The 71365-nt window shown below is 48.6% G+C and overlaps 1 protein-coding gene across 1 annotated transcript; it reads left to right on the top strand.

Moving 5' to 3' along the window:
• The first annotated feature begins 18338 nt into the window (after window positions 1–18338).
• On the top strand, window positions 18339–59176 carry LOC138423751 (liprin-alpha-1-like). The gene is given in 17 exon segments (XM_069560041.1): window positions 18339–18455; window positions 19547–19648; window positions 20118–20310; window positions 21195–21248; window positions 21937–22052; window positions 22274–22477; window positions 24383–24529; window positions 25923–26039; window positions 27241–27274; window positions 29670–29719; window positions 30226–30351; window positions 31578–31640; window positions 33464–33687; window positions 35488–35719; window positions 46210–46352; window positions 47204–47364; window positions 48621–59176. Coding segments are annotated over 17 exon segments (2145 nt in total). The 3' UTR covers window positions 48683–59176.
• Window positions 59177–71365: the final 12189 nt, after the last annotated feature.

Below are 71365 nucleotides of genomic sequence, written 5' to 3'. Positions count from 1 at the left end.
AATTCACAGAAGAGCTGTACAAAAAAGAGCTTCACGACCAAGATAAAAACGATGGTGTGATCACTCACCTAGAGCCAGACATCCTGGAATGTGAAGTCAAGTGGGCCTTAGAAAGCATCATTATGAACAAAGCTACTGGAGGTGATGGATTTCCAGTGGACCTATCTCAAATCCTGAAAGACAATGCTGTGAAAGTGCTGCACTCAATTTGCCAGCAAATTTGGAAAACTCAGCAGTGGCCACAGGACTGGAAAAGGTTAGTTTTCATTCCAATCCCAAGGAAAGGCAAGGAAAAGAATGCTCAAACTACCACACAATTGTACTCATCTCACACACTAGTAAATAATGCTCAAAATTCTCTAATCCAGGCTTCAGCAATACGTGAACCGTGAACTTCCAGATGTTAAAGCTGGTTTTAGAAAAGGCAGAGGAACCAGAGATCAAATTGCCAACATCCTCTGGATCTTCGAAAAAGAAGAGAGTTCCAAAAAAAAACACATCTCTTTCTGCTTTATTGACTATGCCAAAGCCTTTGACTGTGTGGACCACAATAAACTGTGGAAAATTCTTCAAGAGATGAGAATATCAGATCACCTGACCTGCCTCTTGAGAAACCTATATGCAGGTCTGGAAGCAACAGAACTGGACGTGGAAAACAGACTGGTTCCAAATCGGAAAAGGAGAACGTCAAGGCTGTCTATTGTCACCCTGCTTATTTAACTTCGATGCAGATTACATCTTGAGAAACGCTGGGCTGGAAGAAGCACAAGCTGGAATCAAGATTGCTGGGAGAAATATCAATAACCTCAGATATGCAGATGACACCACCCTTATGGAAGAAAGTGAAGAGGAACTAAAAAGCCTCTTGATGAACGTGAAAGAGGAGAGTGAAAAAGTTGGCTTAAATCGCAACATTCAGAAAACAAAGATCATAGCATGTGGGCCCATCACTTCATGGGAAATAGATAGGGAACAGTGTCGGGCTTTATGTTTTTGGGTTCCAAAATTACTGCAGATGGTGACTGCAGCCATGAAATTAAAAGACGCTTACTCCTTGGAAGAAAAGTTACGACCAACCTAGATATCATATTCAAAAGCAGAGACATTACTTAGCCAACAAAGGTCCGTCTAGTCAAGGCTATGATTTTCCCAGTAGTCATGTACCGGTGAGAGAGTTGGACTGTGAAGAAAGCTGAGCGCTGAAGAATTTTTTGAACTGTGGTGTTGGAGAAGACTCTTGAGAGTCCCTTGGACTGCAAGGAGATCCAACTAGTCCATTCTAAAGATCAGCCCTGGGTGTTCTTTGGAAGGAATGATGCTAAAGTTGAAGCTCCAGTATTTTGGCCACCTCATGCGAAGAGTTGACTCTTTGGAAAAGACCCTGATGCTGGGAGGGATTGGGGGCAGGAGGAGAAGGGGACGACGGAGGATGAGATGTCTGGATGGCATCACCGACTAGATGGATGTGAGTCTGAGTGAACTCCGGGAGATGGTGATGGACAGGGAGGCCTGGCGTGCTGCAGTTCATGGGGTCGCAGAGTTGGACACGACTGAGCGACTGAACTGAAATGAACTGAACTGAACTGAACTGAAGAACCAATGATTGAAAGAGAAATTTTACAAAATTTTGAACAATTTTGGATGAAGGAATATCTTTTCTTTAAGTTGAGGTATTGTTAATTTACAATAATTTGTTTAATGTTTACAGCAAAGTGATTCAGTGATTCAGCCTCTCAGGTGCTTCTCTGGACAAAATTCATTCCCTCTGGGAGGCCTGTGGGCCATGCCCTCAACTCAGAACAGCTAAGAATCCTGAATACGCAAAGCAGCATGTGGTGGTGCTTGTGGGGGTTTTTAGACTGAATAAATTATTCTAACATGATACAAGTAATAAGCCCGGAGGTCAAGAGAGGATCTCCTAACCTATCTTCAAGCAGGAGGCTCTGCCCCCTGGAATGTGGGTGTGTGAAACAGCGCTTGGGAAGGAAAGAGGTGTGTCATGAATATTTTGCCTGCAGAGGACAAAGCGGTGTGTAGAGAGGATGCGCAGGCACGTCCCAGGACACTGAGCACACGGACCCAGTGACTGGACTCTCAGCCCTGCTCTTGGGGCATCGCACTGTCTCCACCGCTGACACAGGGGGAGCAGCTCATAGGTGTCCTGGAGAGTATGGTCACATGATCTGGACCTGGCCAATCGGTGTGTTCTATCCCTCCTGGCCACCGTGATTGGCTCAGGACTGGTGCGGTGACCAATCGGGGCCCAGGGCCGGGCCTCTCGCTGGAATCAAGGGAAGAGGAGCTAGCCTTCTGCCAGAAGGGGTGGAGCTGGGTGAGGTCAGGCTCCAGCAGTGGGAGGGGCGTGAGGTCAGCCTGGGGCAGTTGGTGACCTTCCTGAGCCCATGAGGGCAGAGCTGCTGGCCTGAGAATAAGGGCGCTGCTGAGTCCAGGGCTTGAGAGCGCCGGTTCTTGCTGTGGTCCCGGAGCTCCACCTGAAACCGGAGGGAAGCGGTCTGCCTGTGAGTCCTCTCCTGCTTGTCTGTCAGCTTGTTTGAACCACGCTGGGTTTTCTGTCCAGCTGGCTAAGTGGAGACCCTGGAAATGCAGCTGTGTGGGTTTTGGCTGGCTTCAGGGAAGAAATGCCAGATGACACTTGGAGACGCCAGTTTAATCTGGATTCAGGTCATATCTCTTGAAAATGAAGTGAAAGTCCCTCATTCGTGTATGATTCTTGCGACCCCATAGGCTATACAGTTCATGGAATTCTCCAGGCCAGAATACTGGAGTGGGTAGCCTTTCCCTTCTCCAGGGGATCTGCCCAGTCCAGGGATTGAACCCAGGTCTCCTGCATTGCAGGCAGATTCTTTACCAGCTGAGCCACAAGAGAAGCCCATGAATACTGGAGTGGGTAGCCTGTCCCTTCTGCAGTGGATCAGGATCAGGATTCCCAACCCAGGAATCAGACCTGGGACTCCTGCATGGCAAGAGGATTCTTTACTAGCTGAGCTATCAGGGAGCCCAGTATCTCTTAAGGCCAGCTATTAATTGTAGGATTACCCTAATTAGTCTTCACAAGATTAAGGTAGCAACTTGCTAAGGTAGCAATCGATGTCTTTTACCTAGAGGACAAAACTGGGGCTCAGAGAAGGGGGTAACAGGTAAGACAGCTACAGCAAGGAAGTGTGTACCTAGACAAAATCCCCAGGTCCTGCTGTTAGAACCCAGGGAGACCATATGGTGTGGCTCGTCCATGTGACAGGGGCTAAGGCACCCAGCCCACACTGGATCCTGTGGGGACCTGACTTGGTAACTGCCATCTGGAAGCTCCGAGACTCACAAAAGCAATTTGCACTGAAGAGAGGAAGGACACCTCCCTTCATCCGCCCCACCACACCCTCGGGCACTCCCATACCCTGCCCCCTTTCTCTTGCTTTGTGAGGGAATAAGAGTCACACTCATGTGACCACATTGGCTGTCCACTGTTCACGAGCTACCAAGTGGCTGCTACAGGAGAGGCCATGAGCCTTTGCCTCTGAGTACCTCTCTTTCCTTAGCACCGTGGGAGCCCTCCTCCACACCTGCACACCAGAGGCCTTTTCTGAGACATGTAGGGACCCTCCCTCACTTTGCAACAGGTTGCATCCATCACTGAACTTTCAACGCCTCCCTTGAAACTCAGCTCATGAGCTCCTTTGTCTGCATCGCGGCCCACCTGACTACCATGGGCGGGACAGAGCTGACAATGAATCCAAAGCTCGGATCTCACAGCCGGGAATCTGTGTATAAAGGACCTGATTATTCACGCTGTAGAGGCTGTAGTAGGTTGCAGGGATCTGTAACCAGGGCTTGGGCCAAAGTGACTCCACAGCTGTTTTAATGCCTGGGGAGGGTTCTGGCTATAGTGTGGGTGGGGTAAGTCTCCTGAGGTTCTGAAGGCCCCCTGTGTGCAGGTTCATGGTGCAGAGAGAAGAGAAGGTGGAGTCCGTCCCTGGAGGTGGTCACAGCTCATGGACGAGCCAGACAGGCAGGCAGGGCTCAATAGCACCTGAGCTGCCTTCATGAGTGAATGGTGTGGGGGCAGAGGAAGAGAATCAGGTCTGCTCCCTTATGTGGTGCCCAGGGCAGGTTGTCACCAGAGTAAACACTTACTATGGTGATGACCATCACTACTGTCTGCGAAGGGTTTACAATGGGGTGCGTTTACATCTGAGCAGTCAGGCCGTCTCTAAACCACACTGGCCATGGGCATTGCCTCTCCTTAGAACGTGATGTGTTTCGTCTCTTCCTTACTGAACATTCATTGCCAAGAGGGTTTTGGGGCCACAGGCATGTTGGGTTTTTCTCTAGCTTTGTCTCATGAGGGATGAGTTTCTGGTTGTTGGTGTGGTTTGTTTTTCCAGCTCCCTTTCTTGGCTTATTTTGTGAATTTGTTTCTGCCAGAGGAAGGCCTTAGGATCTGGCTTCTGGCTCAGATGTGACACTTACCACAGCAATGCCGACCTGGAGATCATGACCACGTTTGCCAAACGGGCTTTGTTTTGCAGAAGACATCTCGAAAGTACCTACACTGTCCTTTCAGATACCCAAAGGCTATTTGAAATGAAATAAAAAACAGGAATTCTCAAGTTGACTCTTACAATATGTGGGAAATCAGAAAAATCCCCTGGAGAAGGAAACACTACCCACTCCAGTATTCTGGCCTAGACAATTCCTTGGAGTGTATAGTCCATGGGGTCGCAAAGAATCTGACAAAATCGGATGACTGAACAACAACAGCAATGAAGTCTCACCATTTGTCAAACAGAGAAACCAACAGTATTTGCTCGACTGTGCATGTTCAGATGCTCATTCGTGTCCAACTCTTTGCAGCCCTGTGGCCTGTAGCTCCCAAGATCCTCTATCCGTGGAATTTTTCAGGCAAGAATACGGAAATCAATTGCCATTTCCTCCTCCAGGGGATCTTCCCTACCAGGGATTGAACCCAGGTCTCCTGCATTTCAAAATCTGCACTGGCTGATGGGTTCTTTTCTGCTGAACTGTCTGGGAAACAATTCATTACATCACTGGGTTATTCTAAAGTCTGGCCCTCGGGAAGTTCTCACTGGTGATGTGAATATTCAGTCATATATCATTATTGCTCACATGATAATGGAATGGCCATGCTCACAAAGGAGAAAGAAGAGCCTTTCCAATTCCAGTTAAATCCTTCACCACACAAATCTTCTTCAAAACTTCTGAATTTGAAATAAACATCAAGCATAGACATTGGTTATGGCCACCAGGAAAGATCAAGTTGTACTAATGACGAGTGACGAGGCTTCTTCCAGTTCCAACATGCATACGTTGTTTCCCCGGCATCACCCAGCACTTCTGTGACAGCAGCTGGGGGTCCTGCAACTTAACTCATGTGGACCCTGCCTATCTGGGGGTAGTTCCAGACCCCACAGGTTAAAGGCCCAGTCCTACAAGACTCTCCCCCGACTCCAGCCATCATTTCAAGCCCAGATTGTCACCTGCACTCTGAGCCACTGGCTACCCGTTCAGAGGTTCTAATGACTTTGGGGTCTATTAATTTTTTGAGTGGTCACGGAACTCAGAGAAACATGTTGCCTAGTAGATCACAGCCTTATTGTAAAAGGTAATAAACTCAGGAACAGCAGATGGAGGGGGATACATAGGACAGGGTGTGTGGGGGGGAGGCACAGAACTTCACGCTCTCCGAGCCTCACTTTCCCCAAATCTGCATGTGTTCCTCAACCCAGAAGCTGTCCAGACCCTGTTTGGGGATTTTTATGGAGGAGTCATCACACAAGCACAACTGATTAAATCAGTGGCTGTTGGTGATTGCTTCAACCAGAAGCCCTTCTGGCTTTCCCAAACATGGTCAGGGGAGGAGGGGGTCAGGGGAGGGACTGGAAATTCAAATCCTCTAACCATGTGCTTAGTTACCCTGGCAAGCAGCGCCCCCCTTTGGAAAGGAGGCACTCTCCGAAAAGTCACCTCATTCACCTAACAAGAGACACCTTGACTGCTCTCCCCACTTCGGTAATTCCCAGAGTTTTAGGAGCTCTGTGCCAGGACCCGGGGCAAAGACCAAAAATGTATTTCTTATTATTAAAACAAATCACAAGGTCACAATGACCCCAAATATCAGTGATAATTTGGTTCTATAGCCTTAAAATTTTTCAGCAGTTGATTGGACCTTTTTTTAAAAAATTTTGGGGCCACACCTCGAGGCATGCAGTGATCTTAGTTCCCCAATCAGGGATTGAACCCACACTCCCTGCATTGGAAGGCAGAGTGTTAAACGGTGGACCACCAGGGAAGTCTCTGATTGGGCCCTTTTTAGGTGAAACTGTTATTGGCATAAACTAAACGGTTCAAGATTTCAAAAAGCTGGAGCTGAGCATGAGCCATCTTCCTGTGGTGTCTTCAGATCGTTACCAACTTTTCCATGGCCCCTGCAACCCCGAGCTTTCCCCTGAGATGAGTCAGGCCCCAGGAAGCCTGTTGCCTGCCCCTGCTCGAGACGAGAGTCTATTCAGGGGCCACTGGGCACAGGCAGCGTGTGGGGTGTGTGCGGGTCCACACCAGCCTGAGTAGTGGAGAGATGTCAGGGAAGACTCATTCCTGGGGATGCTCTGATTACAAGAAGTGAGAAGGTTTGGGGAACAAGATAGTCTCGGAGAGAGCCCAGCCACACTACCTTGCCCACTGTGAAACAAAATTGGGGCTTCTGCGTGCTTCCCCAGGGAGAAAGAAATCCATGGACTCCATTGGATACTCAAGCAATGACCCCCAAAAGATGAAGAGTCTTAAAGTGGGATTTCTCAGCCTTGGGGTTGTTGGCATTTACTATCTTGCAGCATTCATAAATGCAACTGAAAATGTCCCCAGATGTCACCAGTGTCCCCCGGGCCCAAACATGAGGGCCAGCTGGACAGGCTGGACCAGGAGCAAGGATGAAGGAAATGAAAGTTGCTCAGTCATGTCTAACTCTTGGCGACCCCATGGGCTATACAGTCGATGGAATTCTCCAGGCCAGAATACTGGAGTGGGTAGCCTTTCCCTTCACCAGGGATCTCCCAATGGCGACCGAACCCAGGTGTCCTGCATTGCAGGCAGATTCTTTACCCGCTGAGCTCCAAGGGAGGCCCAAGGGAAGCCCAGGAGCAGGGGTGGGGGGATGCAAAAGGACAGTGAAGCAAGAGCAATGGGGGCAGATAAGCAAGTCTGCCCTCCTGAAATGTCTGCTGGCCTGGTCGTCTGCAGTTATGAGTGGGCAGGGTGTGGAGGGCACAGGGGCTCAGAGGTGTGTGACCCCCTTTGCTCCCCCTGGGCCAGCAGGTGTGTGAGGCTTAGCCGCTCCGAGGCAACATGGGCTTTGAGCCCCACACAGATGGGGCCCCTGTGTGCAGCATGAGCCTTTCTCCCGAGTCAGGAGGTTTGTTGTTGAGAAGACATCCCGTGATGACCGGGGGAAGACTGGCCTGGCTGAGGTAGCGGTCGATTGGTGGATCTTAGGGACACAGAACATTGAGTGTCCCAGGTGGGGCTTCTGATACCGACGACCACAAACTGGGGTGGCGGGGAGGCTTAAAACAATACTAATCAATTCTCTCCCAGTTCTGGTTGCCAGAAGTCTAAAGTCAAGGGTCAGCAGGACCGGGCCCCCAGACCTGGGCTCTTGAGGAGCATCACTCCCACCTCTTCCCATTTCTGGGGCTCCAGGTGTTGCTGGGTTTGTGGCCACATCCCCCCAGCCTCCGCTTCCTCCTCACATGGCCTCCTCCTCTCTGTGTGTCTCTCCTCTTCTTATAAAGACACCCATCATTCTGCATAAGGCCCACCTAATCCACTGTAACCTTATCTAACTTGATTTCATCTGCAATGACCCCATTTCCGAATAAAGGCCCCCTGGCAAATATGGGGAGTTGGGATGTGGGTGTCTCTTTTGGAGGGCACCATTCACCCTGCCACAAAGCTGAGCCTTTACACACGAGCAGTTATCCCTGGTGTGGGGGGAGCTCACGCAGGACCCCTTGAGTACAGCCATGGGTGGGGGAGGCATGGCATGTGGTTGGAGAGCTGAGCAGGGCAAGTGATCTGGTGGGGACCAAGCCTTGGCCTGGCTGCCTCGGTGCAGGGTCCCGGGCTGTGCACGGAAGCCCCTGAGGTCGTCAAGATGCAGGTTCTGACTTTTAGCAGGTCTAGGAGTGCCCCACAGTGCACTTCTCACCTGCTCCCAGGGTGTATAAACTGCTGACCCTGGTCCATGCTTAGAGGTGCGAGGAGTATGCAGGTCTGTTTCCCAGGAACTGTCAGAAACTTCCCCAAGGAAGGCCCCCCCGCCCTCCAGTGTCTACGCAAGTCCCCAATCCCCTGTCCAGTGCCCCAGATGTACCCCAGACAGAAACCCATACACAACACTGGGTGGCTGGGTCAGGAACCCAGTGGAGGGAAAAGTGGTGGGTCTGGAAGAAACGTGCTCATAACTTTGCGTATAGGATGGATGGAGGCTGAGCCTGGCCAACTGGCTGTGACCACAGGTGACCCACTTGCCCCCCGACCCTCCGCCAGGCACCGTGGGCCCAGAGGACCTCAGCTTAAAAATTGCTTCCCCAGCCACCAACGAGAGGGGCCCTCATTGTCAAATCAGGATCTGACCCCTTAATCCAGAGATGACCCCCGAAGTCAGTTTCACACATGAGGGTCCAGGAGGGGTGTCATGTCAGAGACCCCTGGGACAGCAGACAGGATAGAAATGGTAGGAAAAGGTCCTGGAGGCAGGTGGCCCAGGCCTGCCTTCTGCAGGAGCGCCTCTTCCGCCCATTCCCCACTGCTCTGTCCCTCCGATGGCTGTGGGGTTAGCGGCCAGGGATCCCAGGAAATGGACAAGAGCAGCTTGTGGGCCAACCTGTTTCCTTGTAACTGAAACCCATCAGCATTTTTCAAGGGCAAAGTCAAAGCCAGGGCATTATGTATGTCCACTGGTAATTGCTGAAAAGGCCACACAGGAAAATCCCCACTATGTACTGGGGGTGACCGAGGCCCACACCTCCCTGATGTTGAACTTGACTCTGGATTTGGCCAATTGTTAAGGCCACAGACATGTGAACCCTACAAGGTCAGTCTGCTTTCAAGCTGCGGTTCAGGGCTCGCCACCGCACCCCACGGCTGGCAGGCTGTCGTTTCTCCTCGTTCTTTCCCGGAGCTGGTGTGGGCCGTGGCGGTATCTGTTTCCCGTCTTCGTGGATATTGCTTTTTGAAAAGCAAGCGAGCAACTGCCTACTGGAGGATGGGAGCCACCTCCACACCAGACTCTAGGATGGCTGGTCAGGCGGTAAGGGTACCTGAGCTCCCAGAGGGGCTCAGACCCCACACAGCCCGTGTGGCCATGTGTGCAGGTCCAGACCCAGCCTGGCCACTTCCTGGAGGCTGAGCAGCCTCAGGCAAGTGGCTTCCCTATTCGGGACCTTGGATTTTCCACCTTAGAATGGAGGGGCTTTCACCTGCTGGGGGGTGGGCAGGGTGGCCATGGACATGGGACAGGGGAGAGGGGCATGTTTCTTACAATTTCCAGCTAAGGCTTTGTGGGCATGAGCTGGTGTCTGAGACAGTTTCCAGACTTGGCTAAGTGTGGTGATGAGCATGGAGTTGGGGGGTGGGGGTCCCTCCTCATAGCCTGGACATTGGGGTGGGGGTTCTCGACTTAGAGGCACCTCAGGTCTAGTTTCAACAGCTCCGTATGTAAGGATAATGCAGCAACAGATGTTCTCAGGGACTTGTCAGCCTGGATGCAAAGCCCCATCCCCACCCCACCTTCTGTGGGCATCCTGACCTGGCTTGTGGTACAAGGGTCAGATCCCTTTACCAAAGGAAGGAACTGAGGCTCTGAGAGGTGGGGCAAGGAGATCAAGGCCACTGGGCCCGACAGGGGCAGTTGAACGTGGGTGCTGGGTTCTCATGTCAGACTCTTTTCCCTGAACCGTGAGAACTGGACTGTCGGGAGGGCTGAGTGCCAAAGAATTGATGCTTTTGAACTGTGGAGTGGGAGAAGACTCTTAAGAGTCCCTTGGACTGCAAGGACATCAAACCAGTCAATCCTAAAGGAAATCAACCCTGAATATTCATTGGGAGGACTGATGCTGAAGCTGAAGTTCCAATACTTTGGCCAACCCGTGTGAAGAGCTGACTCATTGGAAAAGACCCTGATGCTGGGAAAGATTGAGGGCAGGAGGAAAAGGGGGCATCAGAGGATGAGATGGTTTGATGGCATCACGGAGTCAATAGACATGAGTTTGAGTAAGCTCTGGGAGGTGGTGAAGGACAGGGAAGCCTGGTGTGTTGCAGTCCATGGGGTCTGAAAAAGTCGGACGTGACTTAGTGACTGAACAACAAAATGTGGTCTTCAGCCTCCATCTCACTCCTACTCCCAGGCTTAGTGCCTATGACATGAGCCTCTCCTACAGTAAGGTGTCAGGGGCCATTGTCTAGTCCCGAAGCTATTCATGTCTCTATTCATAATTCCACCATTACACATTCATTTCTTTGGCTGTAAAGTTTTTATGTCTCTTGAGTCTTAAGTGCTGAGGCTTTTCTACACCCCACCTGGCTCCCTTTGGGCCTCTCTTGGTTTTGTGGAAGCGTACTTGTTCTAAACTGGAGAAGGAAATGGCAAAGTTATCAAGTGAATTCTGGACATGTTTGAAGAGTCTTGTCTTTAAAGTTCCCCAGGGACGGCTCTTCCCTGGTGCCACGTAGTCGGGCTGAAATCTGTGTCCCTCTGGTTGCGGTTTTGAAGTCCTCCCATGTCTCTAGGCCGGTTGTGTGCCAGAGTCAGCTCTCTCTGGCTCATCGGGAATTCTGCCAGCCGGGTGTTAACCCTTTGGTACATGAAACAGGCCATGGCGGGAGTATTTACACCACGGAAATTGGCAAATGATGCAGCTACAGATCAGGGTTTCTTCCTGGAGAGCAGGGGGTTGGGCAGGGGGCTGCATACACTATCAGCATGCCCCTGCTGTGTGGCCACGTGTCTCCTTTTCCTGAAGAGGCCAAGTGTCTTCAAACGCATGTGTTGTATTTTCACTTCTCGTTATGACACTGTTTTATTTCTGCTCGTTCTGTTTGGTTCTTTTCCAAGTTGGCTGTGTCATTTTCTTTAATGGTTTCCTGTCCTTTGCAGGACCTTTCTATCTTGAGGTTCATTTCTCTAAATGAGATGAGCTTAGCTGATTTATTAGATTTATTATCCATCAAATCCTCTCAGAATCCCAAAGCTGAGGGGGTCACTTCTGCTGGTTCTCCTCCAGGTGTCTTTCATCCTGGTGTGCCTGGCACTCTTCCATAACGGCCACACTCTTCCATAACCCGCAGGGCAGTTCCCAAGCCTGGGAAGAAGGTGTCCTTATCCAGAAAGACTTGGCACTTGCATTCTCCACTCATCTGAGGGTGTTATGGATAGGGTCACCTTGAACCAAGGTCACAGGCTGAGATGCCTGGACCCACTGGGGTCCTCACCTGCTCCTTCTCCTGCTTGGCACCAGAACCACCTTCCTTGTCATTCCCGAGGCTGGAGGAGGGAGGTCCTCTCTGGGTCACCTGAAAGTGTCATCTCCTGGGAGTCCAGCTCCATGGGGAGAGAGGGGTCTTCTGTTGGACTCCTCCTCTTGGGCAGTTGCTCCTCTGGGTCTTCTCAGGTCTTCAGCAATTTTAAGGCGTGACACTTTTTAATTGTTTTTATTTTCCATAAGAGGGTGGATCTGAGTAACCTGTCCACCAATCATCAAAGCAGAACTGTGAATGAATACATGTCTTTTATTCCTTCAAGAAGCCAGGCCTTAGAAGCCAGACCCTATGCCCAAGCTGAGGGGTAAATCTGCCCCAGCCGGTCCTGCAGCCCCAGCTCCCTGAGAGACTGCGTTCTGGGTCCTGGCTCACTGGAGACAGTCAAGGGTACCATGTCCAGGATGTGGAGAAAGCACGCTTATGCCAGCACCCCATGTGACTGCTCCTCCTGGGCGGTGCAGACGTGGTCAGCAGGAACCACAGAGCAGAAATGCCTCCCTTCAGACCCTTTCCCAGGGACTTGGGACTTTGCTGTCTGCTTCGGGAGCCGTCCAGGTGGAGGGCAGGCGTGAGCAAGTCAGGATCAGCCCCCAGGGCAGTCCCAGCCTGCCCCCTCGTCCACGAGTATTAAAATCAACCCGAGGATGCTGCCAGAGGTTGGGGAAGGACCTCAGGAGCATCCTCGGCCAGCACACAGTAGGAACTCAGCAGGACTGTCCCCCCGGCCCCATGGATCACTCAGCAAATATCCTCAACCAAGGCTCCCGTGAGATGACACATTCAGGTGACCCAGAAAGGGCCCCTGTCTTCCAACTCCTGGAACTGGAAGGAGGGTGGTCCTGCCCTGATCAGAAGGAGGGGATGAGGCCCACCCCATGCCAGACGCTCTCCCTCCTAGTGAGCATGTCTGTCACCTAAGCAGACAGACTCAGCCTGGAACCAGCCTTTCAGCTCACACCCATGCAGGACCCCGGTGCCAACAGGAAGAGCAGGCAGGACCCAGGGCTGCCAAGAATGCACCCGGTCATTAGGGACAGACCAGCCATCACGTGCCTTGAACACATTCGAGAATACGACCTCTCCCACAGAGCGGCCCTGGCATCAGAGTCCCTCCGAGTGGTGGTATTATCCTTAGAGCTGAGGAAGCTGAGGGCACAGCAGGGAGGTTGACCAGACCCCTGTGGTGGTCAGAAGTCCGACCCAGGCTTCCCACCGGGGCTCTGCGGCTTCCTGGCCCGGCGGTGCTTGGAACCCGTCCTGTGTGTCCCTGCCATGTACACACGCTCCCCACAGCTCCTGTTGGACCATGAGCCAGTTGGGGTGCACACACAAGATGGCGTGGAGGCGTGCCCACCACCCTCAGGCCTGAGACGTGGCACCGCTAATTCCCTGATGGCAGTGACGGGGCCCTCTGGGGTGGGCGGCAGCTGTGGGGTCAGGGTGGGTTGGGGAGGTGTGCTGCCCGGGAGCCCTCTGGGGGGACCTAAGGACCCCAGGCTTGGCCTCATTGAGGCCAACCTTCAAACCACCTAGGAGGCTGCCCTTCAGCAGAGATGGGTGACTGTGACGTCCAACACGCCAGCTCAGGCAGCCGTGGGGACGAAGAGGGGCCCTTGGCATCCTCGACCACCAGGAATCCCCCACGGGGACGTTTTTGCTTGTTCTGTGATTCCCTTCTTCCTTCTAAAAGGAAAGTGCCGGGAACAACTGTGGTGAGGTCGCTGTTCCTGTGAGTTGAGCCGGGAGTGGAGGTTTAAACCAGTCCAGTCTGTGCTGGGCGAGCCCCCCCCTCCCTGTCCCCCACCTTGGACGGCACAGTCCTGGTCACTCTTCTGGGCCTTCTTGGCTCTTTAGGAACTTTAAGGTATGACATTTGTTATTTTAACATTCCCCAAATATTATCATTTCTGTGTGTAATCAACCTGATAAAACCTAATGAAATATTTTACGTTCGTTTTCTCATGCTAAGTCTTTAAAATCCAGTGTGTGTTTCAGGCTTGCAGCACATCTCATTGTAGAGCCAGCCGCATTTCAGGTACTTTGTGGCTGAAGGTGACGACATCCCAGGGAGCCCAGTTCCCCGAGAGATGTGTCTTTAACGTCTCCCACTGCAATTGTGAACTTGGCTGTGACTGCTTTTCTATTTCTGATATTTTGTATGTATTGATGTTTTGAGGTTATGTTATTAGGGACATTCAGATTTAGAATCCTCATCGTCTTGGCAGACTGAACTTGTGTGAGCATGAGATGCTCCTCTTTATCGCTAGTGATGCTTCTTACCTTAGACTCTTCTCTGACAGTGATGTTGCCGCGTCAGGTTTCTGCCCTTGTTCGCCTGGGCATCTTTTACTCTCACCTGTCTGTGGTCTTCCATCTTAACATGTGCCTCTGGGAACAGTGTGTGGCTCTAATCTTAATCAGGGTGACGCTTTTATCTTTTAATGAGGACATTTGCTCTGTTGATAACTTTGATGTTTCCGTCTGTAGATACCGTGTTGCTGTGTGTTTTCTGTTTGTCCCACCTGTTCCGTGTTCTTTTCTCTTGCCTTCTTTTAGAAGGATGAGGTGTTTCTCTAGTTCTGTGCTCCTCTGCCAGGTTGGTGGCTGCACATTAGCAGACACAGCCTGTGTTTTACATTGAAGTCTAACTTAGTACTTTTACTGCCTCCCTGACACGACTGTTTCCTGCTTGTCACTGTTATCCTTTAAAATTTTAGATATATTTTTGGCGTTATCATCACTGTAGCATTAATATTTACCCTGACAGTTGCTTCATTGTTGGTCTTTATTTGTTTTTTATATTTCAGTCAGAGACTACTTTTCTTTCTCCCAAAGCACTGCCTTAATATTTTTTTAGTTCATGTCTGTGGGTGATGAATTGTCTCATTTCCATTTGCCCTACAAGTCTTTATTTTGCTTTCACTTTTGAAGAATGTTTTTGTTGGGTATCGAATTCCAGGTTGGTGGTTATTTGTTTTTCAGCATTTTACAGATGCCAGTGCATTATCTTCTGACTTCCTTTTTCTTGAAAAGTCAGCTCTCAGTGTTGCTGTGCCATTAAAAGCCACACCTTTTTTCCTCTGAGAGCTTGATCATTTTCTTCTTGCCTTAGGTACCTGCAGAGCTGCTGAAACCAATGTGTGGTTTTCATCTTTGAGTCAATGCTCTGATTCTTGAACCAACTCTTGCAACTGTCCCTGTCAGTCAGTTCAGTTGCTCAGTGTCTGACCCACTGCGACCCCATGGACTGCAGCCCGCCAGGCTTCTCTGTCCATCACCGATTCCCAGAGCTTGCTCAAACTCATGTCCATCGAGTTGGTGATGCCATCCAAGCATTTCATCCTCTGTCTTCCCTTTCTCCTCCTGCCTTCAGTCTTCCCCAGCATCAGGTTCTTTTCCAAAGAGGCAGTTCTTCGCGTCAGGTGGCCAAAGTATTGGAGCTTCAGCATCAGTCTTTCCAATGAATATTCAGGACTGATTTGCTTTAGGGTTGCCTGGTTGGATCTCCTTGCAGTCCACGGGGCTCTCAAGAGTCTTTTCCAACACCACAGTTCAGAAGCATCGATTCTTTGGCGTTCAGCCTTCTTCATGCGCCAACTCTCTCATCCATACATGACTACTGGAAAAACCATAGCTTTGACTGAATGAACCTTTGTCAGCAAAGTAATGTCTCTGCTTTTTAAAGTGCTGTCTAGGTTTGTCATAGCTTTCCTTCCAAGGAGCACGCGTCTTTTCATTTCACCGTCTGCAGTAATTTTGGAGCCCAAGAAAATAAAGACTGTCACTGTTTCCGTTGTTTCCCCATTTATTTGCCATGAAGTGATGGGGCCGGATGCCATGATCTTCATTGTTTGAATGCTGAGTTTTATGCCAGCCTTTTCACTCTCCTCTTTCACTTTCATTAGGAGGCTCTTTCGTTTCAGCCCCTGGAGGCATTTCTTATTCCCCTGACTGTCTTTTCTCCACCATGAGGGGCCCCATTTATAGTTTTTAACAATGTAGTTTAACGACGGGTTCCTTCGATATATTCTATACTTTTTTTCCCTCATATATTTTTTTTAACTGATCCATTCCTCAGTTCACTGATCCTCTCTTCACCTACATCCAATTTGATGTTAAGCCCAGAGCCTGAGTTCTTAAATTCAGTCACTGTTATTTGAAAGTTCTAGAATCGGTTTTGAGTCTCAGAAAGGTTTCCTTTTGTCAGGTATCTTTTTGAACTGGTGAAGTTTGCATCTGATTCCTCTAGCATACCTCTGATATGCTGATATACATCTGATACCTCTGGATCTGTTTCCGTTCTTTTTCTCTTGGTCTTGTTTGTTGTTACACCCTTATTTGCTTTTTTGGTTGCATGGTGGACATTATCTATGGAAACCCCTAGAGTTTCTGGTGATGCTGTCTTCTCCAGAGGTTCCTCTGATGCAGACCTCTAGTGAGGACAGAGCTGTCTGTTCACTCAGGGTCTGAGTGACTTGGGGCTGGGGTGTCTTTGTAAGCTGAGTCTCAGCAGCCTTCACCCATCTTCCCCCGCTGACCCCAGGGAGGAGCCCTCCAGCGTCTCCATCTGGAAGCCTGGGGTGCCTCCCATGGCCCCCTCCCTTCTCAGCCGGTCCTGAAGCCCACTGTCTGTCTCCCAAGCACCACAAAGTGATTGATACTCAGCACTCAGCTGGTTTGGGCAGAGTGCTGTGTATGTTTTCTGTGCCTCCTTTTTCTTGGGGAGCTTAGTCTCTACCATCTGGACTGACTTGTCAGGCCTGTGGTTGAATTTTTGTCTTCCCAGCCCAAGGAACTGTCCAGAGCTGTTAGCCAGTCTCCTCTGCTTGACTTTTTCCCTGCCTTTTCTCCCCAGAGTCAGCTTTGTTCTGATGCCCCGAGGGAAGGAGCGGCCCTCTCAGTCTCCAGCTCCCTCACTGGGCGCTTTTGTTTGAAATCTTGGATTGTGGCTGCCTAAGGACCTCTTTTGAAAAGTATTTAGCTTCTCTAGCTCTTGGTAGGCTGACCCACAAGCTGCTTGCATCTGTAACTGGAAGTGGGGAAGCCCCGGGTGTCTTCTCTCATCTGAAGCCACATGTAAAATTGACAGTAATTATATTGATCATCTTTGGTACTGGGGTAAACAAGAACCGGGGGCCCTTGCTTATTACCCACGGTTGTGTTTCTGATCAGAATCCCCCGCTTGCCTGGGCTGTTTCAGGGCCACCTGAACTTGGGAAGAAGGTGGGCAAGCGGCCCATGCGGCCTGGGGACAGAGGAGCCAGTCTGCCCTCTTCCCTTGCCCCTGCCGGCCCAGGGCAGCCTTGTGATGACAGGCGGCTGGTAGTGGAGAAGGCTGAGGAGGAAGGGGTTGCGTGAACTGTATTCTGTGATGCGGTCACGTGCGGGTTTTCTTTTTCAGTGTGAAAAAATGACTGATTTGACTCTTTCTCCAGTTTCACTTTAAGGTTGAAAATGAAGATTTTATTCTTAAAGTTGAGTACAGTGATTTTACAGTCTTTTTGTAAACAATAGTTGAGGTTTTCAAAAGACATCTCAGAGAACTCCAGCAGATAAAGCGAAAAAAAGAGAATGTGTTCAGGGTGAACTGCGGGCAGGACCCCAAACTGTACTGTGTCTCTCCCAGAGTCTGTAACTGCTGAGATGGGTGGATATAGGGCCCCAAGCACCCGGGGGACCGAGGTCCTCAAGTGACAGCAGAGGCCCCGGCTGAACCAGGAGCAGTATGGCCTGTGCCCTGGCGAGTGGAGAGCCGCGAGGCTGGGAGTGGGGCCAGGAGAGGGGGTGGGAGACTCGGCGTGCAGGGAGGGGCAGCACCTGGGGGGGTCTGGGAGGCGCTGGCTGTCACGGCTCAAGGCAGGGACACCCCTGAACCTCCACCGTGCAGCCCCCACGGGGCAGAGTTGTCTGGCAGCCCAGGGTCAAAGTGAAGAGGGCAAGTTCGCAGCAGATTGACGGAAGCCCTGTACCCACTGTGAATTCATTTTAAGTGCCTGGAGCGAGGTTGTTCAAGCGCTTGCTGAGCTCGAGTGAGGGAGTCAGTCAGGGAGGACGGAGCTCAGGGTGAGTGAGGGGCAGCTAGTGCGGTGAGTCCTTATCACCCAGGTGGGTTCTGGGGACACCCTTGAGTTCAGTGGTGCCCTTTCAGTAGCCTCACTGGAGGCTTGTTTGGGGAGTAGAGGAGGCAGAAGCCCACTTAGAAGATGTGCTCATTCCTAGTGGTGGTGGTTTCTGAAGCAGTTTCTACTATTTGGTTCGACTGTGAACCAGTATCCTTGCAGGGTCAAGTCTGATGGTGGGCCTGAGCTGTGGGCACAGCCTTCCTTCTCCTGCACCCCACACTCATCTGTCATCTTTTTGGCAGCCCCTCCCCCCTCTCTGCACCCTTGATGGTGGGCCTGAGCCCAGCCCCCCCTGTTACCACGGAGCCCCTTGTGACTGAGTGGGTTCCAGGTGCCAGGCTCCTGGGAGACGTGCTGGAGGCAGAGCCTTCGTGCCATTTCTTCTAGAGACAGCAGTGCTGATGGTCGTGGTGTGAGAGTGGTGGTCCTAGTGTGAGAGCAGTGTGTCTGAGAGTGGTGTGTGAGAGCGTCGTGTGAGAGTAGTGTGTGAGAGTGGTGTGTGAGAGTGGTGTGTGTGAGAGCGGTGGTCGTAGTGTGAATAGTGGTGGTCGTAGTGTGAGATTGGTGGTGATAGCTCGGGTGCTGAGGTATCTAACCGTGAAACAGCAGTTGCCCCTGAGTGGGGGGCTGCCCCCATCCGCGAGGATGGGTCGCAGGAGGGCCCACCTATGGGCACTTTTCCAGTGCTGCATCCCCAAGGCAAAGGCCAAGACAAGGAAGAACTTGGCCTCGGCCCAAGTCCTGGAAGCGGAGCGGCCTGAGGTGAGAGCAGCCGGGGGCTGAGCCCGTCGGATTGGCCTTCACCCGGCAAAGCGTTGGAGTTGTGTTTCATTTTGTTAGCATGGTTGTGGGCCCTGCCGGCCAGGGCGTTTTGGCCTTCTGGGCAAGATGGACCCCAGCAGGTTGACCTTGTAAGTGGTTGTGCAGGGGCTGAGTGGAGGACGGGTGGGGGCCCCACAAGAAGGGAAACACTGTCTGGAGGAGTCACTGGGGTACGCAGATTGAGCTCTAGAGTCAGTCCTTGAAGCAGAAAGGCTAAGCCCCTTAGCCTCTCCCATCTTACAAAGCACAGAACAGTGTGTCCAGTATCTTAATGACGGGTACCTACGGCTTATGTGTATAACATACACCCTCATAGCTTCACATGTCTACTACATGCCTCTTAACAAGTGTTGGGCAGTGTTCTAGGTGCTGAATACTCAGTATGTAGTAGGGGATATGTAGCCTGGGATATTTTTATTTGTGTAAAGAAAACTAGAAGAATGAAAGACTCCACGTGGTTCACTTTGAGCAAGTTCACCACGTGGACGGCACCGCGTGCATGAAAATTGTGACAAAATACATAAAACATGAATTTAACATTTTCTCCAGTTTACTGAATGACTGGGTGACTTCAATGGAGTCAGGCTAACAGATGGCCTTTGTGTGCCATCAGCCTTTTTCCTAGAGGAACACTCCAAAGCCTGATAGCCTTGTAGATGTTACCTTTCTTCCTCACTCTTCCTAGCAGTTCTATGTTATTTGTCTGTGTGTCGTTTAAGAATCTCTTTATCCACTTTGTTGTTAGGTTCACGTTTAGGGAAGTTTCTCAGACTTCCCTGGGTCTTGAGAAGGCAGGCTTGGATTCCGGGATCTCCCCAGCCGCGTGCCTGCCAGGTCGAGGTGGAGGCTGAAGGCCGGTCTGAGTTGTGGTGGTCTGTGTGGTCTTGGGGTCAGTGGACCCCCTCTTCTCTGGAGGGGCAGGGAGACCCTTTGTGTGGAGCCTGGAGAGACTTGACAGGGTCAGTCTTCAGAGTCTCGCTCTTTTAATTTGTGTTTGCATTTAGTTACTTACTCATTTCACTGTTTTCTAGGAGTTGGCAACATCTACGGAAGAACTCAATATATGCCGGGAACAGCTTCTTGCAAGAGAAGAAGAAATAGCTCTGCTGAACGCAGAGCGGAATAACATCATGGTCAGTAGGGGAATTCTCACGTGTTGACATTTGCCCCACGGGGGTCACCGCTGGGCTCCTTGTTGCTGTCTTTAAACTCTGTCTGGTTTTCAAGTCACTTTTCACATCTTCCCAAGGAGCAGACCAGGGTGGATCAGTTTGGAGTTCTCATACTTTGCTTCAAATTTATGATGAGAGCTACTATAATTTTAGTACATTTGACGGGGGAGTTCTCTTAACCTACAATTTGTCCATGCTAAGTTTGTATGGGGTCTTAGTTCCCTGACCAGGGATTAAAACCCATGACCCCTGCAGAAGTGTGGAGTCTTAACTTCTGGGCCACTGGGGAAGTCCACTCTAACTTTAGACTGAACTGGCGGGATTCCGACTTGCCTTAGCATGTTTCCGGCTGTAGCATGAGGCTGAGAGGGGTTATCGGCCGTGAATTCAAGCATGAGGTTGACAGTGCTCCTTTGGCCCTGCCCTGCAGCTGCTGGTGGAGCACCTGGAGTGCCGGGTTTCACAGTATATACCATCCCTCCAGCCGACGGTGGGCAAGTGGCAGGCGCAGTCCCCAGACGGCATGACCAGCGAGCTGGAGGTGCTCAAATTGCTGAAGTCACTCTTTGAGCACCACAAGGCCCTGGACAAGAAGGTACCAGCCACCCGGCCATCCTGGATTTGTACACTTGCAGCCTTGTTAGGTGGATGATGCATGTATTTATGTAACTAGTTGACTTTTGAGCTTCTTGAATTCTTGTAAATACTTTTTTTCTGTAAGAAGTCAGAGTTTTATATGGTTAAAAAGTGTTGCCTGCATACATGCTCAGTCATGTCCGAGTCTTTGCGACCCTGTGGACTGTAGCCCACCATGCTCCTCTTTTCCTGGGACTTCCCAGGCAAGAATACTGGAGTGGGTGGCCATCTTCTACTCCAGGGGATCTTCCCGACCCAAGGATCGAACCTGCCCTCTTGCATTGGCAGGTGGATTCTTTACCACTGGTCCACCTGGGAAGCTGCCAGTTAAAAAGTATTAGTTGGTATAAATGTCTCAAGATTTATTATATTCTGTATATCAATTTGCAATTAAAAACTAAGTCATAGAATTATTTTAGGATAGGATAACATTTTTTTCCCCTCTCAAACTTAGAATTTAAAGCTGTTAATAAGCAGATTTTTTGATGTTAAGATCAATGAGATACATTAAATGTATTCTGTTATAGTAGCCGCGTATTAGAGTGACTATACAATGGCACCCCACTCCAGTACTCCTGCCTGGAAAATCCCATGGGTGGAGGAGCCTGGTAGGCTGCCATCTGTGGGGTTGCGAAGAGTCGGACACTGCTGAGGGACTTCACTTTCACTTTTCCCTTTCATGCACTGGAGAAGGAAATGGCAACCCACTCCAGTGTTCTTGCCTGGAGAATCCCAGGGACAGGGAAGCCTGGTGGGCTGCCATCTATGGGGTCGCACAGAGTCGGACACAACTGGAGCGACTTAGCAGCAGCAGCAGCAGCTTACACTAAGAAGTGCACTCACATATATACACACATCAACACACGAGGAGCACTTGAAAGGTGTAGTTTGTTAGAAGAATTAGGTGCCACACATAACAAGGTAAGTTGGATCATTCATTGTGTAATTTCAGTTAGTTCAGTTCAGTTCAGTTCAGTCACTCAGTCGTGTCCGACTCTTCGCAACCCCATGAATCGCAGCACCCCAGGCCTCCCTGTGCATCACCATCTCCCGGAGTTCACTCAAAGTCATGTCCATCGAGTCGGTGATGCCATCCAGCCATCTCATCCTCGGTCGTCCCCTTCTCCTCCTGCCCCCAATCCCTCCCAGCATCAGTCTTTTCCAGTGAGTCAACTCTTCTCATGAGGTGGCCAGAGTACTGGAGTTTCAGCTTTAGCATCATTCCTTCCAAAGAAATCCCAGGGCTGATCTCCTTCAGAATAGACTGGTTGGATCTCCTTGCAGTCCAAGGGTTTGTCATTTGTATCCTTTCATTTTAACAAAGGATGAAGGCTGTGGTGGTCGACATCAGATGTTCTTTATCTTTCTGATTGAGGACCAGCCCACCTGGGTTATTTTAATGACTAGTAAACTAGACATGTGGCTCAGAGCTGCAGAATCTCTTAAGCACCCCTTTGTCCAGTAGGAGACAAATTCTGACTCCAATCACCTGGTTCTATTCGGGATGGATAGCATCACCATGTATTTTCTTTTTATGCTGTATTTTCAGTTTTGAGTTGAGTTTTTCCAAATGGAGTTTTGTTGTCTTTACTTATTTCTTTATTTTGATTCAGTTCTTTGGTTTTCGCTGATGATTCTTAAAGAGAAGAATAACCTGAAAAAGATACTAATGGACGGGGTGCTTGATGTAAATCACAAGCAAGAAAACATGCCAAGTGCCAATGGAAAGGCATGTCCTTGGTCTCACTCTCTGTCTGGTTCTCGTCTTACTATCCAGTCTGTGCAGGGCTGTTGAGACCTTTCACCAATGCATCACGTAGGTCTGAGTGGCCGTGAGGGTCGTGTGAGCTCCAGAGTGCAGAAGGCAGTTTTGACTTCACCGATTTCCCAGAAGTGCTGCGTTCCCTCCCTCCCAAAACAAGGCTGTCTAAGGTTCCCTTTCCCCCTTAGAGAACCCGCGACGAAGACCTGGCTCAGGTGATCGAGCTCCAGGATATCATCGAGAAGAAGTCACGGGAGCAGAGAGAGATGAGGGACCGCCTGGCAGCCCTCTCTGCCCACGTAACAGAGCTGGAGAAGGACCTGGACACAGCCAGGAAGGACCTCCTCACGTCCAAGGAAGCAAACGTGAAATTACAGCAGGACGTCTGTGAAGTGAGTGACAGTGGACGTGTCTGTTGTCCTGAGGCGGAATGTGGGTCCCTTGTTCTCCCCGTGATCTCAGCCTTGGCATGGCTGCGTGAGCAAGAGCAGAGCACTGGCGAGACCGCCACTGGCTGCCTTCCCGCCTCTGCGTCGAGGTCTCTGGGGTAGAAGAGGCCTGGTCCAGGCGGTCCGTTGGCAGTGGACCAACATGAGGGCAGTCCTAGCGCTGTGCTGCACCCTGGGTGTGGACTCCTCATTTCCACAAGTTCTAGGGGGCCTAGTGTGTTCCTTTTTTAAAAATTCATTCATCCACTCATTTATTTATTAGAGTTGATTTACACTGCTGTGTCAATTTCTGCTGTACAGCAATGTGAACCAATATACACACACACACACACACACACACACACACACAAATATCCCTGTTTTTTAGGTTTCCTACCCGTTAACTTCACCACAGAGCACTGAGTAGAGTTCCCTGTGCTGTTCAGTAGGTCCTTACTCGTTGTTGACTTGATGCATAGTATCAGTAGTGTATATCTGTCAACCCCAGTATCCCAGTTCATCCCCCTACCTGCCTGCTGAATATATTCCCGATGATGCTGAAATTTCCTTCTGATTCACTCAGATGAGTCTGAACATCTGTGGAGCCCTCTCTCCCGAAGAGATGGGAACATGCTGTGTGGGCTCTGCTGAGGCAGCTTGCCTGGCCATCTTCTCTAGTTTTCTGAGGTTCCGCTCCTTGAAAGGATGTGTGACAGTGATACCAGTGGTCAGACAAGTCGAGTGGTGTTTGCTCACCCTCAGATCCTCAGGCCCGTGCTGTGTAACCATGCAGAATCAGGATGTTTCTGGCAGTCGTGTCTGCGGGTGTCGTGATTTATGAGAAGCTCCCTAACGGTCACTGTGAAAAACAGAAGAGAGCTGGGGGCTCAGGCCTCCTCCTCTAAGCCTCGCCTCTCCTCTCTGCGCAGACAGACAGCGCCCACCCTGCCCCACCCCTCCCCCGTGAGACCGTCTCAGAGTGCACCCCTCTAACATGTGGAACAGCAGGTGTACTTGATTAGTAGCTCGGTGTGAGAACTGAAAACAGAAATACTTGCACATGTTTGTATAACGTGTTCACACTACTCTTTGGCAACAGGAGGAGATTAGGTGGCAGAGATTAATACACAGAGAATTCTGGAAAAAGCATTTTTTAAGACCTTTCACTTTTAATGTTAGGACAACATCGGTTACTTAGTGAGCATGGAGGGACCTGGCATGGATTTTGAGCCGGCGGACAGGAGTGGCATCCGCAGCAAGCTCTGCTCCTGGTTTGAGCGTTTCCTACATGGGGTGTAACTGCTTGAGAAGAACTAGGCTTGAGAAGGCTGCTCCCAGTTGTGTAACACTTTGACTTCTGTTTCTACTCATTAATATTCTTATTTAATTTTGAGGAAATTGCATGAGATTTTTCCAACTTTTACCTGAGGAAATGAGCCTCAGAGCTGCCTGTAGGATCTGTTGAAGGTCCCTCCCTGTTCTGGGTCAAGCCCGCCTGTATAGTGTGGAGACAGAGATCCTCATTTCATGCCAGATACCTTCCCTCCTGGAATTCTTGCAATGACAGAGTAGTTTAGTGTACTTTTTGTTTGCTGGTTGGGTTTATGATGTAGAAAAGAAGCTTGGTAAATCGAGTGGCCAGACAGACGTTAAGACAGATGGGTGCCATCACGGCAAATGCGACATTTGAGGTAGGCGCGTTTTTGCTCACATCTCAGAAAACTGCCATGTCTAGGACTTTAATTTTGAGGACGCTAATTTTATGTTTGATTTGAAACTTAGGATTTAGTCCCGCTTTTTTACTCTTAAGTGTATCTGAGTATTCTATGATAATGACTTACCTTTTCTCCTCTGCAATGCCTGGTGTAGGCTATGGCCCAGAAGGAGGACATGGAGAAGAGAATCACTACACTTGAGAAACGCTACCTCGCTGCACAGCGCAAAGCCATCTCTGTGCACAACCTCCATGATAAACTTGAAAATGAAATCGCAAATAAGGATTCTATGCATCGACAGGTAATGGCTTTTCCTGAACTGAGTCTCACTTCTGTAGCAGTGAATACTGAGGAAGGAAGGTAAAGACCTTTTCATGTGACTCCCATGTTGGAAATCAAGTCCCAGTGTAAAGTTCTTATGACCCTAAAACACTGCGTTCAAAAGTGTGGATGTACATCATGATAAATCAGCTCTACTGAAAGGAAATACATTTTTTAAAAATTGAGGGTGACTGCAACTTCGAGGTTTGAATTATTTGGGATTTGGGTTGACCATTTTGTGGAATTCCACTCCTGACTCTTGTTTTACTTGACTTGAATCTGTTGGCTTGTTAGCATTTTTACTGAAAGAGCAGAGAGCAGCAGGGAACTTCACAGCAGCTGGCTGCCTGTTGGGAACAGGGGTCACTGTGACAACAGGCAGGGTTAGAGCTCCAGTCTGATTAGAGTTTGTACTTCTGTGGTTTGGTGAGCTTTACTTGCTCCACTTCCTGTGTGGTCTCACAGAATCAGGACTTAATCAGGAAAACCAAATCTGGCTTCTCCAAAACAAAGTGAGTCAGTCTGGTGTGTGACAAAGTGTATCATTGGCCCCACTACAAAAATAAAATACTAGAAAGCCATTGAAATGTATGATGTGGAATGCTAATTAAGAGCATTCCGATATACAAAATAATGGCTGTAAAAGGCAGATCAGAAAATACTACGTACCATATGCTGTTGTTTTCTGAGGGTTTTAAAGCACATCTTATTGTTTATGTATGTACATAGAGTAATACACACACAGAAAAAATAAGAAAGCTGCTTAGAAATAAATGCTAACCTCTCAGGAACCTGAGTGTATAGATCAATTCATTTTTTTTCTTTTTCAAAAAAGAATCTGTCTAAATGTTCTACACTGAAAGTTTTCCGAGTAAGAAGATCTGTTAAAAGAATAATCATGCATTTACAAATATTAGTTGACTGGCATTTCCCCAGGCACACTCTGATCAGGTCTGTATTTCAGAGGAGATGAAAGCCATATTTTGGCTTACAAGCCCATGGCGGTCAGCGGTCAGTAGGGTTCCCTTCAAATGATGATTCTGGTGATGTTTTAAGAAGGGTCAGTACTGACCCTTAACTTGTCAATAGGAATGAATAAGCTTCTACAGAAACCTGATCTTCTTTAATATATAAGAACTTTTTTTTTTTTAAAGACTTCTTTGGAGACGTTTAGGAAGACCAAATACTCTGGCAAGAGGTGTTCTGCCCACTGAGACCAAGCCCAGGAACACTGAGAGAAAAATTACCGTGACGCGGCTTCCGAAACAGAACTAATCCTGTAGACACACGCGTTTAGGTTTTGTCTCAGCTTACTAACAATGGCAGAGGCTACACCGCTTGGCCCGTTTTGATGTTCTGCTCTCCCTTTGTAGAAGGAGGATAAAGACCGACAGCTGCAGGAGTGCCTGGAGCTGGCAGAGCAGAAGCTGCAGCAGATGCTGACAGAAGTGGTGGCTGAGCTGACTCAGCGAGTGGCTGTGCTCTCTGAGGTGCTGCTCTTGGTTCCCAGGGAGAGGGCGCGGGGAGGGCCTGTTCCCTTGCTGTCCCACTGTGCCCCTCCCCGTGCTGCTCAGTCCACAAAGGAGCGCAGACGCGGGGGTCGTGCTGCCCGTCTGAGATGGGAGCGCTCCCTGAGTGTCAGACAGTCCCCGCTCCCGTGTCATCCCTGCGTTAACTTCCCTGCAGTTTTGTCCTGTGCTCTGTGTGTCCCCAGGATGCTTCAGCTCCAAGTCACTGCTGCTCAGAGTTCAGTCAGCAACTCAAAGCCTAGCAGGATAAAGAACGAAAAAGATCCCATTCTCGTTAAGAGATGGCCAAAATAGCTCTGTCATGAACACAGTTTTAAGTCTTTATTCATACATTGTTGTATAAGTCACAGCGGGGCATGGTGCAGACCCAGGGCCCCACTCCCAGCTTGCAGTCCCCAGGAGCCCAGGGGTGAGAGGCCGAGTCTAGGAGACTTGGCGCTGCTGGGGAGAAGGTGCCCACAGCCAGCCACCCCATCCTTCTGGTGGGAAAGGTGTTGTCTTGCACTGCTGGTGGGCGCTTGCTGGGCATGGAGAGGCGGGCCGGGCCTGTGCTGGCCTGGCTGTGGGAGCGTTCCCTGGAGCTCAGGGATCACCCGAGAGGCCGCCGGTTTCCAGAGGCCGGTGGTGTCCTGTGCTCTCAAACCCTCCCCGAGCAGGGTCACTAACAGCCGCCCGGCGGCGCCCTTCTGCCTGTGATCTTCCCCTCAAGGGCTGGTTTCTTCTCTCCCCTGGCATCTTTGCTGTCTGTCCCCGGTCGGCCTTGTAGTCTGAACATTTGTCTTCCGGAAGCTCTGCCACTAAGGAGGCGAAACTGTTGGAACTGACCTCCCAGCTTAGGAAGGAAGAACGTGTGCCCTCGTGTGTCCCGTGCTTGCCACTGCCTGCTGCCCGCGCTGGCTCGCCCCAGGCAGTCTGAGGAGGGGGCCTGGGGCCAGGGGAGCACCTCTCCTCTCACGAGCCGGTCACCAGCACCCTCCGTCACCCATGTGTCACACACGAAGCCGCGCTGGCTGCGTGAGCAGGAGTGCGGGTGTGCCCCCCGGGAACCCGGGGCCAGTGGTCTGCACAGAGCATGGCCCCCTTGCCGCCCCTGGGGTCACAGCCCGCGTGCCATCAGGACAGGGTCGCTGTGAGCAGAGCTGACGCTGTTCTTGGCCGACAGGCGGGAGAGAGACCCAGCAGCATGGAGGAGAGGGGCGTGTGGGCCTGAGACACGGCTGGGCGGGGCCGGCGCTGCCTTTCTCTGCCGCTCCTGTCTCTGCCTTCCAGTGTGCATGTGTGGCCCTGTCTGCTGCTCCAGGGATCCAACCTCGGGAGCAGGGCCAGATGTGGTCTCTCGTAGGTGGTGGGCAGGTGGCCAGGGGGTCCCCACGTTCAAGGAGGACGCTTGTTGCTCTGACCAGCCAGGCCGGGGAGCTGCTCAGCATACAGTTGGACCTTACGAGTGGCCCTCAAACCTGAGCGAGCCAGCCCGAGGCCCGTGAAACGGAGGGCATGGTGCCCAGATGTGGAGGTGCTTGCCTTGGATGTGGCGCTGGAGTCCCACATGCCAAACTGCCGGTCCAGACGTGGGGTGTGTGTGTAGGATGGCTGCTCCTAGGCAGGAGGAGAATGGAAGTTGCGCTGCGACAGAAGGCGCTCCAGGAAAGGGCGATGGTGGAGGCTCGCATTAGAGAGCCCTGAGAGAGATTTCCCGGAAGGGCTGGCCACACAGTGGTACCGACCATCCAGGAAATGGAGTGGGGATCCCAGGTCCAGCCTCAGGGGTCAGTACTGTCCCCACCGTAGCTGTGTTCTTGCGCTTGGACTGCAGAGCCTCTGTGGGCTCCCAGGGGACTGTGGTTCTGACTCCCATCATGAGACCTCGGTGAGGCTCCCTCTCTGCTTAAGCAGAGAGCTCAATGTCTCCTGATCGGGGTGCACTTCCTTACTTTCAGAACTGCTGCTCAGAGGCTGTTGAGATTGGGATGCTGTTCATGACTAAGCCAATTCAAAGTAAACTTTCGTTTTGCTTTAAAAAGATTTGAATGCCGAAGCCTTATTGGGAAAGCTGTGCCAGGTTTTATTTCCTTGGGCTCAAAAATCACTGCAGACGGTGGCTGCAGCCATGAGATTAAAAAATGCTTGCTCCTTGGAAAGCTACAACAAACCTAGACAGCATATTGAAAATAGAGACATTGCTTTGCCGACAAAGGTCCATATAGTCAAAGCTATCGTTTTTCCAGTAGTCACGTATGGATGTGAGAGCTGGACCATAAAGAAGGCTGAACACTGAAGAACTGATGCTTTTGAATTGTGTTGCTGGAGAAGACTCTGTTTTAACAGAAAATATTTACCAGAAAATGACCTGTCAACCCACTCCAGTACTCTTGCCCGGCAAATCCCATGGACAGAGGAGCCTGGTGGGCTGCAGTCCATGGGGACGCGAAGAGTTGGACACTGCTGAGTGACTTCACTTTCGCTTTTCACTTTCATGCATTGGAGAAGGAAATGGCAACCCACTCCAGTGTTCTTGCCTGGAGAATCCCAGGGACGGCGGAGCCTGGTGGGCTGCCATCTGTGGGGTCGCACAGAGTCGGACATGACTGAAGCGACTTAGCAGCAGCAGCAGCAACCTGTTTTTTAATTTTTTATGATGGAATATTTCAAACATGCACAAAAGTGGACGGAGTAGTGTAATAAATGCCCATGACCAATCAATTGGCCTCAGCAATTTCTAACACAGGGCCAATCTCAAATATAGCATTCTTTTGTCTTCTCTCCATTTTTTTTTAATACAGTAGGTCCTAAAACAGCTTTTTAAACCATGAAATTGATGCTCATTTTATAAATCACAGATTTTCCAACTTTGTTATTACATTTAAAAATTGCTTGAGGTAATTAATTCCAGCTTTTTAATATGAATTTTCATATTGGAAAAGACCCTGATGTTGGGAAAGATTGAAGGCAAGAAGAGCATGGATGACAGAGGATGAGATGGTTGGATGGCAGTTCTGGGAGCTGGTGATGGGCAGGGAAGCCTGGCATGCTGCAGTCCATGGGGTCCTACAGTCAAACATGACTGAGCAACTGAACTGAACTGAATATGAATTATCATTGGAAGAAAAGCTATGACCAACCTAGACAGCATATTAAAAAGCAGAGATATTACTTTTCCATCAAAGGAACACTTAGTTAAAGCTATGGGTTTTCCAGTAGTCATGTATGGATGTGAGAGTTGGACCGTAAAGAAGGCTGAGCACCAAAGAATGGATGCTTTTGAACTGAGGTGTTGGAGAAGACTCTTGAGAGTCCACTGGACTGCAAGGAGATCAAACCAATGAGTCCTAAGGGAAATCAGTCCTGACTATTCATTGGAGGGACTGATGCTGAGGCTGAAGCTTCAATACTTTGGCCACCTGATGCGAAGAACTGATTCACTGGAAAAGACCCTGATGCTGGGAAAGATTGAAGACAGGAGGAGAAGGTGCAACAGAGGACGAGATGGCTGGATGTCATCACTGACTCGAAGGACGTGAGTTTGAGCAACTTCTGGGAGATAGTGAAGGACAGGGAAGCTTGGCGTGCTATAGTCCATGGGGTCACAAAGAGTCAGACATGACTGAGGGACTGAACAAGAGCAATCATTACAAAGAATTCAAGTGATGTTTCATGTAAAGAAAAATATGTGAAAGTCTATCTCCACTGGCTTTTTTTCCAAAATGAATTTTCTCACTTTTTGCTTTATAAATTGAATTCATGTTACACCCTTACTCCAGAATCAAGCTTCTTTTATATACTGGGAAATGCCTCCACCGACGTGTGTGTAAGCCGATCCCCTTTCAAGTGTACTTGTTTCTGAGTGTAAATCTGCTTGCTCCTCGAGCCGCTTCGACAGGAAATGGCTGGTGACACTGAGGTCCCCCAGGTGCTCTGCCAAAGAGAAGTGTTGGGAGTGACCTTTGACCAGTGAAGTCCCTGCCTCCCTCTGCACCCGCCCGTCTGCTCTGGGGATGCTCAAGAGCCCACCAGAGGTGGCCGTGGGAGGGGACCGCCTCGGGAACCAGGGCACAGGCCACTCACGTCGCGGCTCCCTGGTGCTTTTAAAAGAATGACTATACTTGCTCTTGAAGTTTATGAGTTTTCGTTTTTCCTGTTTTAGGCAAAGCAAAGAGAAAAAATGAATGAAGAACACAACGAACACTCATCAGATACCGTGGATAAGTTTCTGTCTGTTTCAGATGAGAGGCTTCTGCTTCATCTGAAGGAGAGAATGGCTGCTCTGGAGGATAAGGTGAGCCAGCTTCACGGCCCCTTTACAAGAGGCGCATGTGGCCTGGCCTGGCTCGGCCCGGTCTGTGTGGGGGGAAAATCTCCAGGACAGGAGTTTGAAAACTCCCATAGACGGCCCCAGAGTGAATGTCTTTACTGGTTAGAGTAGCAGCATTTCATGCTAGTCAATAAGCGTGACAGCATCCACAGGCAGTGTGTAAAGGAACAGACATAGATGTGTGCCCGCAACCCTTCCAGAAAGCATCAGTGAGGCAGAATCACCAGTGGCCCTGATGTTACCAGCCGCTGTGCTAGAACATTCTTCTAGGTCCACCCTCACCCCTTCGTTTCTTTCTTAGAAGTTTATTTCTGGGGCTTTGCTGGCAGTCCAGTGGCTGGGAGCCTGCCTTGCAAGGTCAGGGACGCAGGTTCGATCCCTGGTTGGTGAGCTACGATTCCACATGCCACGCGGCAATCACATCAAAGGAATCCCGCATGATGCAGCTAAGGCCCGATGCAGCCAAATCAATAAGTTTAGTTCAGGATCTTTTATATAATGTGATAGAAAAGATTGAAGCAAGTAAAAGCAAGCATTCTCATGTTCCAACTCCAGCCATCTCTCTTTTTATTTGCTTTGGAAAATGTCTGAGAACCTCTATCAGAGCAGCTCAGTGGGCAACAGTCTGGTGGAGGTTCAGGGAAAACCTGTCCCAGCTGCACCAGTGCCCTAAAGACGAGGCCCAGAACCTTCGCCGAGGTCGGCGCTTGGGCGACGCTTGTCTGAGAGAGACCCATGGTCACTACAAGTTCTGCGGCGCATTTTTCCCCCACAAAACCCAAGGTGACACCCACACCTCACTAGAGAGCTCACTTCACCCTGACCTGTGGGCTGGCCCTGAGGTGGGGATAGTTTTATCTCAGGTTTGAATTTTACATGTGAAACCTGCGCCAGTTTCCTGAGTGACCACTGAACTGCAAAAGCTGAAAGCAAGTATAAAGCAGTTTCACTTACCCCAGGGACCTGGCCTCCTTGGATCTGGAGGATCAGTCGGGGAAGGAGGAGTTTTTCTGTGTACAAGTTAGTGTTAACAGTTGTCATCTGGCTTCGTGCCGACACTTCACTCTGGGCGCGAGGTCCGCCCCTCATCCCAAGGTGCTTTATGCTTTCAGACAGGAGAGTAGCCATCCGGCAGTCCACGCAACGTCTGTTAAGAATTGACTCTAAAGCACTGTATGTATCTTTTTCAGAATTCTCTCCTATGGGAAGTTGAAAATGCAAAAAAGCATTTAGAAGAAATGCAAAACGACAAGGTCCTTCAATCTCTAAATCCTTTAGAAATGTGTTAAGAGCTGAACTGAGCTGGGTTCATTGTCACAGTTATTGCAGATGCTTAGCGGAAGTGGAGTTACATTTTCCTTATGGCTAGTCCACTGCTGTAACGTGTATAGCGTTTTTGGTTTTGAACATTGAATGTGATTTGCATTATAGGCGGATTTAGAGTGTGTGGCCGTTGTGTGTGGTTCAGAATTCTAAGTAGTCCTTTCTGGGTTCACCCGAAAGCTGAGACAAAGCATGAGCCTTTCACGTGGACAGTGCTGTCCGTCAGAAAGATAATAGGAGCAACATACACAATCTAAAATTTCCTAAAAATGAGCGGGCTGCGAGTGTGCCCGTTTCACTTTTTTCACTGCGAGTCTTGAAATCTGTGTGATTTCCACATCGAGCTTTGCACCGGCCTGCGTCACATCCTCAGTGGCTGCACAAGGCAAGTGACTGCCGTGGCCAACAGCACAGAGCTGCCAGGTTGAGTCAAGTGACTCAGAAACTTGGCCCGTTTGACTTGTTTTACCCCGTGAGGAAGTGAAGTGGGGTGTAGAGGAATGAATGTGAGGAATGCCCAGGAATGCACGTGAGGTCCATGGAGACAGTCTAAAGCAATGAGAGGAGCGAGGGCAATAGAGTGAGTCCTGTCCCCCACCACCCGAACCCCGAGCCCAAGTCCAGCTTCTCTCCATAGACTTCGTTGTCGTCAATGGCTTGCCATGTTTCCTCCAGAAGCTTTTCTACACCTGAGATGTAACTTCTTATTATGGTTTATAAGGGTTAGTATTGTTCTGAGTGTTTCTATTTGCTATGGAACACTTAAAGTACAATTTCTCAGAATGAAAAAGTTCAAAAATGTGCGATTTTAAGGCGAGGGAATGGAGAGGATGTGCTGATCGGGCTGATGGGGGTGAACCCATAGGCAGCTAGTTCACCGGAGTGGAGCAGGAATGATGGCAGGTGGTCCTAGAGCCAGGAAAAGGGGTGGCCCAGCCCTGGGGAGGGGTCGTGACGAAGACAGAAAGCGAAGGTACTGGCCACGGGGGACAGGGAGCCGGCAAGCCAGCAGCTCGAGGCTGCCCCTCCGTTGCTTTGAGGTCATGTCTGGGAAAACAAGGCAGGACCTGGGTGAGAGTGGGGCAGGGGGGAGATTTGCGGAGAGAAGGGTGTGAGGTGTGAGAGCGGGAGGGCGGCACGGGGCCCAGCAGGCACTCTTGCATGCGTCTCAGATGACAGAGGCGCCCTTGCGGTGTGAGGGGCCATCCCCAGAACAGCCCGAGGGCCTGTGCCCTGAGAGGAGAGCCACGGGAGGCTGGCTCTCCCGTCCCCTGGCTGCCCTGCTCACTCCTGTCTGTGCGTGTTCAGACCAGCCTGGAAAACGGAGGGCTGGGAACCCGCGAGGACGGCACTCCTCGGCGAACTAGTACCAGTGATGACCGGTGGGGTGGACCCAGCGGCTGCGGAGCTGAAGGGTTTTATTTTCTAATTGTCCTTCAGCCTGGCTGATGGAAGCAAGGATATATTTTTGTAATTTTCGGTTTTTGTCTCTGACTCCATCAGCGCACCCTTGTGGATAACCTCATAGGATTGCCTTCCATCCACGCTGAGACCTGAATGTCACCAGGCCATCTAGGAACTGGATTCTCCTCCTGCCCGTTTCTTCAGTACTGCTCGTTTAAGAGATGGCAGTGTCTCATAAGCATGGCCCATTTGTCCAAAGTCAGGGCTTCCATGTAAAATTGTGTTCAGTTCCTGATAGACTTGAGGTGCCCAGAATGTTGCTGACGAGACTTGGTCCTCTCGTGCCCAGGTGCAGCCCCTGAAAGATCAGGACCGGGAGCACGAGCAGCAAGCCAGCGTGCTGGCCAATGTTGGCCAGCTGTTCGAGACTGACAAGGGCGTGTCAGACGGCGAGGGCGACCGGGACACCCTCTTCAGTGCGCCCGCTCTGCTGTCGCCCAGCGGGCCGGCTGTAGCCAAGACTCTGGCCATGAGGATTCAGGAGCAGCTGGACAAGATCAACGAAGAGATCTGGTGGGTGCGCCTGAGCCCAGCTCCCCGGAGGCTCGGCTTCTCTGAGGAGCTGTCTTCTGCTTAGAGAAGTCTGAGTGTTCCATAGTGAGAAAACTGACTTCAGGTCTGCTTCGAGAATTTTCAGTTCTGAGATTGCCCTTGATTATAGAGCTCAGTCAGCCAGGGCATTCTGTCCACAGTGTGGTGTCAGCACTCTGTGGGGGGGCGTTGTGGGGTGTCCCCCCCTCAGCTCTGGGCCCCGAGGTGAGTGAGGTGCCGAGGCGGTGTCCCCTTGTGGCCCGTGCACCCTCTAGCACTGAGGGTTTGCCCTCGTGTGTCCCTCGGAGCCTTCTACGTTCTGGTGAAAAGCCACCTGGAACAGAAAAGCTGGGGTTCTGGGCTTGGCAAATTCCCACTCAGATCTGCATTTTCCTTTTTAACTTAATACATTGTGAAGATTGGCTTATTGTAAGACAGTGATCCAAGGACATGTGTTTGAATTTTTCTCATCTCATCAGTATATTTAAAATGTTTTCTTTAGACCCAGTCTTGGCAGTTAGAACAGTTTACAAAACAGGATAGAACCCAAAGGCCCGCCTCGTGGTGAGCAGGGGGCTCTGGGTCTGGGTGCAGCCGGGTGGCTGGGGCCCCGAGGCCTGCCTGGTGCCACACCCGCACAGCTGTGCCTCCTGTCCCGTGTCCACGTTCAGAGTGGCCGCAGGCCGGTGACCCTGCACAGGACCTGGCAGAGCTGCTGCTCAGATTGTTCTCATCCCGTCACCCCTGGCGAGGTGCCCGTTCCTGCCGGTTGAGTGCGAGGGGCTCGGGGAAAAGGCTGGGGTTAATGGCACAACCAGCAAACGCAGATGGTGCCGCCTGTACTTTTGACGCCGAGACAGACTACTTTGTGGGCCGTGTTTGAGCACAGACAAGCTCAGAAAGATTGTCTTTCCTCATCCCCGTAGGAAATTTGGAACAGTTATGTGTTAATATTTTTATTTTTAGAGCAAGTTGTCAGGTAAAAATGATTTTTCCTTATGCAACAAGGTGACTTGATGTAAATGGTAAATTCTGTCCATCAACTTGTCAACAGTGAAAAACTTTCAAGATGTATAAGTAGAAGTGAAACTGGAGAGTTTACTACCTGTAAGGATCTTGTATTTTAATTGGAAAATCATTTTATTTGCATAATCATGCATTGAATCTGTATATAAAATCACCCATGACACATTAGGGGAGAAGAGCAGTAACTGTGAATTGTAGGTTAATGCAGCACATTGACCTGAATCCAGAAACTCACACAAAGCTGGTGGAGAACTTCATCAAGTGATGCGTTTGCACATACACAAGCTGAAAACAGAATGAAAAGTGCAACTCAGCACTTCATCTGGTCTGGAGACATGTGTAGAAACTCCAGCTTGCTCGTGAATGGCTGTTTTGGTTATACGGAGTTCCGGATTCCCAGTGGAAAAGCTCTGAGGCACTGACGTGCATCTCTGCCCTGAGAGCAGGGAAGGTAAAGGTGGTCAGCTTCAGGTATCTCCTCACAGGGAGAGTCACCACCCAGGCCCCATCAGAATGTTAGAGTCAGTAAGTCAAATCAAACGTGAATGATGAGGGGCCACTTTGTAAGACTCAATGATAAGTGATTCTAAGTTTGAGAATATTCCAAAGAGGGAAAGCTGAACCTTTTTGCTGAGATGTTAATTGAGCAACTCTTCCTGGAATTTGCTAATCGTGACACAGAATGCAAGCCCACATTTGCTGTCCAGACATGTTCCTCTGCTGACAAAGGCAGGTGATGATTTTATTCTGTTTTAGGTTCATCCAAAAAGACAAGGAGAACACGGGTCAGCGGGCGGAGGGGATTGAGAGCAGGGTGGGCAGTGGGAGCTTCAGCAACCTTCGGCGCTTTGAATCCTCGAGCTCCCTCAACCTGGATCCCGCCTCCTCGCATGCCGGCTCCTTCCCGCCCAGCAGAGGGCGCTCCATGCCCGAAAGGAGGCAGCCCAGCCCTGAGCCAGAAGAAGACAAGCTGGGCTTCATGACTCTGGTATGTGTCTGCCTCCTCTCTGCCGCGTCCCTCCCGGAGCACACTGGTTTTCTTTTGTTTGTTTGTTTTTTCTCTTTTTACCCAGAAGAAAATCAGGTACATTTGCTCACTCAGAGGTCTAAGATTTTTAAAACTGCCTAGTCTTGAATCGGGCTTCCCTAGTGCCTCAGACGGTAAAGCGTCTGTGTGCAATGCAGGAGACCCGGGTTCGATCCCTGGGTTGGGAAGATCCCCTGGAGAAGGAAATGGCAGCCCACTCCAGTATTCTTGCCTGGAAAATCCCATGGACCGCGAAGCCTGGTAGGCCACTGTCCATGGGGCCGCAAAGAGTCGGACACGACTGAGAGAAATCATTCCATAATCACACAGCGACAAATGAGTCTTGATATTTGGACCCCTGGCTTAGGAATCTCAACTGGTCTGCTCGCTGATGGGCCTGGCCGCGCGCTCAGGCCAGCTCTGCGTGTGAAACCAGGTTAAAAGCCCGCTGCCCCAGGGCCCCAGTGAAGAAGTCTGGCTTCCTCACTCTTCCGAGTCTGAAAACGGGATGACGACCTAGGGCTTTTGGTGATAGAGTGTGCGGCTCTAAAGCACATGTTCCAGCTTTCTTCCATGTTTAGCTTAGGTTTTGTGAGTGCATTGCTGTTTACCCCATGAACTCATGTTTACAACACTCTGCTTTGTAACTGCGCTTGTATTTTCACTTTTTTTTGGTTACCACCCGTTTCATGTTAGCTGCATTATTAGTCGGCATATAATTAAATTAACTGTGAATCATTTAGCGGCATGTGAAGTGGTAACTAGTCCATTTTGTGGTCTTTGGAGACACTTTTTATAATTTGCTTCGTTGGCTAATTAGTTGATATTTAAAATTCTGTGACGATTTCTGTGTAGTTTCACGATTGATTTCTTTCCGAGTATTTGTAAAAGAACAGTTCTGTATATTTTGTCCTGCTGTTGGAGTTCTCTGACGGTGTGTCTGCTTTCATCAGTGGTTTTGATTTCCTGGCTCATCCTGTTGTCTGCTCAGTGGTTGTCAATCCAGACCCCAGCTTCCCACCACTGCCCCGCCTCGCCCCCGAGGCTGCAGCTGACCCATCCATCTCCCCTTCCCCGTCCTCCCACCTGCTCTGGTCATAACAGCGCTGTGGTCCACAGCAGGTGTCCCCTTAGTCGGGTTTGTGCTTTGTCTTCATGTCTCATCAAATGGTGTTTTCCCCCATAGCAGTAAGTTTGAATTAGCATAGCACTATGCAGGTACAAGCGTAATGCAGATGGATCCTAAACTGCATATCATGTGTCATTCATAAATGAGATTATCCTTACCTAAAGAAATGATCTTCTTCAGTGTAGAATTAATGGACTTTTGACACAAAATCCTTTCTGTGTTGGTGCTTGTTTTTAAGACTATAAATCTCATCACCTTTTGTCGGCGACGGAATGAAACACCCACACTGCAGAGTGGTTTAAATCTTTATATTTTAACACTTGCTTCTTACAGCTGCTTAATTTTTATATCTTTTGCACAACCCCCTACAGGGCAAGCTGCCAAGCACTATGATTCAGAGACTATACAGTGCACAGGCGCAGGGCGAGATACCCTTTACCTTGGCTTATTTACTGCAGCTAAGACTTTGTTTTGGGGAACTTCCTTATCAACTTAGAATCCGTTTTGTCCCAAGGTCTGTTCCTTTTGAGGAATCAGAGAAACATCCTTGTGTGCAAGCAATGTTCTTTTCCCATGGGAACAAACAGGATTTTTAGCTGAACATCTCGTTTGCAAGAATGCTCAGCCCTGGTTGACAGTCTCGTTTGCAAGCACTTCTCAATCTTCCTTAAATCTAGTTCCCTACACTGGGCAGAACATCTCGTTTGCAAGAATGTCCAGCCCTGGTTGAGAGTCTCGTTTGCAAGCACTTCTCAACCTTCTTTAAATCTAGTTCCCTACACTGGGCAGAACATCTCGTTTGCAAGAATGCTCAGCCCTGGTTGAGAGTCTCGTTTGCAAGCACTTCTCAACCTTCTTTAAACCTAGTTCCCTACATCTCCCCCTTTCTTTTCTTGTAGATGCTGAATAAGCGCTTGAATACGCAAAGCTTCTTCTTTCAATTGTTTCCCTTTTCGCCAGCGCAGGTAGACTATAAAAGCAATAAAACATAAAGCAACAATTAACAAAGTATTCACAAAGGATGTTGTTAACAATGTATATACATGCCCTAAAGGATTAAGGTTGTCTAATCCTTCTTGAAGACTTTTCAGTATATCAGAACCAAGAATATCAGGCAGCGTCTTACTAAAAGTTGACAATATAGTTTGTTCCAATTCCATAATTTCAGCAGTTAAATTCTGGTGTCCCACTAAAGACCTTTTCACTTTTTCCCAACCCTCACTCATATTAAAGGGAACAGGGGTTACACATAGGTGAGATGAGTTCCAATCACATTTTAACACACTCTTTGTAGCTAACACAGTCACTTGATCTCCGAACCAGGAAACTGTGTGTTGTAAACTCAATACATCAGTAGCCAATTGAGTGTCCAAATCATGCTGTTGTTGCCACAATAAATGAGCATCTTTATGCCACTCCCTGACAAAATCAGCAGTCTGTATGCCTTGATGCAAAGCAAGACCTGCTACAGTTGCTGTTGCTGTTACTGAAGCCACGGCGAAAATTGATGCGATGACAATGCCAAGCATTCTTCGAGATCGATGGAGAAGAGTTTGTACAGCATTCACAAGATGAGTGACAGCAAAAGAGTCCGACCAAGGTTGAGTAAGATTAACAGGCAACCAAAGTTCAGTCTGTGCTTTCACAATGACCAAAGAATAATTACTGGAATGGACCATCTTGTTTTCAACATTTTCCCACCAAGAACGATTTATACATTGAGTCAAGTTACAATCAGAACATGATATAACTCCCAAAATTTCACTCCAAATCCATTGCCCATACAGTAAAGAATAAGGAAATTTTACACATGCTATAGCAGAGTAAGATTTATTAATATGCAAATGAACTTGAAATGGCCTCTTAGTGATATCATACATTTTTCCCCCTTTCTTATTTTTTCAATGTATTCTCGAAGAGTCCGATTAGCTCTTTTAATTATAGCTTGTCCTTGACTATTATAAGGAATACCAAAGGTGTGCTTAATATGATATTGTTCTAAAAATTGAGATAATTTAGAGGATTGATATGCGGGAGCATTATCAGTTTTTAATTCTATAGGTATGCCCATAATAGCAAAACAAAATAATAAATGAGTAATAACAGAATCTGCCTTTTCTGAACTTAAAGCTGTAGCCCATTGAAAATGAGAATAAGTATCTATAGTATGATGAACATATTTCTGCCTACCGAATGAAGAAATAAAAACAACATCCATTTGCCAGATTTGGTTAGATTGTAGTCCTCTGGGATTTACTCCAGGAGGGGCAAAGGGCAAAATAAACGGTGCACATATGGAACAAGAACGAACAATGCGTTGAGCTTGTTTTCGTGTTAACGAATAAGTTTTTTGTAACCCTTTAGAATTAGTATGATGTAAGCAATGTTCTTGTGTTGCAGACTGTAAAGGATAAAGTAAGGCATCAATATTTGCATTTCCTTGAGATAATGGTCCGGGGAGAGAAGAATGAGCTCGTATATGAGTAAAAAAGACAGGGTTAGTTCGCCTAATCAATAATTGTTGAACCTGAAAAAATAATTTATCAATATTAGTTTTTAAAGTTACCAGTAGAGTGGCTTCAGGAAGATAAATACATGAAAAGACTGCATATTTAGAATCAGAAACAATATTAATAGGAATATCAAAAAAATCCTGTAATGCCAAACAAATGGCCCAAAGTTCAGCAGGCTGCACAGAAGAAAAGGAATGTGGAATAACTTTAGAAGTAGTATCAGTCCAATAGCCAGCAGTATTTTTATTGGCATCTGTAAAAATAGTTTTTCCTTCAACTGGAATATTAGATATAGGAGATTTACAAACCATTGATGTATGTCGAAGGAAATCTATCATTTTAGATTGAGGATATTGATTAGAAAAAGTCCCTGAATAAGATGCAAGAGCTATCTGCCAATTTTCATTAAACTGTAAGCAATTAGAAATTTGGGTGGAAGTAAGTTGAGTAATAATTGTTTGAGGGTCACTTCCAATTAACTGAGTAATACGGCCTCGACCTTTCAAAATAAGGAAAGCAATTCTATCCGTATAAGTAGTAAGCTTTTTTGTATAATTATTGGGTAAAAATACCCACTCAATCAACCCTGCAGATTGAGCAATAACTCCAGTAGGAGAATAGGGAGTATGGAACACTATGAAATATATAGGTTGATCCTGTTGTAGATAAGTAAGAAACCCTTCATTCAACCGTTGCTCTACAAAGTGTAATTCCTCTTTTGCTTGAGAAGTAAGAGATTGAGGACTGTTAAGAGCAGCATCACCCTCCAAAGTAGAAAATAAATGACGCAATTGATGTGTAGGAATCCCTAACATGGGACGTAACCAGTTAATATCACCCAAAAGCTTCTGAAAATCATTAAGAGTTTTCAAATTATCTCGTCTAATTTGGACCTTTTGAGGTTTTATTCTTTGTCGTTCCAAAATAGCACCTAAATATGAAATAGGAAATTCAGTTTGAATTTTTTCAGGAGCAATTTGAAGATTAAAATCACTTAAAGCTTTCTTTACATGAATAAAAAATGTATCTCGTTCCTCTTTACTAGGAGCTGCCAATAGAAGATCATCCATATAATGATAGAGAAGACAATTAGAAAATTGTTGTCTCACAGTAATAAGAGCACGATTAACAAACTCCTGACAAAGTGTAGGGCTATTAATCATTCCTTGAGGCAACACTGTCCATTGATAACATTTTACGGGCTGCCCATGATTATACACTGGAATAGTAACAGCAAATTTATTTCTATCTTTTATTTGCAAAGGAATATTAAAAAAAACAATCCTTCAAATCTAAAACCATCAAAGACCAATCCTGTGGAATCAAAGCAGGAGAAGGGAGACCTAATTGCAAAGCTCCCATAGGTTCTATACATTTGTTAACTGCCCTTAAATCAGTTAACATTCTCCATTTACCAGATTTTTTCTTAATGACAAAAACAGGAGAATTCCAAGGAGACGTAGAAGGTTCAATATGGCCAGATTGAAGCTGTTCTTTTACTAATTGTTCTAAAGCCTCGAGCTTCACTTTTGGAAGCGGCCACTGCTCAACCCATTTAGGGACATCAGTTAACCATTTCAATGGGAGAGCTCGAGGAATCTGAGCAGTGGCTACAAGTTTTCGGACGAGATGGTGAGCGTTGTTCCTAAAGAAAATAAAAGATTTCTTCCCCAGATATTAATAGGTATATTAACAATGTAAAAAGAAATAGATACTTTCTTTTCATTAGACAATTGGCATGACAAAGGTTGAGTGCTTCTCCACACATCTGCTATTGATCCTAAGCCTGTTAAAACAAGAGGAATTTTTTCTTTTTTCCAATCATTAGGCCACTGCTGGAGAGAAATAACCGAAACATCTGCTCCTGTATCCACTAATCCTTCAAACTGTATACCTTCAATAATCAGTGACATTAAAGGACGAGAGTCATTAATAAGCATTTCTCAAAATATACTTTTTCCCATACTTTTAAAACTATTGACTCTCTCTCCCTATCTCAGCCTTGTCGGCAGCTACTAGAAATAGGGATGTGTAAAGTGGTGCAGAAGGGTTAACAGCCTTGGAAGTTTTTTATTTAATAAAACCTTTCAAAAGGCAGCAGTCATTGCTTTTACAGAATCTGAATCCTCCCCAGAACTCACATCTCTATCTGGCTCAGTGGATGAATCTGTACTATCATCCGGAGGTTTGGGCGGAGGCCGAGGTGAAGCCCCCTCCTCAAGATAACATGAGACAGCCTCACTATTAGCAGCCATTAATTTTAAAGCCTGCGTTATAGCGCTACATAGAGTCCACAGCCTTAAAGGAATCACATTTCCTTTTTGATGCTGCCTCTTAACTCTTTCTGCACCACTTTCCATTCCTTCAAATTCAGCTGTACTTCTGTTTGATATTGAAACCAATAACAATGCTGCTCTATAAGACAGAACAACTCACTCAAGCGGCGAGTAGACGTTTTAATTCCTATAGAATGCAGGAGCCCCTTAACCAGCTCCATATATTGTGACTTTAAAGACGGGGAATTCCCCATAGTTTTTTCTTTTTCTTTTTTCTTTTTTCTGTTCTTTTTCTCTTATTTTTCTTATTTTCTCGAAAGTCCCCCTTTCAGCGTTTTGCTCCGGGGTGCTCTCCCTTTCGGATTTTTATTTTTATTTTTATTTTTTTTCTCGAAAGTCCCCCTTTCAGCCTTTTGCTCCGGGGTGTTTACCCTTTCGGATTTTCATTCTTTTCTCTTTTTCTCTATTTCCCGAAAGTCCCCCTTTTAGCCTTTTGCCCCGGGGTGCTTACCCTTTCGGTTCCGTCGTGCCCCACGTTGGGCGCCAGATGTCGGCGACGGAATGACACACCCACACTGCAGAGTGGTTTAAATCTTTATTTTTTAACACTTGCTTCTTACAGCTGCTTAATTTTTTATATCTTTTGCACAACCCCCTACAGGGCAAGCTGCCAAGCACTATGATTCAGAGACTATACAGTGCGCAGGCGCAGGGCGAGATACCCTTTACCTTGGCTTATTTACTGCAGCTAAGACTTTGTTTTGGGGAACTTCCTTATCAACTTAGAATCCGTTTTGTCCCAAGGTCTGTTCCTTTTGAGGAATCAGAGAAACATCCTTGTGTGCAAGCAATGTTCTTTTCCCACGGGAACAAACAGGATTTTTAGCTGAACATCTCGTTTGCAAGAATGCTCAGCCCTGGTTGACAGTCTCGTTTGCAAGCACTTCTCAATCTTCCTTAAATCTAGTTCCCTACACTGGGCAAAACATCTCGTTTGCAAGAATGTCCAGCCCTGGTTGAGAGTCTCGTTTGCAAGCACTTCTCAACCTTCCTTAAATCTAGTTCCCTACACTGGGCAGAACATCTCGTTTGCAAGAATGTCCAGCCCTGGTTGAGAGTCTCGTTTGCAAGCACTTCTCAACCTTCTTTAAATCTAGTTCCCTACACTGGGCAGAACATCTCGTTTGCAAGAATGCTCAGCCCTGGTTGAGAGTCTCGTTTGCAAGCACTTCTCAACCTTCTTTAAACCTAGTTCCCTACAACCTTTTGCACAGTTAATGTCTCTACTAGACTCTTTAAAAAGCATCTTCTATGGTTAATAAAATATAAAGACTGCACCTGCTATTATGCTAGCTTTCTTTATTGCATATTTTCACAGGGAACCTGCTTTAATACATTTATTTTGAGAACTTTTAAATCAAATTCTAGGTAAGAATTCTGTGTTAATGTCCAATAGATGGTTCGATTTGTTCAGTGTTCAAATAGGTATTATGGTAACTTCCTCATCAGTTAAATTACTATTTTAAAGTATAACATGTTTTCTATGAAGAGAAACTAACTTATAGAGAAGTTTGGCTGAGAATAGACAACTGTTAAGGGCCTTTATTGTACAGAATGCTGTGCTTTAATAGATCATGATGTTGTAATAGAATTGTATCTTCCTGAGTAATAATTTATAGTGTTTCTCTAGTAAATCTTGAATAGCTTATTTAATTTCTGTGGTCAAAAGAAATGTTCTGTTTCCAGTTACATGTTCTCTAAATGTTCATCTCACTTATATGTTTGCCATCATTTTTGGTATGCTGTGTTTGTCTGTACTGAGTCTTGAATTTTTAGCTTCAAAATCGCAAGAAATCTGGTTTCTCTTCATTTCTTTGCATGCATCTATCAGCCTAGTGATTTAAGGAAGCATTGTTGAAAGGTAAACTAGAAATTTAGCATGCCTCTGTTTCTCTGTGAAGTATTAGAGAGTCCTTATCATTTTACATGAATGAACACTGTGTGGTTATGTACTGGTGAATAATTGACATTTTAATAGAAGTAATGAAACTCACCCACCACTGGGTGCTGATGGTTCTGTTGGAAACAGGTCATTTGTTGGGACAATTGTAACAGTTTGCCGGTCTCCCCCTTGTTTGCCTTCTAATCATCTCATGCTTATTTATAATAGACACAGTATTATTTACTATTTTAAAATTTTCCTTTACTTATTTTTTTGGCCATGGTGCACAGCTTATGGGATCTTAATTCCCCAACCAGGGATCAGACCAGTGTCCTGGCAGTGAAAGTGCCAAGTCCTAACGTCTTGACCACCGTGGAATTTCTGCTTAGAGTTTTTTTTTTAAACAAATGACTGAATCAGAGCCATAGAAGTTAGATTTGGGGGAAGCCAATTTAATGACGGTGGGTAGCAGTGTGCAGGAGACTTTGTGTGCCAGGCACCGTGTCGAGTGCTTTCCGAGTCTGTCATCGAATCCCGCAGACGCCAGGTGAGGTCCAGGCTGCTGTTATCCCCATTCAGCAGACAGGGAAACTGATGGCTTAGAGAGGCTGAGCACCGTGCCCAGGCTCCCACACCCAGCAGTGTGGTTCGGAATGGTCAGATCAGAGCCTGTGGTGCCGTCCAGCCCGCTTTGCTCCAAAGGTTCTCGTGTCCATCACGGCATCCCTGATTGAGGGAGCATCAGGAGGGAGCTCGCTGCTTCTCCCCTTTGGTCACTTGGTTGAGCCCCTGTTGTTGGAGTCCACTGCCCTGAGGGCTGGCCTTCCTTGTCCCTCTCCCACTCCCAGCCCGCTAATGGAGCACTCCTGGGGCCTTCCTGCAGGACTCGGGCAGCCGTGTTCCAGTTCAGGCAGCTCAGTGCCCGGGAGCCCTTCTGCTGGGCACAGCAGAGCAGCGCCATCACCCTGGGGTTGGTGCCCTGGGTGTGCCGCTCGCCCGCTCTGTGGCCTGCTTTGCCCTCCTGGTAAGTGAGGACACGGCACTGCCCATCCTAGTCACGCGGGCACCAGTGGGGCGGCTCCCATCCTGGGGGAGGGCGGCCAGGCTGCGGACCCAGAGCCTTCCTTAGGAGGAGGCCCGGGGGAAGGGGCTGGCCGTGGTCCCTGACTCTAAGGCAGGTGTTTGTCTCCACTGAGTCCACAGTCAACCCAGGTGTGTCACTTCCCTGCTCTGTTCTTTGTTGTTTTCTGAATTTTATAAGTGCTTATTTTCACTTGAATTTGAGATTGATCCCCGTTCAGTTCCATGTGGATAATTTCTAGCCTTTGTAGCCTTCTGTTGTCTGAGGTTTCTTGGTAGAGGTCAGGGGAGGGTGCCCAGTTTATCCAGCTGCTGTTAAATGAGTTCAGCTGTATTTTGCACTAAGTCACTTTGTTGTCACCAAGCTCCTGTGGGGCTGCACAGGACCAGTGTTCTTTACAGAATCCCATTAAAAAAGGACTGGTTAGTTGGTTAAAACAACACACTCATTGTTTATAAAAATACTTGCCATGCATGTTTCCTCAAAGCTCCCCTGCTTAACCACACACCCAAATGTATAAGTGAGACCTGTCTGGACCCCGAGGGGTTCATCTGTTCCCCACACTGTTGCCACCAGTGTCTTTCCTATCTTCAGACCCAGGACTAGCGGAAGAGCTGGGAGTCCAGGCGAGATCATCTTTTTCTTTTTTTTAGTTTATTTTTTAATGGAAGGAAAATTGCTTTACAGAATTTTGTTCTTTTCTGTCAAACCTCAACATGAACCATCCATAGGTACACATACATCCCTTCCCTTTCGAACCTCCCTCCCATGTCCCTCCCCATCCCACCACTTCTAGGTTGATACAAGATTATTTCTTAGTGAAGACCTAGGAGAGCTTTATGTAAACCCCAGGGAGCAAATGACACTCCAACTGGGTGTAAGCACTTCAGTGTGTAGCCCCCGGTCTGTATGTTACTGAGAAATACAAGCCAGACACATGGTGTTCGCATGGAGGGCTTAGGTACCTTTTCTGTGTTTGACTTGTTGTCATGGGTTCAGTAACCTGCGTCATCACTACAAATGATCTTGGGTGGTGGTACAAGCTGTTTCCTTTTCTCCTTCAAATAGAAAGGTCTGGACGGCTTTGCTGAGAGGTTTCTTACTCTTGCTAGTGGTGCCTCCGAGCAGCATCTGGCGATGAGCACAGTCCTTTCATCAGGGCAGTTCATGCCATGCAGGGTTCTCGGTGCTGGCGTGGCTCTGCTGTCCTGCCTGGCAGGGCCATCTGGTTGCTGGATTTCAGGGAGTGCAGAGCCCGGCTGCAGGGAGGCTCCCGTCCGGGGTCTCTGCACTCAGTGGGGTGCTCTCGCTGCTCCACGGCCCGGCTTCTCTTGGACAAACAGTCCTTTAAGATGGCATTAAGTTGGAACAAGGCTTTTTTTTGTATTTGGCGGATAGCATAGCTAATGTATTTTCAAGTAAGTTTCTGGTTATAACATAAAGCCTGTGTGATTGCCTTTTTCGACACAGTCTATTGTTAGCCAATTTTACACTTACCTCACTCCCTCAGCTGCCAGCTATACAGGAAGAGGTAGAAGATGACACCATCAAATGTGAAACCTCGACCTCCGCCTCGCTGTGGTCTTTTCGGCTGGACCGGCTCACGGGCTCACTGCGCACAGCCAGCGATGAGGACATCAGGGACGCCCACAAGTAAGACGCCTGCTCGCCTCGTCGTCAGTTTCAGGAGCCCTGTGGCTCTTGTCTTGAAAGAGTTGCAAGGATGGTTGTAAAGGAATCCCACTGGATTCGGTGCCTGTGTTTAGTGGTGAACTTCAGGTGCTGGGGTAGAAGAGCTCAGTGACCTCAGTGATTTTAGAAAACATCTGTCTCTACGTGTCGACTCCTGTGGGAGGTCTCTTCCTGCTCTTGCTAGAGGTCTGCCAGGCCTGGGGCGAGTTCCTGATGGTTACGGCTCCGTGCCTCTCGGCTTTGCTCTTGAGGGTCCCTCCCTCTTCCCCAGGGGTCTCCTTTCAGGAGACTGTCTGTCCCCTCCTGTGACTGACACTGTTCTCATTCAGACCCCCACCTGCTGAGCTCCCGTCGTGAGCCAGGCAGCACTCGATGGAGGGCACATGTGGTCACCTGCCCAGCAGCCCTGCACAGTGACCATCACTCTCCTGCCACGGCCGAGGACGGTCACCCTGCAGGAGGCGGGGGGAACTGCCCAGAACTGGGGAGCTCGCCTTCTCTGGGAGCGTCGTCACCTGCCCAGCAGAGACCCTGAGGGAGGGTCTGGGCGCCCTCTGCACCAGCTCTTCTGGAGTGAAGACCTCCCTCCTTGGGGGAGGGCTCCAGTCAGAGAATCTCAGCTTCCTGGGCCATTGGTTGTGGCCGGAAGCCTGCATTGCTCGTGTGGAGTGTGGGTGGTGAAGGAGACTCCACTGTCTGCTGCGAGGTTGAGGCGTGGGTGTTGCTGGGTGGCCGGTTCTATCAGTAGGTCTTATGAAGGGGTGTGTGTTTGCACAAGGGTGCCTGTTAAAGGTCATTTTCTCTCCCTGAAGTGCGACAGGCTCTCAGGACGGTCCCAGGGGCAACCCCAGCAACAGCAACAGCAGCCAGAAAGCCCCAAAGAAGAAGGGCATCAAGTCTTCCATCGGTCGTTGGTTTGGCAAGAAGGAAAAGAGCCGGCCTGGACACACCAGCAAGGAGGCGTTAGGACCAGGTGGGTGCTTCACCGTTCAGAGGGAGGAGGGTCTGCATGTATGTCCCTTCTGTGTCTCCCCCGCTGTCCCCACGTGGCTCCTGTCACTCACGCTAGGTGTCCTTCTGGGAGGAGTGGAGGAGGCGTCTGTCTTCTCTAGGGTCCGAGATGATCAGATCAGTTGATGAGTGGATGGGTGGATGGGTGGATGAACAGATGGCTGGCTGGATGGGTGGACGAACGGAGCATGGAATGAGTAAAGCAGATGCTTACTCCGATGAGAAACGTATTCTACGAAACGGATTGAGTAGGAGCTGGGCAATGACTGTTTCCTCCAGAACAGTGACAAGTGTTTGGAAACGGCCTAAGTGCTCATCAGAGAGGAGGGAGGTACGATCTGTGGGCACCCCACAAGGAACAGCATCCGCTCCTTCCTGCCACTTTCCCCATCCCCAGGAGCTCATGAGGGGTTCTTCCCATGCCCCCCACCCCAGCCCACAGCCACGCAGGTCCTCCTGGGGTCTCCTCATCACACAGTGTTATCATCAGGCCCCCGTCTCTCTCGGCTTCATCTCCTTAAGGACAGGGTATGTTCCTGCCTCTTCAGCCAGATATTTGTTGAGTGTCTTCTTTTTGCTGGGTGTGGGATTTACAGGGTGAGTAAAACAATGTGGTCTGGAGCACAGTGAAGGGAGAAGAGAGAAAAAGGAGCAGATTATTCAGTGCTATCCCTCTTGTTAGTAAATACAACACTGAGATGGATGGTGCATTGGTTGTATATCAGATGCTGTGTGTGCCCCTTACCAAGCAGGTGCTGCCACCTCCCGATTTACAGGGGAGGAGACAGTGATGGTCGCGCGGTGAGGCAGTGGTGAGGGCAGGTTCACATCCACGCAGTGGGACCATGCACTTTGCCGAGCCCCAGCCACCTCTCTGGTGGATGCAGTAGGAATGAGATGGTTCTATGGCATCACTGATTCGATGGACATGAGTTTGAGCAAACCTCAGGAGACAGTGACTTACAGCAAAGCCTGGAGTGCTGCAGTCCACGGAGCGGCAAAGAGCTGGACACAACTGAGTGACTGAACTAAAACCTGCGTGTGTGCTAAACTGCTTCAGTCGTGTCTGACTCTTTGTGACCCCAGGGACTGTAGCCCAGGAGCTCCTCTGTCCATGGGATTCTCCAGGCAAGAATACTGGAGTGGGTTGCCATGCCCTTCTCCAGGGCATCTTCTCAGCCCAGGGATCGAACCCACATCTCTCGTTATCTCTTGCAGTGGCAGGCAGGATGTTTACCGCTAGCGCCACCTGGAAAGCCCCAGGGAACGCTGACAACTAGGAAATGCAGAAAATAAGGGGGCTGCTCCTAAGTTAAACTAGAAGAGCAGCAAGCACAGGATGAAAAGAGGAAAACACACGAAGAGCAACAACAGTGCCAACAGAAACAAGCCGGGATGTGTTCACCCACAAAGAAAATATCTGTGCCATTCGGAGGAGGAGCCCACCAGCCCTTGGAGGGACAGTTGGAACCGGAACAAAAACCGAGGCCATGGTCAGCAGTGCCCACCCACACGGCCTGAGTGGCGTGGTGTCACTCACCGGCTTCCTGTGTCCCCAGAGCTGCTGGGGGTGACATCTGAGTGCTGAGGCCAGGCAGCGTCCCCAGGTGAGCTAAGGCATCCCTGCTCTCCTTCCAGTGCTGCTGTGGGGCTCTCTGTGGGCGGCCACCATCATCGCCTGCTCTGCCACCCGCTGGGGCCCGGCTGTCCCCCTGGGATCCTTTCAGCCCTTGAGCTTGGGTGTTCCCAGCCCTCTGCTACGCCGGACTGGGACGCAACTCAGGACTTGGGCTTGAGATATCAAGGAGACCGTGAATCTGGAAGGACACAGCCCTGGGGCCCTGGAGTGAGCATGTGAGAAGAGCAGGAGAGCAAAGCCCCCTCCGGGAGGCAGCAGAGCTGGGGAACGTGCCCACACCCACCGCTGCCTCTGGCACAAATGCCTCTTCTTTGCCTCTCCTTGGCCTGAAACAGACCCCAGCTGCTGCTGCTCCACAGGTGATTCCTAAAGATGCACATCCTGCAAGAACTATTGTCCTGCTGCTCTGGGGCTGCCTAAGTGTGCTCAGGAGCGTCAGACAAGTGGGGCTGCCACGCCTGCTGGTGGGGGAGGGCCTGATGCTGGACTAGGGTCTGATGCTGGACTAGGGCCTGATGCTGGACTAGGGCCTGATGCTAGGGTAGGGCCTGATGCTGGAGGAGGGCCCTGATGCTGGGGGAGGGCATGATGCTGGGGGAGGGCCTGTTGCTGGGGGAGGGCTTGATGCTGGGTAGGGCTGTTGCTGGGGGAGGGCCTGATGCTGGAGGAGGGCCTTATGCTGGGGGAGGCCCTGATGCTGGGGGCAGAACATCTGATGCTGGACTAGGGCCTGATGCTGGAGGAAGGCCTGATGCTGGGTAGGGCCTGTTGTTGGAGGAGGGCCCGGATGCTGGACTAAGGCCTGATGCTGGGGGAGGGCCTGACACTGGGGGAGGGCCTGACACTGGGGGAGGGCCTGATGCTGGGGGAGGGCCTTATGCTGGGGGAGGGCCCTGATGCTGGGGGAGGGCCTGATGCTGGGGGCGGAACATCTGACGCTGGACTAGGGTCTGATGCTGGGGGAGGTCCTGATGCTGGACTAGGGTCTGATGCTGGGGGAGGTCCTGATGCTCGACTAAGGCCTGATGCTGGGGGTTAAACGTCTGATGCTGGTGGGAAGGTCTGATGGTGGTGGGCAGCCTGCTCCCAGATGTACACAGAGTTGTGATTATAAATCTCTATGAGAAATCTTTGTTTCATACTTCCTGACCACCTTGCTATGTTCTTTTTTTCTGAAGCATAATTGCTGTGCAATATCGGTTTGATTTCTGCCGGACAGCAACATGAATTAGCCATAGGTGTACGTGTGTCCCCTCCCTCTTGAATCTCCCTCCCACCTCGCCCTGCTACATTCTTGTTTCTATGGATATATGAATAATAAAGACTGTTGACTAAAATAACATGAAAAGCTCCCACACACAAGTGTGCACACGTACACTCCCTAGTGCATCTTTCGGGTCCACGTCAGGGTTGCCCTCGGCCTCCCAGCCCTGGGATCCACGGTGAGCCTCGACACCTGCACTTTGTTCCCACCCTCGGCCTGCTGCCCACGCCTCAGCAGCAGAGGGGCCCTGTCCCCGCAGGTGCTGAACTGATGGAGTCCCTTGTCTCCGGAGCCAAGGACATGAATACCAGGTCAATCGTCCTTTGGGGACACCAATACTTCCACCTTCTAGCCTTGCCATTGTATCCATCCGTTTCTCTTAACAGAATGTCCGTGTGATGACACGGGCTCCCATTACCAGCTCTGGTCTGTTCTCATTGAGAGTACAGCTTACCCTCAGCACTCTTTATTGGCAGTGGGAATTTTGCTTCAGTCCTTTATTGAAAGAAAGCAATAAATAATACTGTGATAAAAAATAGTTCAAAAGTAGACTGTACATACTTTGTCACATATTCAGGAAGTTCACAAAACATTAATAGAAAATCAGAATGTTAACAATGAATTGTACAAGGAAAGGCAGAACACACATGTAAAGAGACGTGCCATCTGTGTCTGCTGAGAGATCAGCTGCATAATAAGGCACCATGATCTGAACGCATCTCTTGCTGGCTGCTTTAATGTGCTGCTGAAAAAGTAAAAGTTATATTTGCTACTTATACTATCCAAAATGGCTATGTCATCAAAATCTAAACATGTATGCCTAGGTCCATTCTTTAAACATGTTTACAAACAGATGTAAAGAGATGATTTACATCAGAAAAATAAGGCCTTTGTCAGAGCTGCACTCTGCTGTCTGTCTGTCGGGGATGTGGCGCCCTCACTGTCCAGCTCGATGGCTCCGCAGCGGGTGCAGGGCATCGCGATTGGTCCTCGAAGAGTCTCACCGGAGAGGAGGGATCTGGGTCCACAGAGACTAGGTTACAGGAGAGATTTTCATAGTCGTCTTCTAGTTATCCTTTCAGCCCAAATTTCATTAGAAGCTCACATTTAACACCCAGTGCTTTTAAATCGCTTCACGCTGCAGACAAAAAGCATTTCTTCCCAGAAACAAAGTACAGTTTAGGTCAGTCGTTAAAATACAACAATTGGTTGAAATTAAGTTCGCTCATTTCAGAGTGATTGTTGGAGAGCTTGGTTACATTCTGGAAGGATAATGCACACCATGTCATGATGATTTTACAATCGCAGTAAAACCCCTTCTCTCATGGCTTAACATTTAAAAATTAAACAAAAATAATGACAATAAATGCATCATTTGCAAAAGCCCTATATTTGTTCATAGGATTTATACAGACAAGTATTACAGTACAATCATTTGAAAGACTAAAATCAGGTATCAGAACATGAACTGATCTGAAAGGATATTCATAGCCTGAATATACAAGGAAAAGGAAGTATATAAATGAAGTCATAAGTTTACATAAATATAAGGAACATTTTTGTTCTCCAGGCAAGAATACTGGAGTGGGCTACTATTTCCTTCTCCAGGAGATCTTCCCAACCCAGGGGTCAAAGCCAAGTCTCTTGCATTAGTGGGCGGATTCTTCACGGCTGAGCCACCAGGGAAGCCCAGTCCTCTCCATATGTGTGTGTGTACATGCTAAGTCGCCTCAGCTGTGTCCGACCCTTGGCAACCCTGTACGAGGCTCCCTCTGTCCATGGGATTCTCCAGGCAAGAATACTGGAGTGGATTGCCATGCCTTCCTCCAGGGATCTTTCCAATTCAGGGATTGAACAGGCATCTCTTGGGTCTCTAGCAATGGCAAGCAGGTTCTTTACCCCCAGTGCCACCAGGGAAGCCTGGGCCTCTCCATAGGGCTGCACAAAATATGGCAGCTTGTTTCATCAGAGCAAGTGAGCGACAGGAGGTGGGGGAAGTCAGCATCCTTTTACCCTGATCTTGAGACATCCCACTGCTTCTGTTGATCCATTTCTCGGTATTTTGTCTGAAATTCTGACAGGTCTTAGATCCTACTTCTGAGTTAACGAGTTACCTTACCACAGTTATTTATATGAGTCTTTATGAGTGTGCACGTATACCTGGGTAGCATGTATTTATACCAGTATACAAGTGTATATGTAAGCATACAAACATACATGCTAGTCAACTGTATACACACCATCCCGTCGTGACACCTCTGGATCAAGCATCAGACTGTTTCGTTGCCGAGTAAACTTAGCCCAGGTTCCCCACAGGGGGAGAGGGTAGAGGCATGTGTACCTGTGTGTGCAATGGGGTTTATGCATAAATTCCAGGTTATGAAACTCAGCTTAAATAGATGGCTGACGCATCTGCTCCTGCTCTCCTCCTCAGTAGGAAAGATCCTGTATTTTCTTCTGGAATAGAAACAAAGTCTCTTTCAGAGGAAAGAAGCCTAGAATATGAGTACGTGGCCCTGATCGGCAGGGGACAACCTCTAGCCGCTACAGGGCGGTAGCCAACCTCTCCCTTCTAAGGCATGTCAACTATTTGTGCTTGTTGCGTGCTAAGTCGCTTCAGTCATGTCTAACTCTTGGCAACCTATGGATCTTAGCCCACCAGGCTTCTTTGTTCATGGGATTCGCCAGGCAAGAATACTGGAGTGGCTTGAAATGCTCTCTTACAGAGGCTCTTCTTGGCCCAGAGATGGAACCAGCAACTCTTAGGTCTCCTGCATTGTCAGGGAGGGTTCTTTACCACTAGCACCACCTGAAAAGTCCTGTTAACCCTTCAAACAGCCTTTAAGCAAAGTTGGCCACAATCTTTGCTCAAAGAACTTAAACTTTAAGCAAATCTGAAAAATGTCATGTCCATTTTATAAATTGAAAATAATAGGATTAAAGGCCAGAAATTTGTCCCCAGTAGTAAGGATAAGCAGGGTGCACACAGTCTCTCTGCCTGGATGATAAACATTCACTCTATAGAATTTCATTAAATACATATAAACTTTTAAAGATTTTTTGACATCCCCCAATAGTTTGAGTTGGACAAATAGAAAATACAAAACTCAGTTTTTGGAATAGATTCCAGAAAACCGTGAAGTGACTTTTCACCCATCCCTTTCCTGGGTCCTGAGTCATCTTGGCCTTTTCTTTTCTTGACTCCTCAGACTCTGGTTTTACCGTGTCTCAGCACTTGACTGTCTTCCTCTGGATTCTTTTTTCTTTTCTGTCCTCTTGGGCACACCTCATGCTCTCCCTGCTGAATCACAGCAAAAGGTCTCTGGCTTTGACAGCTGTTTCTGTCCTCCATTATGCTACCATCCCACAGGAGTCTGGAATCTTCCTGATGCAAACCACTTCCCAGGATTTCCACCTCTTCCTCCCTGGACAGTGTCCAGACAATGTCTTATTAAGCACTTGGTTTTTGCTCCATTCTCTGAGTTGCTGAAACCATTTCCACACGAACGATCATTTTAGTCTACCTATTAGCTTTGTTAAATAATCATGGATTTTAGAGACATTTGGGCTTCCTCGGTGGCTCAGATGAGGAGGAATCTGCGTGCAATGCAGGAGACCTGGATTCAACCCTGGGTTGGGACGATCCCCTGGAGAAGGGAATGGCAACCCATTCCAATGTTCTTGTCTGGAGAATCCCCTGGACAGAGGAGCCTGGCAGGCTACAGTTCATAGGTTGCAAAGAGTTGGACACAACTGAGTGACTAACACACATATAGACATTTATGTGACAAAATGTTTTTGTAGTATTATTCAAATGTCAAAAACTTCAAAATAATTAAAATGTTCCCAGTGGGATTCTGGTTAAGTTACTGGTGGTAGACCCATACAGTATGTTAGGGAGTTATCAAAAGTAACATTGTAGCAAAATAATTAGTGAAATGAAAAAATGTTTAAAAAAAAAGGTGTTTAAAAATGTTTAGAGGGAAAAACAAGATTATTAATAGTAGTTACCTGTGGTGGTTTTAAGGCAGGTGCACAAATTCTTTGATCTTTTTCTTTCAAGATACATAGCTGAACATGGGGTGCAATTAGTGAGCCATCTGTAATCATTAGGACATGGCAGAGGTGGCTATCCATGACCAGCTGCTAAAACTGGGATCTCTCTTCCAGATCGAAGGGCCAGCAACAAGCCATCACAGCAAACAGTTCCTCAGGACAGTGTGGTAACCGTCTTTTAGGGCACGCAGCCATGTCAAAGGGGTCCCTGTCCACGTAGGGCATTTGGCCCAGAGTCAAAAGCTAGCTCCCACAGCCTCCCTCTGAAGGCCCGCAGGTCACTGGCACTGGAGAACTCGTTATTAACCAGACTTTCAAGGGCCGTCCACCAAACCCGCCTGTTCTCATTGTCCCCCAGGCAGTGACAGAGTCCATGGGGAACACGTCTCTGCAGACAGCATTGTCTGCGATCTTAACTTGAAGCGTGTCCTCAGCGACACGGTTCCTAACAGCCACATCTTGGTGGATGACTTCCCTGCTGGACAGATAGCTCATTCCTCAGGCAATCTGAACAGTCATGTGAACCAAGGCTTGTTGAGACGCCGCCTGTGGATTATGGGCCTCTACTAACTGGCGCTGCCGTAAAAACAATCTAAGGTTCCCCCAGTTCATGTAAGCCAATATCCCCAAGGGCTTTTCTCCTTCTATACACACCCTGGTGACAGGAAGAAGATTTCTGTGATGAAGACCGCACAGCTTACAGCTCTCAGTGAGCATCATTGTCACCCGAATTTCAGAAGCTTGGTCTTTATCCGTTTTTACAAATCCTTGCTTTTCTTTATCTGGATCTTTTTCCTTTTCTCCTTTAGCCACAGACTTTATTGTTTGAATATGTGCAGCTGTTATTCTATACACTTTTAATGTCTTCCAAAACTCTATGCTCCGCGTTTGCTAGGTCGCTTCACTCTCCGTTTTATTCCACGCTTCCGTCAAGCAGTGTTTCCCCGAATCACAGTCTGCCTGGCTGTGCACTGTTGCTGTTCAGTCGCTAAGCTGTGTCTGTCTCTGTGTGATGCCATGGACTGTAGGCCACCAGGCTCCTCTGTCCCAGGCAAGAATTTCCCAGGCAAGAGTACTGGAGTGGTTGCCATCCCTTCTCCATATTTGGATCTTTTTCATCTACTAAGATCCCATGGAAAATATGCTCAAAACACCTTATTGAAGTTCACCTTTTAGAATTATCCTCTCCCTGGATATTGCGATATCCTTCACCTGAGCGCTGGCCTCCGAAAGAGTGACACTTCTCAGATCGTTCTTCTGTCTTCTACCCTGCTTGAGTGAAAATAAAAACAAAAAACCAAACTCTGTCGCTATGTCAGATACGATATCATCAACACAGTTCAGAAGGGACAATGCAAAACAAATTTTTAAACAAAAGCATGTTTATTATGCAATCTGAGACAAAGTGCAATCAGGAGGGAGCCTGATTAGACTTTAAAAGAAAAGGCACTCAGGAGTGAGTCTGGAATCAGAAGCAGCTTTGATATTTGTTGGACTGTGATCCTCAGCCACTTTTGCCTAAACACACAGAATGGATGGGTCTGGTGCCCTGTGTGCTGGGCTGCAGGCCCAATTTCTTAACACAGGGCAGATGAACTGGGCCCACCACCCCTGTGCTCAGTGGGCAAAGCTGAGTCGCTCTCCTGTCCTCATGGGGCTAGCGGGAGGGACTGACTGAAGACAAAGTGCCATGGGTTACACTGCAGAGGGGTGTGATGCAGGGAAGGTGCCGATTTTATTGATGGCAGCCCCATCCACTTCTTCTTCCATCTTCCTGGCTTCTTCCAGTTCTCCTGGATTTAACACCAATTAACCTCAACTTCGGCCCCTTACCTAGATTTCTCAAGAATTTCATCTGTGTATAAATAGGAGGAGGAAAAACAAATAAAAAAATAAACCTGTTTGCTGTGCTCAAAGACTCAGCATCACCATCCTGCTCTTAAAAAACGGAGTATAGCACCAGAACACTGCATCTTATTCCCTTTCATTTCCTTTCATAATAGTAGAAAATAACATGAGGTGCTTGACCGAAAGTCAAGCTTGTTCTAGACCCGTTGAGTTCAGTTCAGTTCAGTTTAGTTACTCAGTCGTGTCCGACTCTTTGTGACCCCATGAATCGCAGCACGCCAGGCCTCCCTGTCCATCACCATCTCCCGGAGTTCACTCAAGCTCACGTCCATCAAGTCAGTGATGCCATCCAGACATCTCATCCTCAGGCGTCCCCTTCTCCTCCTGCCTCCAATCCCTCCCAGCATCAGAGTCTTTTCCAATGAGTCAACACTTCACATGAGGTGGCCAAAATACTGGAGCTTCAGCTTTAGCATCATTCCTTCCAAAGAACACCAGGGCTGATCTCCTTCAGAATGGACTGGTTGGATCTCCTTGCAGTCCAAGGGACTCTCAAGAGTCTTCTCCAACACCACAGTTCAAAAGCATCAGTTCTTCGGCACTCTGCTTTCTTCACAGTCCAATTCTCACATCCATACATGGCTACTGGGAAAACCATAGACTTGACTAGACGGACCTTTGTTGGCAAAGTAATGTCTCTGCTTTTGAATATGATATCTAGGTTGGTCATAACTTTTCTTCCAAGGAGTAAGCGTCTTTTAATTTGATGGCTTCACTCACCATCTGCAGTGATTTTGGAACCCAAAAACATAAAGTCTGACACTGTTTCCACTGTTTCCCCATCTATGTGCCATGAAGTCATGGGACCAGATGCCATGATCTTCGTTTTCTGAATGTTGCACTTTAAGCCAACTTTTTCACTCTCCTCTTTCACGTTCATCAAGAGGCTTTTTAGTTCCTCTTCACTATCTTCCATAAGGGTGGTCAAATCTCCATATCCAAGGTTATTGATATTTCTCCCAGCAATCTTGATTCCAGCTTGTGCTTCTTCCAGCCCAGCGTTTCTCATGATGTACTATGCATAGAAGTTAAATAGCAGGGTGACAATACACAGTCTTGACAGACTCCTTTTCCTATTTGGAACCAGTCTGTTGTTCCATGTCCAGTTCTAACTGTTGCTTCCTGACCTGCATAGAGGTTTCTCAAGAGGCAGGTCAGGTGGTCTGGGATTCCCATCTCTTGAAGAATTTTCCACAGTTTATTGTGGTCCACACAGTCAAAGGCTTTGGCATAGTCAATAAAGCAGAAATAGATGGGGTTTTTTGGAACTCTCTTGCTTTTTCGATGATCCAGTGGATGTTGGCAATTTGATCTCTGGTTCCTCTGCCTTTTCTAAAGCCAGCTTGAACATCTGGAAGTTCATGGTTCACGTGCTGAAGCCTGGCTTCGAGAATTTTGAGCATTACTTTACTAGCCTGTGAGGTGAGTGCAAATGTGCTGTAGTTTGAACATTCTTTGGCATTGCCTTTCTTTGGGATTGGAATGAAAACTAACCTTTTCCAGTCCTGTGGCCACTGCTGAGTTTTCCAAATGTGCTGGCAACTTGAGTGCAGCACTTTCACAGCATCATCTTTCAGGATTTGAAACAGTTCAACTGGAATTCCATCACCTCCACTAGCTTTGTTCATAGTGATGCTTTCTAAGGCCCACTTGACTTCACATTCCAGCATGTCTGGCTCTAGGTGAGTGATCACACCATCGTTTTTATCTTGGTCGTGAAGCTCTTTTTTGTACAGCTCTTCTGTGTATTCTTGCGACCTCTTCTTAATATCTTCTGCTTCTGTTAGGTCCATACCATTTCTGTCCTTTATCGAGCCCGTCTTTGCATGAAATGTTCCCTTGGTATCTCTAATTTTCTTGAAGAGGCCTCAAGTCTTTCCCATTCTATTGTTTTCCTGTATTTCTTTGCATGGATTGCTGAGGAAGGCTTCCTTATCTCTCTTTGCTCTTCTTTGGAACTCTGCATTCAGATGCTTCTATCTTTCCTTGCAGATGGTGATTGCAGACATGAAATTAAAAGATGCTTACTCCTTGGAAGGAAAGTTATGACCAACCTAGACAGCATATGAAAAAGTAGAGACATTATTTTGTTAACAAACGTCTGTCTAGTCAAGGCTATGATTTTTCTAGTAGTCATGTATGGATGTAAGAGTCAGACTATAAAAACAGCTGAGCAGAGAATTGATGCTTTTGAACTGTGGTGTTGGAAAAGACTCTTGAGAGTTCCTTGGACTGCAAGAGATCCAACCCGTCCATCCTAAAGGAAATCAGTCCTGGGTGTTCATTGGAAGGACTGATGTTGAAGCTGAAACTCCAATATTTTGGCCACATGATGTGAAGAGCTGACTGACTTGAACAGACCCTGATGTTGGGAATGATTGAAGGCAGGAGGAGAAGAGGATGACAGAGGATGAGAAGGGGATGACAGAGGATGAGATGGTTAGGTGGCATCACCGACTCAATGCACATGAGTTTGGGTAAAGCCCGGGAGTTAGTGATGGACAGGGAGGCCTGGTGTGCTGGGGTTCATGCGGTTGTCAAGAGTCAGACACGACTGAGCCACTGAAATGAACTGAACTGAACTGAATAGATACACAGATGTAGAGGAAGGACTTGTGAACTCAGCTGGAGAAGAGGGAGGGACCAATTGAGAGAGTAGCATTGAAACATAGCCACTACCATATGCAAAATAGCTAGCTAGTGGGAAGTTGCTGTATAACATAGGGAGCCCAGCAGGGAGCTCTGTGACGACCGAGAGGGTGGGATGGTGGGAAGTGGGAGCCAGGCTCACCAAAGAGTGGATAATATACTTATGGCTTATTTGTGTTGTTGTATGAGGAAAACCAACCAAACATTGTAAAGCAGTTATTCTTCAATTAAAAATAAATAAATACAATCTGAAAACTATCATTCAACACATATGCAATGTCATTAAACCTTATGGGATCATCTTCTCTTCCTAGTTGTTTTTCCACTATAAGTACTTATAAATATCATTAAAGGTTTTGAAAATATGATTTTAATATCCACACAGTATTGCTTAATACATCATACATAAATAGTGAAATTTCAGTCTGAAGATAGAAACATAATACCAAAAAAGGTTTCCAGTCTAAACTAAAGCTTGCATTTTAATTTCGCTTAATGAGAATTCCTCTGAAGATCTAAAATTCTCATGAAAAGTAAATTATGTGGTGTCCTTTTTGCTTTCATCTGTTATGCCTTATTGTCATCTATTTCTAAGGACTCTTGGACTTTGACATTTTGCATTTGACTGTAATTTTTGACTGAGATAAAATCTTAAATTTAGATATTACGACTGTCAAGAAGTAGTCTTGTAAGTGTGAATCATTCAGTCATGTCCAGTTATTTGTGACCCATGGACTGTAGCCCACCAGGTCCTCTGTCCAGAGAATTTTCCAGGCAAGAATATTGGAGTGGGTAGCCATTCCTTTCTCGAGGGGATCTTCCTGACCTAGGGCTCAAACCTAGGTCTCCTGGATTGCAGGCAGATTCTTTACCATATGAACCACCAGAGAGCCCTGACTCAGCTGTACATGGATGTAAAAATCCTTAAAAGAAGATTAGCAAACCAAATTGATGAATACACTAAAAGAATCATACACTATAATCAAATGTAGTTATTCTGTGCCTGCAAGCATGATTTATGATCTGCACATCAATCACTGTGATACACAATATGAGCAAAATTAAGAATAAAATCACATGATCTTCTCAATAATTGCAGAAAAAGCTTTCGACAAAGGGTAACATCATTGGATACAATCTCACAGTACAGTGGCTATGCATGGAACATACTAAAGGGTATACAAGACAAGCCCACGGCTAACATCCAACTCAGTGGTAAAGAGGTGAAAAGTGACAGTGAAGTCTGTCGGTTGTGCCCGACTCTTGGCGACCCCATGGACTGTAGCCTACCAGGCTCCTCCGTCTATGGGATTTTCCAGGCAAGCGTACTGGAGTGGGTTCCCATTTCTTTCTCCAGGGGATCTTCCCAGCCCAGGGATCCAACCTGGGTCTCCCACATTGTAGGCAGATGCCTTACCATCTGAGCCACCAGAGGTTTTCCTATAAGATCAGGAAAGAGCAAGGATGCCCACTCTCACCTATCTTGCTCATCATAGCAGTGGAAGTGTCCTTCCCAGAGTAACTAGGCGAGAAAAGGAAATTAAAGGCATCCCCATCAGAACAGATGAAGTTACACTGTCACTGTTCGATTACAACAGGATTTATATGCAACCTTAAAAACTCCACCAAGTAACAACTATTAAAACCAATAAACTCAGCAATATAGCAAGATATGAACCATCAGAGAGAGAACAGAACAGTCCCATATACAAAGGCATGCAAAAAAAACAACAAACCCTGAAATGAATTTAACTGAGGGGCAGAAATACCTGTACAGTCACGGGCTCCAAGACCTAGAGTCTGGGTTCAAATCCCAGCTCACCCTCTGACCTGCAGAGTGACCCAGGGCAAATCACACAATGATCTGAGGCTCAACATATTCAACTGTAAAGTGAACACAAAAACCAGTGTCTCCTCCCAGGGCTGTGAAACTCCAAGGAAATGCTTATTTAGGCCGAGGGGTTGGAGTGTCTCCAGGAGCCTCTCCTTGTATGAAACTCCTCTAGAACTGGGCTCTCCTGATCCTGTGGGCGAGGGTCAAAGGTGGAGCCTGGGAGCCAAGCAGGACTGGACAAGGACAAGGACAAAAAAATACTAGTTCTGTGTCAATGAGGGAAGCCACCTCCTTTCCAGATCTCAGAGTGGGGCCTGCACCGAGGGCCATGCACAGTCAGAAGTGATAACTCCGAACCCCCCACAGCAGGGATGGAGCCTTCCTGGCAAGAACCTTCTCTCTGGTCCAGGCTCCAGTGTGATGTAGTGTTGCTCCCTGAGTTCTCCACGTCTCCACCAGGCAAAGAGCTCTTGGGAGCTGGAGGTCTATTAAACCACAGGGGCCTGAGGGTCAGAATGACACAAGGATGGACAACGTTGAAAACTAGCTATATTTTTAAAAAGTGACAGAAGTACAGACGAGGCAGGGGATGAGAAGCAGAAGGACTGACGACCTCTCAACCTTTAGCAGAAATATCTCCACACCAGCTCAGCAGAGCCTATAGGAGGAAAATAGAATGGAAAAGCAGGCTATGGATATATCTCCACACTGCTGGACCCAGAGATCCAAGTCCCAATCCACCGACATCGTTCTGCATATCCAGACACCAAGAGGACGAAACACAGACCTTGTCTTAGGAGGTCTCAGCCAGACTTAATATTGGGGTTGCTGAGCATGGTCACATGGTCACTATGGATTCAGACCCTCCTCCATGCTCACATCCTCTGCTCTCACAGAAACATACACGGTTCACTACAGAGAACCCTCTGAGGGTACTTGTGTATACTAGAAACTGGCAATGGTGAAATGCAAAGAAGACACAGAAATGGAAACATGCCTCTGGGGAGCTCTATAAATTAAGAAGATCTGAAGTGCTTGATACTTGGCATTTTTAAAAAAGCTTTTTAATAGGTAAACCCAGAAAGGACATTTCCAGGAGAAAGGACAAAAGAATCACCCCACTGGGGCAATTTGGTATCCATATGGGAAAGTAAGTTGGATCCCTACCTCACAAAACACCACCAAACCAATTAGACACATACTGAGAACCAAATAGATTTAAGGGACTAGATCTGATAGATAGAGTGCCTGATGAACCCTGGACTGAGGTTCGTGACATTGTACAGGAGACAGGGATCAAGACCATCCCCATGGAAAGCAAATGCAAAAAAGCAAAATGGCTGTCTGCGGAGGACTTAGAAATAGCTGTGAAAAGAAGAGAAGTGAAAAGCAAAGGAGAAAAGGAAAGATATAAGCATCTGAATGAAGAGTTCCAAAGATTAGCAAAAAGAGATAAGAAAGCCTTCCTCAGGGATCAATGCAAAGAAATAGAGGAAAACAACAGAATGGGAAAGACTAGAGATCTCTTCAAGAAAATTAGAGATACCAAGGGAACATTTCATGCAAAGATGGGCTCAAAAAAGGGCAGAAATGGTATGGACCTAACAGAAGCAGAAGATATTAAGAAGAGGTGGCAAGAATACACAGAAGAGCTGTACAAAAAAGAGCTTCACGACCAAGATAAAAATGATGGTGTGATCACTCACCTAGAGCCAGACATGCTGGAATGTGAAGTCAAGTGGGCCTTAGAGAGCATCATTATGAACAAAGCTAGTGGAGGTGATGGAATTCCAGTGGAGCTATCTCAAATCCTGAAAGATGATGTTGTGAAAGTGCTGCACTCAAGTTGCCAGCAAATTTGGAAAACTCAGCAGTGGCCACAGGACTGGAAAAGGTTAGTTTCATTCCAATCCCAAAGAAAGGCAAGGAAAAGAATGCTCAAACTACCGCACAATTGTACTCATCTCACACACTAGTAAAGTAATGCTCAAAATTCTGCAAGCGAGGCTTCAGCACTACGTGAACCGTGAACTTCCAGATGTTCAAGCTGGCTTTAGAAAAGGCAGAGAAACCAGAGATCAAATTGCCAACATCCACTGGATCATCGAAAAAGAAGAGAGTTCCAAAAAAACACATCTCTTTCTGCTTTATTGACTATGCCAAAGCCTTTGACTGTGTGGACCACAATAAACTGTGGAAAATTCTTCAAGAGATGGGAATCCCAGACCACCTGACCTGCCTCTTGAGAAACCTATATGCAGGTCAGGAAGCAATAGGACATGGAACAACAGACTGGTTCCAAATAGGAAAAGGAGAATGTCAAGGCTGTATATTGTCACCCTGCTTATTTAACTTCTATGCAGAGTACATCATGAGAAACGCTGGGCTGGAAGAGGCACAAGCTGGAATCAAGATTGCTGGGAGAAATATCATAACCTCAGATATGCAGATGACACCACCCTTATGGCAGAAAGTAAAGAGAAACTAAAAAGCCTCTTGATGAACGTGAAAGCGGAGAATGAAAAAGTTGGCTTAAAGGTCAACATTCAGAAAACGAAGATCATGGCATCTGGTCCCATCACTTCAAGGCACATAGATGGGGAAACAGTGTCAGACTTCATGTTTTTGGGTTCCAAAATCACCGCACATGGTGAGTGAAGCCATCAAATTAAAAGACGCTTACTCCTTGGAAGAAAAGTTATGAGCAACCTAGATACCATATTCAAAAGCAGAGACATTACTTAGCCAACAAAGGTCCGTCTAGTCAAGGCTATGGTTTTCCCAGTAGTCATGTACTGGGTGAGAGAGTTGGACTGTGAAGAAAGCTGAGAGCTGAAAAATTGATGCTTTTGAACTGGGGAGAAGACTGTTGGAGAAGACTCTTGAGAGTCCCTTGGAAGGAATGATGCTAAAGCTGAAGCTCCAGTATTTTGGCCACCTCATGCGAAGAGTTGACTCTTTGGAAAAGACCCTGATGCTGGGAGGGATTGAGGGCAGGAGGAGAAGGGGACGACGGAGGATGAGATCACTGGATGACATCACTGACTCGATGGATGTGAGTTTGAGTGAACTCCGGGAGATGGTGATGGACAGGGAGGCCTGGCGTGCTGCAGTTCATGGGGTCGCAGAGTTGGACACAACTGAGCGACTGAACTGAACTGAACTGAACTGAAGAACCAACGATTGAGAGAGAAATTTTACAAAATTTTGAACAATTTTGGATGAAGGAATATCTTTTCTTTAAGTCGAGGTATTGTTAATTTACAATAATTTGTTTGTTTAACATTTACAGCAAAGTGATTCAGTGATTCAGCCTCTCAGGTGCATCCTTGGACAAAATTCATTCCCTCTGGGAGGCCCGTGGGCCATGCCCTCAACTCAGAACAGCTAAGAATCCTGAATAAGCAAAGCAGCATGTGGTGGTGCTTGTAGGGGTTTTTAGACTGAATAAATTATTCTAACATGATACAAGAAATAAGCCCAGAGGTCAAGAGAGGATCTCCTAACCTATCTTCAAACAGGAGGCCCTGCTCCCTGGAATGTGGGTGTGTGAAACAGCGCTTGGGAAGGAAAGAGGTGTGTCATGAATATTTTGCCTGCAGAGGACAAAGTGGTGTGTAGAGAGGATGCGCAGGCACATCCCAGGACACTGAGCACACGGACACAGTGACTGGACTCTCAGCCCTGCTCTTGGGCATCGCACTGTCTCCACCGCTGACACAGGGGGAGCAGCTCAAGGTGTCCTGGAGAGTATGGTCACATGACCTGAACCTGGCCAATCGGGGTGTTCTATCCCTCCTGGCCACCGTGATTGGCTCAGGACTGGTGCGGTGACCAATCGGGGCCCAGGGCCGGGCCTCACGCTGGAATCAAGGGAAGAGGAGCTCGCCTTCTGCCAGAAGGGGTGGAGCTGGGTGAGGTCAGGCTCCAGCAGTGGGAGGGGCGTGAGGTCAGCCTAGGGCAGTTGGTGACCTTCCTGAGCCCATCAGGGCAGAGCTGCTGGCCTGAGAATGAGGGCGTTCCTGAGCCCAGGGGTTGAGAGTGCCGGTTCTGAAACCGGAGGGAAGTGGTATGCCTGTGAGTCCTCTCTTGCTTGTCTGTCAGCTTGCTTGAACCACGTTGGGTTTTCTGTCCAGCTGGCTAAGTGGAGACCCTGGAAATGCAGCTGTGTGGGTTTTGGCTGGCTTCAGGGAAGAAATGCCAGATGACACTTGGAGACGCCAGTTTAATCTGGATTCAGGTCATATCTCTTGAAAATGAAGTGAAAGTCCCTCATTCGTGTATGATTCTTGCGACCCCATAGGCTATACAGTTCATGGAATTCTCCAGGCCAGAATACTGGAGTGGGTAGCCTTTCCCTTCTCCAGGGGATCTGCCCAGTCCAGGGATTGAACCCAGGTCTCCTGCATTGCAGGCAGATTCTTTACCAGCTGAGCCACAAGAGAAGCCCATGAATACTGGAGTGGGTAGCCTGTCCCTTCTGCAGTGGATCAGGATCAGGATTCCCAACCCAGGAATCAGACCTGGGACTCCTGCATGGCAAGAGGATTCTTTACCAGCTGAGCTATCAGGGAAGCCCAGTATCTCTTAAGGCCAGCTATTCATTGATATCTCTTAAGGCCAGCTATTAATTGTAGGATTACCCTAATTAGTCTTCACAGGATTAAGGTAGCAACCTGCTAAGGTAGCAATCGATGTTTTTTATCTAGAGGACAAAACTGGGGCTCAGAGAAGCGGGTAACAGGTAAGACAGCTACAGCAAGGAAGTGTGTACCTAGACAAAATCCCCAGATCCTGCTGTTAGAACCCAGGGAAACCATATGGTGTGGCTCATCCATGTGACAGGGGCTAAGGCACCCAGCCCACACTGGATCCTGTGGGGACCTGACTTGGTAACTGCCATCTGGAAGCTCCGAGACTCACAAAAGCAATTTGCACTGAAGAGAGGAAGGACACCTCCCTTCATCCGCCCCACCACACCCTCAGGGCACTCCCATACCCTGCCCCCTTTCTCTTGCTTTGTGAGGGAATAAGAGTCACACTCATGTGACCACTTGGCTGTCCACTGTTCACGAGCTACCAAGTGGAGCTGCTACAGGAGAGGCCATGAGCCTTTGCCCCTGAGTACCTTCTTTCCTTTGCATCGTGGGAGCCCTCCTCCACACCTGCACACCAGAGGCCTTTTCTGAGACATGTAGGGACCCTGCCTAGGTTTGCAACAGGTTGCATCCATCGCTGTCCTTTCAATGCCTCCCTTGAAACTCAGCTCATGAGCTCCTTTGTCTGCATCCCGGCCCACCGGGCTGCCACGGGAGGGACAGAGCTGACAATGAATTCAAAGCTCGGATCTCACAGCCGGGAATCTGTGTATAAAGGACCTGATCATTCACGCTGTAGAGGCTGTAGTAGGTTGCAGGGATCCGTAACCAGGGCTTGGGCCAAAGTGACTCCACAGCTGTTTTAATGCCTGGGGAGGGTTCTGGCTATAGTGCGGGTGGGGTGAGTCTCCTGAGGTTCTGAAGGCCCCCTGTGTGCAGGTTCATGGTGCAGAGAGAAGAGAAGGTGAAGTCCTTCCCTGGAGGTGGTCACAGCTCATGGACGAGCCAGACAGGCAGGCAGGGCTCGATAGCACCTGAGCTGCCTTCATGAGTGAATGGCTTTTTTAAACAAAATTGGGGGGCCACACCTCGAGGCATGCGGTGATCTTAGTTCCCCAACCAGTGATTGAACCCACACTCCCTGCATTGGAACGCAGAGTGTTAACCGCTGGACCACCAGGGAAGTCTCTGATTGGGCCCTTTTTAGGTGAAACTGTTATTGGCATAAACTAAACGGTTCAAGATTTCAAAACGCTGGAGCTGAGCATGAGCCATCTTCCTGTGGTGTCTTCAGATCGTTACCAACTTTTCCATGGCCCCTGCAACCCTGAGCTTTCCCCTGAGATGAGTCAGGCCCCAGGAAGCCTGTTGCCTGCCCCTGCTCGAGACCAGAGTCTATTCAGGGGCCACTGGGCACAGGCAGCCTACAGGGTGTGTGCGGGTCCACACCAGCCTGAGTAGTGGAGAGATGTCAGGAAGACTCATTCCTGGGGATGCTCAGATTACAAGAAGTGAGAAGGTTTGGGGAACAAGATAGCCTCAGAGAGAGCCCAGCCACACTACCTTGCCCACTGTGAAACAAAATTGGGGCTTCTGCGTGCTTCCCCAGGGAGAAAGAAATCCATGGACTCTATTGGATACTCAAGCAATGACCCCCAAAAGATGAAGAGTCTTAAAGTGGGATTTCTCAGCCTTGGTGTTGTTGGCATTTACTATCTTGCAGCATTCATAAATGCAACTGAAAATGTCCCCAGATGTCACCGGTGTCCCCAGGGCCCAAACATGAGGGCCAGCTGGACAGGCTGGACCAGGAGCAAGGATGAAGGAAATGAAAGTTGCTCAGTCATGTCTAACTCTTGGCGACCCCATGGGCTATACAGTCAATGGAATTCTCCAGGCCAGAATACTGGAGTGGGTAGCCTTTCCCTTCACCAGGGATCTTCCCAACGCAGGGACTGAACCCAGGTGTCCTGCATTGCAGGCAGATTCTTTACCCGCTGAGCTCCAAGGGAGGCCCAAGGGAAGCCCAGAAGCAGGGGTGGGGGAATGCAAAAGGACAGTGAAGCAAGAGCAATGGGGGCAGATAAGCAAGTCTGCCCTCCTGAAATGTCTGCTGGCCTGGTCGTCTGCAGTTATGACTGGGCAGGGTGTGGAGGGCACAGGGGCTCAGAGGTGTGTGACCCTCTTTGCTCCCCCTGGGCCAGCAGGTGTGTGAGGCTGAGCCGCTCTGAGGCAACATGCGCTTTGGCCCCACACAGATGGGGCCCCTGTGTGCAGCGTGAGCCTTTCTCCCGAGTCAGGAGGTTTATTGTTGAGAAGACATCCCGTGATGACCGGGGGAAGACTGGCCTGGCTGAGGTAGCAGTCGATTGGTGGATCTTAGGGACACAGAACACTGAGTGTCCCAGGTGGGGCTTCTGATGCCGACGGCCACAAACTGGGGTGGTGGGGAGGCTTCAAACAATACTAATCGATTCTCTCCCAGTTCTGGGGGCCAGAAGTCTAAAGTCAAGGGTCAGCAGGACCCGGCCCCCCGACCTGGGCTCTGGAGGAGCGTCACTCCCAGCTCTTCCAGTTTCTGGGGCTCCAGGTGTTCCTGGGTTGTGGCCACATCCCCCCAGCCTCTGCCTCCTCCTCACATGGCCTCCTCCTCTCTGTGTGTCTCTCCTCTTCTTATAAAGACACCCATCATTCTGCATAAGGCCCACCTAATCCACTGTAACCTTATCGAACTTGATTTCATGTGCAATGACCCCATTTACAAATAAAGGCCCCCTGGCAAATATGGGGAGTTGGGATGTGGGTGTCTCTTTTGGAGGGCACCATTCACCCCGCCACAAAGCTGAGCCTTTACACATGAGCAATTATCCCAGGAGTGGGTGGAGCTCATGCAGGACCCCTCGAGTACAGCCATGGGTGGGGAAGGCATGGCATGTGGTTGGAGAGCTGAGCAGGGCAGGTGATCTGGTGGGGACCAAGCCTTGGCCTGGCTGACTCGGTGTAGGTTCCCGAGGTGTGCACAGAAGCCCGTGAGGTCGTCAAGATGCAGGTTCTGACTTTTAGCAGGTCTAGGAGTGCCCCACAGTGCACTTCTCACCTGCTCCCAGGGTGTATGAACTGCTGACCCTGGTCCATGCTTAGAGGTGTGAGGAGCATGCAGGCCTATTTCCCAGGAACTGTCAGAAACTTCCCCAAGGAAGTCCCCCCTCCTCCAGTGTCTACTCAAGTCCCCAATCCCCTGTCCAGTGCCCCAGATGTACCCCAGACAGAGACCCATACACAACACTGTGTGCCTGGTTCAGGAACCCAGTGGAAGGGGAAGTGGTGGGTCTGGAAGAAATATGCTAATAACTTTGCATATAGGATGGATGGAGGCTGAGCCTGGCCAACTGGCTGTGACCACGGGTGACCCACTTGCCCCCCAACCCTCCGCCAGCCACCGTGGGCCCAGAGGACCTCAGCTTAAAAATTGCTTCCCCAGCCACCCACAAGAGGGGCCCTCATTGTCAAATCAGGCCCCTTGATCCAGAGACGACCCCCGAAGTCAGTTTCACACATGATGGTCCAGGAGGGGTGTCATGTCAGAGACCCCTGGGACAGCAGACAGGATGGAAATGGTAGGAAAAGGTCCTGGAGGCAGGTGGCCCAGGCCTGCCTTCTGCAGGAGCGCCTCTTCCGCCCATCCCCCACTGCTCTGGCCCTCTGATGGCTGTGGGGTTAGCGGCCAGGGTTCCCAGGAAATGGACAAGAGCAGCTTGTTGGCCAACATGTTTCCTTGTAACTGAAACCCATCAGCATTTTTCAAGGGCAAACTCAAAGCCAGGGCATTATTTATGTCCACTGGTAATTGCCGAAAAGGCCACACAGGAAAATTCCGGCTGTGTACTGGGGGTGACCAAGCCCACACCTCCCTGATGTTGAACTTGACTCCGGATTTGGCAGAATTGTTAAGGCTGCAGACATGTGAACCCTACAAGGTCAGTTTGCTTTCAAGCTGCCGTTCAGGGCTCGCCACCGCCCCCCAGGGCTGGGGGGTGTAGTTTCTCCTCATTGCTTCCTGGAGTTGGTGTGGGCTGGGGCGGTATCTGTTTCGCGTCTTCGTGGATATTGCTTTTTGAAAAGCAAGCGAGCAACTGCCTGCTGGAGGATGGGAGCCACCTCCACACCAGACTCCAGGATGGCTGGTCAGGCGGTGAATGTACCTCAGCTCCCAGAGAGGCTCAGACTGCACACAGCCCGTGTGGCCATGTGTGCAGGTCCAGACCCAGCCCGGCGAATTCCTGAAGGCTGAGCAGCCTCAGGCAAGTGGCTTCCCTATTCGGGACCTTGGTTTTTCCACCTTAGAATGGAGGGGCTTTCACCTGCTGGGGGGTGGGCAGGGTTGCCATGGACACAGGACAGGGGAGAGGGGCATGTTTCTTGCAGTTTCCAGCTGAGGCTTTGTGGGCATGAGCTGGTGTCTGAGACAGTTCCCAGACTTGGCTAAGTGTGGTGATGAGCATGGAGTTGGGGGGTGGGGGTCCCTCCTCATAGCCTGGACATTGGGGTGGGGGTTCTCGACTTAGAGGCACCTCAGGTCTAGTTTCAACAACTCCATATGTAAGGATAATGCAGCAACAGATGTTCTCAGGGACTTGTCAGCCTGGATGCAAAGCCCCATCCCCACCCCACCTTCTGTGGGTATCCTGACCTGGCTTGTGGTAAAAGGGTCAGATCCCTTTACCAAAGGAAGGAACTGAGGCTCTGAGAGGTGGGGCAAGGAGATCAAGGCCACTGGGCCCAACAGGGGCAGTTGAACGTGGGTGCTGGGTTCTCATGTCAGACTCTTTTCCCTGAACCGTGAGAACTGGACTGTTGGGAGGGCTAAGTGCCAAAGAATTGATGCTTTTGAACTGTGGAGTTGGAGAAGTCCCTTGGACTGCAAGGACATCAAAGCAGTCAATCCTAAAGGAAATCAACCCTGAATATTTATTGGAAGGACTGATGCTGAAGCTGAAGCTCCAATACTTTGGCCAACCCGTGTGAAGAGCTGACTCATTGGAAAAGACCCTGATGCTGGGAAAGATTGAGGGCAGGAGGGAAAGGGGGCATCAGAGGATGAGATGGTTGGATGGCATCATGGAGTCAATAGACATGAGTCTGAGTAAGCTCTGGGAGGTGGTGAAGGACAGGGAAGCCTGGTGTGTTTGCAGACCATGGGGTCTCAAAGAATCGGATGTGACTTAGTGACTGAACAACAACAAAATGTGGTCTTCAGCCGCCATCTCACTCCTACCCCCAGGCTTAGTGCCTATGCCATGAGCCTCTCCTTCAGTAAGGTGTCAGGGGCCATTGTCTAGTCCCGAAGCTATTCATATCTCTAGTCATAATTCCACCATTGCACATTCATTTCTTTGGCTGTAAAGTTTTTATGTCTCTTGAGTCTTAAGTGTTGAGGCTTTTCTACACCCCACCTGGCTCCCTTTGGGCCTCTCTTGGTTTTGTGGAAGCGTACTTGTTCTAAACTGGAGAAGGAAATGGCAAAGTTATCAAGTGAATTCTGGACATGTTTGAAGAGTCTTGTCTTTAAAGTTCCGCAAGGACAGCTCTTCCCTGGTGCCAGGTAGTCGGGCTGAAATCTGTGTCCCTCTGGTTGCGGTTTTGATGTCCTCCCATGTCTCTAGGCCGGTTGTGTGCCAGAGTCAGCTCTCTCTGGCTCATCGGGAATTCTGCCAGCCGGGTGTTAACCCTTTGGTACATGAAACAGGCCACGGCGAGAGTATTTACACCACGGAAATTGGCAAATGATGCAGCTACAGATCAGGGTTTCTTCCTGGAGAGCAGGGGGTTGGGCAGGGGGCTGCATACATTACCAGCATGCCCCTGCTGAGTGGCCACGTGTCTCCTTTTCCTGAAGAGGCCAAGTGTCTTCAAATGTGTCTGTTGTATTTTCGCTTCTCATTATGACACTGTTTTATTTCTGCTCATTCTGTTTGGTTCTTTTCCAAGTTGGCTGTGTCATTTTCTTTAATGCTT

The sequence above is a fragment of the Ovis canadensis genome, chromosome 18, assembly GCF_042477335.2.
Source record: "Ovis canadensis isolate MfBH-ARS-UI-01 breed Bighorn chromosome 18, ARS-UI_OviCan_v2, whole genome shotgun sequence".
Taxonomy (NCBI): Eukaryota; Metazoa; Chordata; class Mammalia; order Artiodactyla; family Bovidae; genus Ovis; species Ovis canadensis.
Note: the sequence above shows the minus strand (reverse complement) of the source record. Positions and strands in the feature narration are given on the sequence as shown.